General features: G+C 38.8%; 2 protein-coding genes across 2 annotated transcripts in view; one reads left to right on the forward strand and one right to left on the reverse strand.

The window, feature by feature from the left end:
* Positions 1-3387: 3387 nt before the first annotated feature.
* Positions 3388-28888, reverse strand: ugt8 (UDP glycosyltransferase 8). Its single transcript, XM_079264408.1, has 6 exons — positions 28754-28888; positions 19615-20447; positions 15123-15265; positions 8350-8426; positions 6749-6968; positions 3388-6554 (listed from the first exon to the last, which is right to left on the reverse strand). Exons 2-6 carry the CDS (start codon positions 20443-20445, stop codon positions 6176-6178), a joined length of 1650 nt encoding a protein of 549 aa, XP_079120534.1. The 5' UTR covers positions 20446-20447; positions 28754-28888; the 3' UTR covers positions 3388-6175.
* Positions 28889-51766: 22878 nt separating this feature from the next.
* Positions 51767-72089, forward strand: part of spock3 (SPARC (osteonectin), cwcv and kazal like domains proteoglycan 3) — a 22476-nt gene continuing 2153 nt past the window's right edge. Inside the window, exons 1-11 of the mRNA XM_079261678.1 lie at positions 51767-51873; positions 52044-52154; positions 62741-62780; positions 66124-66232; positions 66957-67065; positions 68320-68416; positions 68658-68771; positions 68872-69093; positions 69381-69443; positions 69573-69710; positions 71963-72089. The exon at positions 71963-72089 is cut by the window's right edge and continues 2153 nt beyond it. Coding sequence (XP_079117804.1) covers positions 52044-52154; positions 62741-62780; positions 66124-66232; positions 66957-67065; positions 68320-68416; positions 68658-68771; positions 68872-69093; positions 69381-69443; positions 69573-69710; positions 71963-72089 — 1130 coding nt within the window. The 5' untranslated portion in view covers positions 51767-51873. The remainder of the gene's footprint in view (positions 51874-52043; positions 52155-62740; positions 62781-66123; positions 66233-66956; positions 67066-68319; positions 68417-68657; positions 68772-68871; positions 69094-69380; positions 69444-69572; positions 69711-71962) is intronic.

Raw genomic sequence — 72089 nt, forward strand, 5'->3', positions numbered from 1 at the left:
TGATATAAAAGCTGTCATTCTCTCTCCCAGGCTGTCGGGCTTCTCTTATCTCCATGGCGACACAGTGACAGGGCTCCATCTATCCCAAACACCCTGACACACATATTCACGCACATGCACGCATACGTGCACAAGCTCACACACATAAATATGCATATGAATACACAATCAAACGCATGCGTAAATGTAAGGTCTGCATGCACAAATATAGCACATGCTAATTATATTTGCTTGCTGCAATTATTAATTACCTCCACTCGTCCCCTTCTGGCTTAATCTTATCTTTGAAGCTGCTCCACATGGATCATTTAACTTTCATTTGAAATCTTGCACACACACACACACATATATACATAAGCGGTGCTTGAAGGTCTCTGATGTTGAAGTCTTTTCCTCACCCAGAGACGGCCATATCCATCACTCTGAGTTTGGGTCTGAAGACTTTTGGCAGGGGGGGTGGGGGTATTTAAAAGGAGTTATAGATGTTGATGCACTGGAATAGAATAATAATTACAACTCAGTTTGGCTAATGAAGTCACATGCATGCTCACAACAGTTATTGCAAGTCTTTGCATCAGAAACTTCTTAAGGCGTGGAACTTTAGTCAACAGGTCCATCAGCTGTTGGCCAAAGCAGAGGAGCAGACAGAAATAATGAATGAAATGAGCCGGAGACTGAAAAAGAGTGGCAGAAGTGTGACAGCCAGAGCAGCTACAGTGGAATGCTACTGCACTCTACTGGTCATAAAAGTAACCTGCAAGGTTTGTCTCATGTTTTCTTGCTTTCTTTTTTTACACATTCACACACTTACACCCATCTCACGGAACAAGTTTTATTGACCTGTTTTTACCAAGCAGATGGAGACATTGGATGTATTAATTCTAGCCTCTCAGAACATGATACAATATGACTAATTCTGCCTTTCTGCCTCTCACTGAACTGGAAAAACGACCAAATAAATCAATACAAGATGAAGCTAAAAACTTTTTTTTAAAAATTAAGATAATAATATCTAGGGGTGTGGCGATATGCTTTTGTCCCGATTCAATTCCGATTCTCACAATTCTTCGATATTGCTGATTTTTGTAGATTAAAAACAAAATAAACTTTTTTTCCACGTCATTTTTCTTGACTTTAAATGAGGAAAAAACAACCCAGTAGCCAGACCATCACTCTGCTGCTATAATGTTTAAGAAGAAAAGTAAAAAGATCAATTAAAACAATAAAAATGACCAAAAGAAATTTATGATGGATTATTTTTATTTATTTGAAAAAAAAAATCGATTTTTTTGTTAAAAACAAAATTGATTTTCATTTAATTTAAATTTTCCCACCCCTAATAATATCCTCTAATAACTTGTATAAAGACTCTGTTGTACTTGAATTTTAGTTGTTTTGGAACATCCATGCCACACACACTATGTCTGTCTTGCTGTTTTAATCCTACTGTCTCATTAGAGAATTAATCCAATAAATGTTAGTTCCACAGTGTATTCTGTATGTATTAATTAAGACCTGAGATTAAGATTTTGCAGGTAAAAAAAATCTAATTGACAATTTGCATTACTTTCTTCTGCAATATTACCAGCTCAAAGATTTCATGCTCAAATAAATTATCTTGATAATCTTCTGATGACATAGTGTATGTTATCATGGTCAGTTTAACTTTGGGTTGACTGAGTGCAGAGAAAGACTTTCATCCCTGTTCAGCCATTTAGAAGAATTATTATGTGCTTCAGGGCACATCTATAGGTGGAACTCTTTGGAATACACAGTGACAGAGATGAATAAGCACCAAAGTTAAACTATTCTTTATTTAAGCTCATACAACCTAAGTCAACAATTTCAAAACTAGCACACACACAAGCTAATTCATTAACACACACAAGCTAATTCCGACATCCTCTTTCAGCCAAACTCTTCCATTTTGACTGTTGATGTCAGCAAGGAGGAGATTAAGACACACCCTGTGTTCAAACTATTGGCAAATTCATGGCTTAGATCTTCTGCAGAGTGAAGACTCGATGCCCCAGTATGGCAAAGGCCACTTAGTCCAACACAAAGTGTTTAATTGCTTCAGATGCTTCTCCTTTGGCATGGTACGGAAACATAGATAATAGGCACTTGGAAGATCTGAAGAGGGAGGTGTGTCTAAGAATGAATGGAGGATGTCATGAATGATGCCCACTGTGTTTTCAGATATCAGATTCCTCGTCAGCAGTCCAGCCCTCCATTTCCTCCACCCACCCCCCCTTGTCTCAGTTAACAGAGCAGTGCCCGATTTGACCACCAGCGGCAACAAAAGAAAACAACTGCAAGAATGTCAATTAAACATGCTGCAGAGGCTTTTGACTTTGTGTGTGTTTGTGTGTGTGCGAGAGAGAGAGAGAGGCTTGCAGGCCCCTGCAGCCAGTGTGAATAATTAACAGGGCCAGTGAGTGAAGTAAGGTACCAGGCAGGGTGTTTTGTTACCCCAGCCTCACTCAGCATGAGCATACAGCATGAGATAACCCCATCTATCCCCCTAACTAGTGTGCATGTGTGTGTGTGTGTGTGTGTGTGTGTGTGTGTGTGCGTGCAGCTGGCTACTTTAGTTGATTCTACCATTTGATACCTACAAAAGCCTCTTGCTGCTTGGTAACAATTCCCGACAGAAAGCTTATACATCCCCTATCAAAGTGAGACTGGCAGCAGCAAGTGCTGTAATCACCATAAGCCTCGTCATGAGCCTCAAAACGGCTAAATGTGTGTGTTCAATACGGCCTTACTGAGGTCCTGAAAAAATATGTATATATCAACTGTTAGTTTTGCTATTTTTGTTGATTTGCCTTTTTAAAATGCGAATCCCAAGATCGTATGAAATGGATTCATGTTGGGTTGGATTCCATGGGCTAAAGGGGAAAAGTCTGTTTTCATATACATGAAATTGAGAGCTTGACAACATTAAATGTTAATAAATGAAAAAAAAATCCCATGGAAAACACAGAAAAGGCAATTTGAAGATGTGATTAAAATCCAACTAAGTAGGCTAACAGAAGAAATGCAGTGAGAACTGCTGCATCTGTTAATCTGTAAAATAATAAAGTATAAAAGATAGAAGCAAATTTTCTTTTTCTTTTTTTTTTTTTACATATTTTATTCTGGACACACTGGACCCAGCCTGACAGCAAGCAGTGTTTAGATTGCAGATATGACTTTTTGGACTCTCTGGACCGTGTTTTAATTAGAAATGTATTCTACTTGCAATATCTAGGTGCACTTTCTACGGTTTAAAAAGCATGTACCATGACAATGTTTAAAATAAAAAAAAAGTTTCAATCACCCTTTGCAAACAAAATATGCATTTTTATTTAGCATTAGTATTTTGTTTACATTCTATTTACAACAGACACACATGAGAGGAAAAATTGAGGACTTGTGTCATTACAATGAAACAAATTTAAACAAAGTGGATAACTTGAGAGAGATAATGAGTGAAAAGGAATAAGAATAATAGAGTGCAACAAATGGGAGAGGTAACGAAAACGGTGCGGGGTGGGCGGCACAAGCAAGTGCACAAATGAAGACAGTATTCAAGTTGATGACATGCAAACATTGCAAAGACTAGACATATGAGACAGTAACTTATGTACAAGAAACTTAGAGGAACATTAAAGTATGGTGGATGGTTTTACCTGTGTGGACGGTTACATTAATACTGAAAAATACAACATATTTCTTTACATCCATTTTTATGCTTCAGACCCTGTTCATAGCTTTGGTAGCACCTGCAGATCTACCATGCCCAACAGCTGACAGTGTTATTGAAGATAATGATGTCAATTCAAGTATAACAGTCTCTTTGTTTTCAGCAGGGCTGGTTTGTGCTGTGCAAGTGTAATCCTAGCTCACAGAGGATGATAATGAGCTGTTTTTTTGTTTTGTTTTTTCAAATAAATTAAAAGGAAAACATGTTTGTTGGATATTCTCAGCTTTTTTATCTATTATGTGAACTTTTCATCAGTTTAATTCAGACTAACTGCTTTTTTTTCCCTGTAAGTGAGGCTGTGTTTAGTTGCTAAAAAAAATCACATGCTAGCAGGCTAAAATGCTGTTGTTATGTGGACCTTTAAAAGTTTATCTGTGCTAACTAACATGAAGAACAGTATGTGACAGAACAGTTTGACAGATTATCCAACTTCACACAAGTGTTGTGATGATAACATCATTATGTCCGTGTTTACTATCAACAAAGGACTCAATCCCCACATACCTCAGTGTGTACTTTTGACCATGCAGATAGTTTTAAGGAAAGGAAAGATTCCACTACAGGGATCACGGCCACTTTCACACATTACAGTTAATTCTATCCGGTTACCAATTTTCTGTTAGAACTACAGCATTATTTCTCTTCTTTTACCAATCAACCTACAATTGATTTTAACAGACATGGCAGCTGAATGATGGGTAGGAAACAAAGTAAAATAATTCTGATAAAGAAGTGACGGGACACAACTTAATCTCATTTGAAGAAAAGAACAAAGAATTTTTTGCATGTACAATGACTTCCGAAAACTAAAGGAGTTTTATATTCATCTCCATGGTGAAAACATTGCATTGCTTCACTCATACACTCTCCTAATGCAGTATGACGGTCCTAAACACTCAGGCACCAAACAAGCACACAGGCATGTATTCAAGCATACTGCATGCATGTTATGAAAAGGCCACATAGATAACATAAATCATTCATGCACAAGTTTAAAATAAATTAAATAAGGTCCATCAGTTTGTACATGAACCTAAACAGCTACATCAAACAAGATAACACAAGCATTGAAACATTGAGTGGAACGTACTACCTAAAGCATATCATTTAAATTAGCATTTGCAACATGTTAGAATTAATACATGTACACAAGTAATGAACATCGAAATCATAGATGAATGATACACAAAGTTGTGGAAATGGCAAATAGGTGATGAATATTTTTTTTTACTTTAATGAATAAATGAAGGATATCCGGCTGAAGATATGGGACTAAAGAAGGAACAGTCATAGATCTATAACACTCCAAATCATCCTTTAACACCTGACTGGATGAGTTGGGGCACATTTCCCATCTGGCTCTGCTCTCCCTACCAATACCAACTCCAGTGGTTACCATTACTGCTTGTAATACAATCACATTTTAACACAAATATGCCAAATGTAGTTTCTTTTATGTCAAAGTCTATGTTGATGCATGCAGTCACGGATCACACGCTGGTATTATCATGTGAAAAGCAAAATTCTTCATTTTCACAGTCTGAGTAACTCAGTGAATACTGTAGAAAACATCATGGTGGGAACTGGACTTGGGACATGCTTACAAAGACTGCTGCGATGAGTGTTTGCTTTAAAAGTTCCCACTATGAAGAACGATGTTGTGGAGATGTGAGCTCAGAGAAGGAAGTGTGAGTTTAAAGGCATACTGTCACACTGCTGATGTATGAAATAAATTAAAAACAAGATAAGGTTAAAATGTCCATCATTAGAGTGAATTTGTACAATAATAAATAGATTCATCTTCTATTTACAGTCTACCAGACATATGGAGTTTGCAGTTAAAAACATTAAATTCTAAATATTTGCAAAGCTGTTTGTTTTCACGCTTTGTTCTGGGGATGAGAGGCTGGCGTTCCAAGATTCCTTCTTCATTATCCTTCCACTTGTAGGGAAGACAAGACACCAGAGAGTGTGCAGGAGAGAAGATGCTCATATAGAAACAGCGTCCTCCTGTGTGTCTTCCCTGTGTTTCATCCTCGAAGACTTCTCAGTCTCATGCCGTATTGCTGTAACTGCTGGTGTTATAGTTTGTTTTTGTTAAATTTGCCTCATTGCACACATAAACATTCACCGACACACACACACACACACACACACACACACACACACACACACACACACACACACACACACACACATGCACACACATACACACACACAGATTTGGAGCACCTGATGTCTTGCTGTGTCCCCACACGATGCAGTGTATCCTCCGATAGCCTCGTGTTTGCTCTGAGTAGCAGTTGCCTCTTGACGCAGACCTAGGAACAGCCTTTTCTCAGAGCTTTTCTTAAAACCACCGAACCAAACCTAGAGCTGAGTCCTTTGGGCAACTTCTTCCTCAAGCCTGTTTGCCAGATCAAAGCATTAATTCATCTTCTTCTCGGATTTTAAGGAGCCATTGCGTTTGTGTTTCCCGTTGGCAATGCTCTCACTATGGCAGTGTCCGTTGGTCATGTTACCGTCATCCCTGACGACATCTCCTCTGCTGTGGTCCACGACCTTCCCCCTCAACAATCGTGCCAGCTTACGGAGGGCAAAGACCGTGAGAGCCAAGCCGGCGGCTACAGTGAAAATCACGTCCAACAGAAAGTACTGGTAGGGGGACACCTCGTATACAGCAGAGCGTAAGTGGTTGGCACCGTTGTGACGAAGGATGTAGCTGATCCAGAAGACGGCCCTGGTCACTGGATGACCAGGTTGATCTTTATGAATGTTAGAGAGAAGACGTGCTTTCTGGCGGTATCTATGTTTACAGAGAGGTGGGGAGAGGAAAAAAGTGTTAAGGAAATGCCAACACACACATCAAAGTCATGCTGAACAGGATGCAAAGGTGTGAAAATGTCAGAGAAGTCACGTCATGAATCGTGTCCAGGTGACACTGAAACAATAGTACTGGTACACAAACAATTAACGTGAAATACAAAACTTAAATCCAACCTGGTGTCTTTGATGATGCTGGTCAGGGCAACAAAGAGATCTTCCTCTGTCATGTACTTCCAGTGCAGCATGATGCCCATGCCTTTGGCTGCCACACGAGTCATAGTGTCGTAGTGGTCGCCAAAAAGGGGCACACCGACAACTGGCACCCCATGATACATGGCCTCGTAGATACTGTTCAGTCCCCCATGACTCAGAAAGGCCCTTGTATTCGGATGGCCTAGATGACGGGAATCATAGTAAAGTGTTTTCTTTGGAAGTTTACTTTTGACAGACCACTTCAGCAGTTATAGTAAGTTTTTCTATTTATTAGGAGTCGTAATGATCCGAGCTTCGTTTCTCTTCCTCATGTTAAAGGTTGATCATATGCCTCAGTGACCAGTAATGAAAGCTGGATGCTCTAAACAATATAAAAACACAATCTAAGTGTAATGTAATTTACATTCTTGCTTACAGATGGTGGTTTCTTTTTTTTGTTTTTTGTTCGGTTTTGTAATTATTGGATTTATTTGAGACTTCCTGAATTCTGAGAACCTGGCTGTTTGTGATCAGTGGCTTCAACAAAATAAAAATCAGACTCGGGTAGAGAATATTTATTGTGAGAGCTGGTGAGTGTGTGTGCTTGGGACTGCAAACATTTCAATGTTTGCAGTCTGAACTGAGTTTTATTACACTGATGTGGATTACAAAGCTGACTGTCACTGTCAGAACACTTAGACTCAACAGTGACTGTGGTCAACATGGTGGTGGAGAAGTAAACTCTGCCAAATGGCACAAGCACAGCACATTTATCCAGCTGAAAAAAACTGGAATTGGATAACAAGTGTGTAAAGGTTAAATTCTTTGAGTTTCTTTTCCTGTAGCTGATAAGTTAAGGTTGTGCTCAAGAGGGTTCTAGACAAATCATGTTTTAGGAAGTGATAGTGTACTGTGTTTCCTCTTATCTAATAACCTCTTATTTATGTAGAAGTGTCTATTGTCTTATTTCAAAACTTTGTGGATTTGATCAGTGAAAGCAGGTTAATTTTAACCAAGAGAATGAAGTTAAGCACTTTAACTTTCATATAAAATAATCATAATAACCAAAGTCGATACGTTGAGTTTGGAACAAAGCCGTAACAAAGCTAACAGCCTATAGCTTAAATGTTCAAGTTCTCACATTCAATGAAGAATAAACCTGGTATGTCCGTCTATGTGCTGACATTTCTTTAAGTTTGAAATTAATCTTTAAAATTGAAATGAATGACATGTACATAACAAGTGAGATTTCATACAGATTTGCTGATGTAAATAAAAAAAGGATGTTATAATTTTCTATCATTTAACTTACTGAACAAAATTGCTCACTTTTAGGTCACTTTCTCGTAGATTTTCTAAAGACCAAATTTTTTTCATTTACACAAGGAATATCTAACAAGAAAAACATAAGCTATGTCTAAAAACAAGCCTTGAACTGTTTTCAAGAAAAGTATTAGATTGGGATGTAAGGTGCGCAAGTGTTACAAAATACACTTGCTGTTTAGTTCATCTACTGTGTTGTATAACTGAGGAGAGAAGTGCACCACATCATGTGTTCTGTGATGTCCGTCTGATGTACTCACCCAACAAGTCATTCTGGGGCATCCAATCAACAAGCTTCGTGTTGTTGCCAAGATTACTAGGTGGCACACCAGAGAATCTAAGGAAAGAAAAGAAAACACTGAAACTGGAAACGAAAATGCAGATACATTATCTGAAGAGACACAATATCTGAAGAGTGTGCAAATAAAAACCTGTTTAATCTGAAGGATTCCTAATTTCTGTGGTTCTCTCATAAGATTCATTGGTGCTGACTGTAAGCACCTTACACACATATACACATATCAGTCTTAACTTTTTTTCCTTTTCTTGCTGCCACTTCACATCTGATATAAGAGGCTTTCTCAGTCCTAACAACCAAGTGACACGTGGAATGATTAAGGACGTCAGCACCTTGTAGGTTGTTGGGATCACACGCTGTCCCTCTTAGCTATCAAGATGTTTGGGGAGGAATGTCAAGACTAATTCCAGTAAGGTTTGATGAAAAGATTAACTGACTGAAGATGTCCAGTCTCGTTCCACTTTGATTTAGTCATTTAGCAAACATTTACATAAAGCAACTTATAAATGTTTATGTTAACAGGGTTACCGAGAGTTGGAAGGTTAAGTATCTACACAGAAGTTAACCAGTGAATTTCACCCACATTTTTCCATTTTAACACTAATCCAGCTAACAAGGTGCATGCTACTCTACTGATAGATAGAAACAAAGTGATTCCACTTTTTATCAAATCACATCTTTTTTTTTAAAATCAACTACAATAAAAAAAAAAAAGGACACTAGAGACAGCTGGACACTTGCAGATGACGGTCAGGCTGTTACATTTCTCAAAGCTGTTGTAGCAGCTTTATGGTCTACATCTACATAAAAACACACATACAAAAAAGGTTTGGAGACGGTATGACGAAGGTTAGATTGGGCCTTAAAAACAAATGCCATTGTTTGATGATGACTGAAAATCTAAACAAAACCCCTATATCTCTCAAACACATCTCCTTATACATCAAACTATTCCTATGATTGCAGCTTTTTCTTCTGCACTACATTTTTTTCTTCTAACCAAGCAATTACATGTGCAGCCTCATGCTAAGGTTTTACTAATCCAACAGCTACAGTTTGTTCAGATGATTTTTTTCCTTAAAGAGCTTCAAATTTATAGATGAGAAGTACTGTTCAACTGTATAAGTGCAACTTGACATTCACCTCTTGCTGCCAATGCTCAACATCTTGTGGACATAGAGGATGATGTAAATAATTTAACTAAGGTGGTAATCTATAGAGGAATAATGAATTCAGATCTCTTCTAACTGTCAGCTCAACTCATCTTTATTCAGAGAGCACTTTAAAACAACCCCGATTGGCCAAAGTGCTGCACACACACACATAACCACATAAAATAGTTAAAACACAGGACAATTTAGAATAGGTAAAGTCAGTGAAAATAAAACAAAATAGAAAACAAGAGCAGAAAAAACAAACCAGCCTGTCAAACTGATTTAAAAGCCAAAGAAAAAATATGTGTTTTAAGAGATGATTTAAATGTGGCAATAAGGTGGTTTGACTTCTTCTTTGTCTTTGTGACAATTAGAAACAGTTGATCTGCTGATCGAAGAGAACGGGAAGGAACATCTGGATGGAGCAGGTCAGACAGATAGGGGGGTGCAAGGCCGTAAAGACATTTAAAAACATCAAGAATGATTTTAAAATTCATTCTAAAACTAAACGGGAGCCAATGAAATGAAGATAAAACTGGAGTGATGTGCTCAACCAGCAGCGTTTTGAACCAGCTGAAGTCGAGTAAGTAACGACTGGCTGAAACCGACATAAAGTGCGTTGCAGTGGTCTGAGTGAGTTGTGATAAAAGCATGGATTAAAATTTCAAAGCGGTGAAAAGAAAGAAGAGGTTTAACTTTCGCTAATTGTCTCAAATGGAAAAAGTTGGACCTCACAACTAATTTGACTTGTGCATCAAATTTCAGTTCAATTCATTTTAGCTTTATTTGTATAGCGCCACTTCACAACAATGTCGTCACAGGGCGCTTCACTTCACGTACACATCATTTCAAGCCAATTGATACATAGCCTATAATAGAAACCAACTGATTGCATCGAATCATGACTTCAATCCAATCCCCCATCCTGAGCATGCACGAGGCGACAGTGGGAAGGAAAAAACTCCCATTTAACGGGAAGAAAACTTTTGGCAGAACCCGGCTCAGAGAGGGCAGCCATCTGCCTCGACTGGTTGGGGTGGAGAGGACAATTTAAGGTTATTGTCAAATTTCACACCCAAGTGTGTTGCTGTCTGTGTCAGATATTGGCTAAAAAGGACTTAAATCTATATGGGCTTCAGGGACATCACTTGGTCGGATACCCCTGACCTCTGTCTTTTTATCATTTAGGTGCAAAAAATTGAGGAAACTATGGAAAATACAGCAGTATCAAACATTTTTTCTGAGTACTTCTCAGTTTGGTTTTCTGATAGAAATTCAACATTTTAATTCAATTTTTGAAGGAGTGGATTTAGTTTGCTAAGTAGCTCCATATTATACTCAAGTTATTATTATTATTATTAAGTGCTTCAGAAATACCTTTTCAATAAAATTCTGTGTGAAGGACAAAATGACTTTTAAGACTCAAGAATCCAGAGTCCAAGGCTACGTTCACACAACAGGCTGAAGTTTTTGCGACCTGTAACCGATCTTTTCTTAACAGTCTGAACGACACAGATCTGATATTTTCGAATGCAACCCAGGCCGCTTGGGTATGTGGTCTTAAATCCGATATGTATCTGATCTTTTGCCATGTGACTTTAGTCTATACGGTCAGGTCGCATCAATCCGACCGACGCGTCATTGACACACGACAAACGTCATTATTCTGCGTTTGTTGTTTATGAACTCTTTATCCGAAATGCGCTTACATCCCTCTCCCACCAATCCTGACTGCAACTCCACACCCAAACGTTTCTCTCTACAGTTGTTGCTGCCACAGCTCCAAAAAAAGGCCTTGTCTCCTTAAAACGAACTCATTCACAATGTTGTGGCTACAAAACTTTTAACTTTTTTTTTTTTTTTTTTAACTTTTACGGTTGGACAAAACTTTTAAAATAGCAAATGCTCTGCTGCCATCCATATTTACTTCTGCAAACACAAAGATGTCACACGCACACTCACTGCATGTAGCCGTGTCTTCTACGTATGCGGGACACTTCTGGTACGCATGAGGTTCATACAGGAGATCACATACAAGTCACACTTGATCGGAAATGTGAACGGACTTTCAAAAAATTCGGATTTCACAAAAACATCCGATATGAGCAACAAGCCCTGCAGTCTGAACGTAGCCTAAAAGTTGCTCTGGTAAATGTGTGAATGGTTTTTTTCATTACAACCCCCATCTGTCCATCTCTGTCTACTTCCCTTCCTTAGTCACACTCTTTCATCTGAAGTCAACAAAGAGTCGTGTCATTGTACTGCCGTCAAAGCCTACATTTATGAGGCTATTTATCAGTGACACAATTTATTCAGCTCGGTCTCTGTCACTCTTCTCTTCCTCTACAATCTTCTAAATTTGGAAGAATCATAAAATCAGATTAATCTATTCAGTTTTGGCAAGACAATTGGACCTCCAGCTGTAAGTCTATGATCATTGTTTCAATTCATCTTTAGACCTGCTCAGACCCCTGCTTGTGACACCTGACTGAAATCTTGCTACGAGAGAACAATGTTTGTGAATGGAAGAAAGTGAAACTCTACCCACAGCATAGACTATTGCCTTACATTAGTGGATGCTTGTTATAAAATTCAGCTCACAGCCGGCCAGTACTCAAATGGTTAGGGCTACTTATTTGCCTCCTATACACCAGCTTCTAATATGGCAAAACTGATGCAAAACTAAAACTGTCCTCATGTTGCTTAATATGACGGCAAGCCTTGCTGAGTAAATAGGTTGACCATGGGAACATTGAGTTGTGCCTGTAATAAAAGATGTCACATTCTACTTAAAGCTTTGATCTTCCTCTCTAAGCTGACAATAAATCTGTTTTTGTCAGTGATGTGACTCATATCAGCTTGTACTTTATTATAACTCTGTATCCCTGGAATCACCAGGCATACAAGGTTCAATTTCCCTTATGAAGTTTAATTTCAATAAGCTTTCTTTTTATGTCATAAATCTTAATTGTTTAAATTTGTATAAAGATTTATAATAGACTCAAGAACAAAGGAATTTGTTTGATCCTCCTCAGAAAACAAATATGGACTTTGCTGCCGTGAACACATTCAATACAAAAAAATTGAAATATATATTATAGGAATGTTTACCATTTTTAGTGTGATATCACCATTCCTTTTGATTACCATTTTTTACTCTCTCAGGAACTGACAATGCTAATTTTTTTGGAGTTTCTTTCATTCAAATCTTTCATTGGTAATTTACATTTAGCTGGCGCATGACTTCTTCATAGTTGCAGGTTTCATTTATAGATAGCTTCTCCAAAAAGTCCCATTTTTGTACGGCATCAATCACTTTTGTCTTAATTCACACAAACCTTCAAGCTCATTGCCCCCAGTATCTACATTCACAAGTACCTCTGAACTTTATTCTATTGCTAGTTGAAGAAGAGTAATGATGACAACAGCACTTATTAAGATTACCTTAAGATAGGAGAAGATAAGGCAATGAGTATTGGTACAATGTGCCAATCTCATTGCTAAGAGTTGATGGTTACAACAAATCAGCAAAACAAAGATGTTGACAATAGCATTTCATATCCAAACAGCAACATACACATTGAAACAATGTTTGAGGCTAAAAAAAACAGAATTCAAAAACATTTGTAAAACATCTAAATGTAGTTTGACTACTTGCTTTGAAAAGTGACATAAGACATAATGTTCCAAGCATTTATACGCATGAATGTAGATCACCAAATAGAGATCAGCAATTGTTTGGTGGTGTTGTTTTTTTTTACAATTATGACCTCAGCTTTAACTGATTAGTGTGTTTGTTTTGGCAAAGGTCACCTCTGCATGCATTTCCACTTTCAAATATTAACCCGACAGCCTTATATGCCAGAAGAAGTAAGGTGTAGTGTCCACGGTTCTTCTCGCTGTTTGTAAATGAAAACACAGCAATGTGACTAACATGCTATAGGATTCTACACATCACTGGCATAGTGTTTGAAACGCTCTGAAACAGGATTCTCTTTTTAGAAATCAATGTGGGTCACTCTGGTAAATGAATCACAAGTTCTTGCATTTACAAAGATAAGAGTTAAGGATTAACAGGTTGGATGGTGGATTTTAAAAGCACTGTTAACCTAGTCCTCACATTTTTCCAACTTCATTTCCTTTCATTTTAAGCATTTGAAATCCAGTTAATGGGCAAATAAGTTGAGCTTAGACATCCATAGACAACTCTGCAAAAGGTCTCTAGCTGTTATAATTTACCCTAAACCTATCAACTTTGCCTGATAGTAACAAATTAACCCAGAAAGCGATACTGGGATTTATTGCAGGAATTTGTCTCCATCTTTAAAAAGAATTTATAAGAAAAGGAAAGTAAATTTAAGTAGAGAGATGATCTGGATTAAATATTTCTTTTTGTGAATCTGTATGATAAATTAAGTGAAATAGTATTGTCTTTTTTAAAATGTGATGCCATCACATTTTTGGGGGGGCCAGGTCTCTTGACATCAAAGCTGGGGTAGGTCATCTTTTTTTTTTTTTTTAACTCTGGGTGAAGTGGTCCCTCGTCCTGATAGCAGTCTATACATTTTGTAATCATTCACAATAAGAAATATAGTTTGACCCCTCAGTTTACTGTAAATCTGTAAAAACTCTGACCAATCCAAACATTTCAACCAAAATGGAGTTCTTATATTACTTCTTCTCCTGGCTCCCCTCCTCCCTACCTACCTTACCGTATGTACCCCAGCTTTAGGGAAATATCTTAGGGTGCATTCATATCAGGATAGTCTGCTAGAGTCGGCCCGACTGGGGACTCGGCTCAGTTGTAGGGGGGTGTATCCATTTAGACAGAAATTGCACTTACACTGCACTTTGGTCGAACGTGCCAATCCTTTACAATAATATATCCCCATTCCCACCAAAGGTGGCGCTGCGCTAGTGTTTAGCAAAATAGAGGACAAGACCCTGTGAAGAAGAAAACTCCATTCTGAGTTATACATGGAGACAACTATTGCTGTTTTGTTTTTTATTTTATCTTATGCAAATATAGAGCAGAAATACAATGTAACAATGACCGCAGTCTGAACAACAGGCGAGGCAGAGGACTCTTAACACGATCACTATGTATTTACCCACAATGCAATGCTACCTCAAATGCAGGAAGAGACTTTTTTTTGTAGTCCGCTTCCTGTATTTGGTCCACTTGAAATGTATCGAGACCTCTGTTTGTAGGCTGACCAAGTCCACTTATTTGGTCCAAATCGGGAATAGTTTGCCGCATTCACAGCTCCTCAAACAAAGCGGACTTTCTGAGCAAACGGACTCTGATTCGAATCAAAAAGGCTGATGTGAATGAGCCCTTAGTTCGTGTGACCTCAGATAATCCTCTATGGGTGGGACTTGACTCTGACCTCAACAAAAAGTCTGTTTCAGGAAGACAATGTGTAGCATTTATTTGACAATGTTCCATAGTAGCAGAATAGTTGATAATGGGGGTCCATGAGCTTTGACAATAAGATTCCTGCAAGAGCTCAGCTGTATATATGCTTAGCCTGAAAACCTTTGCACAATAGTCAGAGAAACAAATGTTAATGTGAGTTACCTCCAGACGACACGCTGAGGCAGCCTGGCCAAAGCTCCCGCCAGTTTATGAGCAATGTCATGGGAAAGGTACTTGACTCCAGCTCCAAATGACACAATAACAAAGCCATGCTCCGCTGTGTCATTGACCCAGGCCTCAAAATCCTACACAAAACAGAAAAAGAAAAAGTTTATCAATTTTATCTCAGAGTTGGCATACTTATTTGAGACTTAAGGTTTGCTTCTGGGTTCTAGCTTGATCACAATCATCCAAATTATAGAAAGTTTCAATAATTAATTACTTTGTGACTTGAAATATCTCAGCAACTTTAAATATATGCTGCTAATCATAGGTGTAATAACAAGGGCGGCTTTCCACTTCTATATATGTGAGTGATAGTTAGTAGATGAACATGCACAAAATCAGAATGTCCTCAAAGTCAAATGCAAGTGTTAAGAGTCTCTTTCATCTGTGTTTGTATCATACAAGTCAATTACTTTCCAATATTGTGATTACTTTCACAAGATATGCATATTTCACTTTATTGACAACTTATGGCACCGATTCAGCAGTTTAATCCAAACTCACGTTCTGCGGGATTTTCAGGTTTACAGATAAATCTGATTTAAACTTTTAAAAATAAGTTTACTAAAGAACATATTGTGCACGTTAATGGTGATACTGCAATCATTCTCTCAACTCAAACTTATTTGTAAAGCACTTTAACACAACAGAGCTAAAAAAAAAAAAAAAAAGGCTGAAAACAGAGCTATTTTAAAAGTAACTAAAATCATAAAAACATGCTAAAACACAAAATGCAATAAAAGAGCAAGATCATAAAAAAACAGGAAAGAACGACAATAAGAGTTATAAAAAAAAAAGGAGTCTCATGTTAGGTCAAAGGTCGGGTATAAAAAATGATTTTCAGACATGTTTTAAAAAAAGGAAAGTGATGAAGTTTCTCTAATGTGCACCAAAGTCTTTGTTCCCTCTGAGTTTCCACCTAAAGCTTGGTATCTTTTTTTATAAAGAAATAAAAAAATTAAAAATTTAAAAATTAAAAAAAAAAAAAAAAAAAAAAAAAAAAGCTTGGTATCTCCAGAAGGAGCTGATCAGCAATGAACAATGTCAGTATGTCAGTAAATGCAAATTTGCATTTGCAAGATTGTCACTTCTGTAAGGTTTTGTTTACTGTCCATATAATATGTTATTTATTCATTTACTTGATAAGGTCTGTGAAAACATTACCATAAATATTAAATATAAAGATTACTGTAAATGGGATAGTGATAGTTAGAAGGCTTTTTTTCATCTGCAGTGTCTAAACAACGGTTACTATGTCACCCTAAAAAACTAAATGTGTTATTTTCCACATAATGCATGTTGATCAATCAACAAATGGTGAAAACAAAGGGATAATTGTCACCTAAATCATCACAAATAATATCTCCCCCTTTAGTGGAGGGAGTGGTAACTTAGGTGGGCTTGGGTATGGAGAACCCCAGGCTGGCAACGGAGAACTGCTGCGGGCCCTCAGCAACTTTAACCTCTGCATTACTAAGTCTTTTTTAGAGCGCAGAATTGAAATTATTTCATGAACACTGACATAGTCACAGCATTCATAAGCATAAAAAAAAACAAAATACAACAAATACACAAAGAACGGGTTATTGTTTCCTACTTGAGGTTGGATTACATACTTAGGAAAGGTCAGCAGGGAAATAGTAACCATCTCATTGGAAAACAAAGACCTCAAGATCACTGGGAGTCAAGATCCGGGAGTGCAGGCGGGCTAGTTTAGCACCTCATCTCTTTCATGACAGTCACACTGTTAGAATGAGGTTTAACATAAGTGGCAGTGTGTAATGCTCGTAAACTTGTACTCATGTTGTGCAACTCTATCATACCTTCAAAAGTTAGCAGTTTATTCATGTGCTAATATAAAAACAAGTCCAAATTATTCCTAAAGATGAAGCATTCATGATTTTTAAGAAGATTTTCTGATTTTAATTTACCAGACCACAGGACAAATTTTTAGGTCATGTCTGTCAGTTTTATTTTATAAGAGTTCATTAAACCTAAAAGGTTTTGAAATAAACTAGGGATGTGAAATTTTCATAAATCTAAGAATGAAATCTTCAGTATTTAATGTAAATTACTGATTTAGCCATATCAGTAGTAGCTTATCAGTATAAGGTTATTTGTTTTCCTTTTTAAGTTTAACTTGCATTTATTTATGCAGCTACAAACTGTGTTCACTTCTAATGGTTTTAATAAGTGTTTGATGGATTTTATGAAATGATTAATATGGCATTTATTGAAGATTATGACACCCATCAGTTCCCTGCTAATTTATACTAAAGAACCAAATTTTTTAATCTCTTAACTTTTTGATCTCAAACTTTAACAGTTAAATACTTCCCCATATTTATTTTAAGGAGACAGAGCACATCTTGAATTATTTATTTAATAAAACCCAATTATATTACTGACCTGCTGAGGATTAACAAGTAGTAACTAGTTGTAAAATTACTTAAAGTGCATAACATTGTTATAAATACACAAACTTTCTGCATTTTTTTTTCCCCAATCCAAACATTTTTTTGTCAAAAAGATTTTAATGGTAATTCAAACTTAGTAGCAATGAAAAGAAAAGAAAAAAATCTTATCTTTTGTCACTGGTGTTTAAATATCAGCATGTTGGAATAATTAAGATAGAAGGAAGGATACTAAAGAGGCTTTTAGCAGCGCTGACATAATCAAAATTAGAGAAAGACAGCACCCAGACACATGTCCCTGAGAGCAAAAGACTTAGTATATATTATTTCCCTGCAAACCTGTTACTTGAAACTGTGGTTGTTGGATCAAATCGTGATCTTAACATGATCCAAAATGCTTTTCACTTTGCAGAAGAAGGCATTACAAAGTGAGATTGTAATTTAGCATTTCTGTTTTTTAAGAATTGGTTTTGGGTTTTTTTTTATCACAGATGTATGCAAAAGGTGTCAAGATTGGATGTCCAAAAGAAATACATATTTCAAAATGTAAAGTAAGGTCATAGTGGATGAAGACTTATCAGGGAGCAGCCATGTTTAAGTGACAGAAGCACAGGAAAAGTAGAGGCTGATGGTCCAGCTGCAGCAGTTAAGGTCGGACCTGGCACAGAGCAATCTCATGGGCACACAGGGCTCTGTGTCCCAGTAGCACAACACTACTGTCCCTACAACGCAGCCTTAGTGACCCCATAAAAGAGTCCCAGTGTCCCCAGAGTTTTATCCAGAACAATGACCTCCTTCTCCATCCACTTCCATTATAACTCCCTCCACACAACATGGTACAATGCTCCCTATTGGCTGGACTGGCATTCCTAAAACCTCCAGCAGCAGATACCGACAGCCCGCCCGCTCAGTGTCCAAACGCTCGACTAACCCCCATCACTACCCGCCTCTGCTCTTCATGACTCCCCTCCCTGTCCGCTCAAAATCTACCCATTCAGCCTAAAGCCATCCTCACCACAGCCTCGTCTATAAAGGCTTGCTTTGTAACACGATGCCATAATAAGATGTACAGAATGATAAAAGACAATGGGAACTAGTAAGAGTGGAAAAAAAGGCACTGAAACTAAACTAGACAGTGATTCGCATAAAATATAAAGACATGAGAAAGCAGCGAGACAAACTAATCAAGACTGAAATAGTTTTGATTATAGAGTAACTGTGTAAGTAATGCTGAAAACAGCTTTTTAACAATCAATATACTCTTTGTTAACTAAATGATGTGGCATTACTTTAATGACATATTACAGTCTTTTACATCTATCACGACCTTGGAATATGATACTATTTTTTCTGCAACAATATAAGAAATCATTTGTTTCTGCTGTCATTTGTAACCTTGGATGAGAAAAACCAGCTGATAAATATATAAACTAGCTATAAATATCTACGTATAAAACCAGATATAGAGCCAAAAGTAGTCTCAAATGGTATTAAGATTTTTAAAAAAGAACAATTTCAGAGGATAAAAAAAAAGTTTTCCACAGTAAGAGAAGGACTTAGGCAATATTATGGCTCTCCATCCAGCACGGGAGACCAAAAATTTGCATAATGGCATAGTCAAACTCGGTTCCCTTGACTTCAGCATTGTGTTTTAGTGCAAGTGTTCAAATCTAAAAGTTCTCTGTAGATGTGGGCACTCAGTGGCACCTGCAACTAGTCCTTATGCTCATATCTGTTAGATGTTCATTTGAATAAGGTATCCTATGCTTGAATAAGCCATCTGAAGCACAATAGAAAGGTTAAGGAATCAAGGATGATGGACAGAATTTGTATTGGGCAAGATAAATTTTAAAACATGTAGTTAATAAGAGATTTTGCTGTTATCGTTTAGAAATGCTCCAATTATTTACTCACTCAGATGGATTGTGTTCATTTTTTCATGTTCATCCACTGTGTTCATGGAAACTTTCCCTAAAAAACCCTTTTTGCATGTCTTGCCAACTCTTAGTACTGACCTGTGGTAGGGGGTTGGGGGGTTTCGTGAGGATGCCTCCTATGTAGACCACATGTGGAAGGGTGGGTCTGGGGAACTCCAGAGCCATGTCAGTGCATAGCATCCACAGCCTGCTCCCCTGCACCAGATCAGCCATGGCCACTTGAGGCTTTACTCCATGTTTCTTCATAATCCGGTCATATTTTGGTAATGCAATGTAATGGACTCCAAAGCGCTGCACCAGGTAAACGACTGTGTTTGTGATCCTCTGCATTAAGGACATGCGGTCTGTCAGCAACGAGTTGAATTCAGGTACATATGATAACGGCGCTGGAGCTCCCACTTCTGCAGGGTACCACAGGCCTGTGCTGAACACAGCATATTGCACACCTAGAATATGAGCTATCACAAAACCACACATTTCATTGGGGTCCACAAGCAGCAGGTCAAACTTAGCTTCTTTCAGTCGATTCATTACTTCAGCACTGCCGACAACGGCATCACAGTTCTGGGAATAGTGGTCAAGAATGTCAAACAGTTCCAGAAATGTCAAACGGCCTGAGAAGATGTTGCTAACTTTGGACTGGAGGAAACTGTCAGCTGTGCTGCTGTTAAAGATCCCTGGGTAGCGCTGCAGATGGTAGTAAGGAGAGGGAGGGACCTCACGGCCCTCAGAAACTAGAAAGTGGGTCTCGTGGCCCTCTTGGTGAAGAGCTGTTGCCAGCGTCTTGAAGATGTAGAGGTGTGATTCAAACATGATAGGTGGGACCACAACCACTTTAGCAGCCCATGTTGCACTGGAGCCCCAGGTGAGGAGGCCGAGGAAGAGCAGCAGCGATGATGGTAGTAACATGGCTGAAATAATGGTTAAAAAAAAGACAGAAAACATAATTATGTTAATAAAAATATTCAAACTCATTCAAAGCAATAACTACTCAGGTTATGCCACTCACTGTAACCTGCTTTGGATAAATGCATTGACCAAAATAATATAAGGTAACAGACAAAAACAAAATAATGTAATAAAGACACAACTGTCTGATTTTTGTCATTATACTACGATATGGAATAATGCTAACAGGTCATGTAGAGCTGTATAAAATATTGTTTAAGTGTCATAATTGCAGTGTCAATGTTCGCAACTACTACACTGCAGGCCTGTAATGTACAAGGCAAATGAGCTCAACATTTTCTCATCAATTTACCTGACACAAAGGTTTGTTTATTGTCAATGGAAATACACAAACCATTGTGGTAAAACACAATTCACGTCTGCACATAATACAAGAAAACATATACTTAAGACCAAGCGCACTAAAAGCAAGAAATGATTACAATAAAATTAACTCTCAAGTACTGATATTTACCAAAAGAGGTAAGATCAGTGCAAGTCATCTGCTGAAAATTTCTGTATTTTTTCATATTGTAATATATATCACAGGGTTACAAAAACAATCTTCGGAACTGGGACCAAATCAATGACGCAATTATCCACTGTCTTATATTGCTGTGAAGTCTCGTGTTGCCAGATTTAAACCAGAGGCACCTAGAGACTGCAAGCCTCTGCCAAGCCACTGTAATGTTTTTTTCCCAATGATTGTGTTATTTTTGAGTTACAAGCTCTAATGCAAAACTATCCCTATCTCCTCATGATAAATAATCCTTTCAAATAAACTTGAGTCCAGACAGTGATCTAGATCACCCCCAAACTCAAAACACTTTTTCATCATAGGATTTCTGAGATTTCCAGAAACTTTTATCCAAATCCAAGAGACAGACAGACCAACACAAGTGAATACATGATCTTGACCTTGGCAACCATAACAACCCTTAGCTAGGGTGTTCATTGTTTACTGAACAAGACACTTAGCAAAAAAAAAAAAAAAATAGCAGAAACTAATAGCATATCCACTTCTAGCCATACATATGAAACATGTTATGGCATCAACATTACAAAGAAGTCCTTTCATATATATTAGGCAGTCAGAAAACACAAAGTCTCTGTATTTGTTTATAAATTGTTAACCTCAACTTTTTTTTTCATGTATTTCAATTTCCACCCTTTATACCTTCTCACTATGTGCTCGACCATCACTGACATGGCGTGGGTTGTACCAACGTCACTCTAAACCTCCTTCTGCTCTATTCACAAACACAAAGAACCATTATTGTGTCACCATGTCCTAGCCTGTGCCCTATGTGTCTACTGTCAATCCCTGTTTCTCTCACTTGGATTAATGATCAACATCGAAATATATTTTTTTATGAAAGGCCATAAATTACCTGGTTTTATTCCCAATATGCACTGACTACCCTATGGTGTCCTTCCACAAGTTGTTCCACCATAGGTAATGTGCATTTCACTGAGTGAGTGGCAAAGTGTTTATGGCTTTGGACTGGGTGAAGGATGAAAAAAAGACCACAACATCATCATGTTTAAAATACCAGGATGATTCCTTGATATTTTATGCAGCATTAACACAATGTTCCAGCACATATATGAACATTTAAAAGTTCTTCATAGCAGTATTTGAGGAGTTACATATTTTTACACCAGCTATTTAAACTACCTGCCATAGCATGTGTGATTTTCTATCTTCATGTGCAAGACTAAAAACCTACCCTGAGCAGTCATACCTTCTCATGGAGAATGAGCTGTCCTAAATGGGTGGAGGTAGATAGTTATCTGTGGTGATCAATATAACATAGAACTTTTAACACTTTTCAAAAGCGGATGTTGAAAACTCTCCCGATAACATAACCATTTTGCGTTAATCAATATCAAATTGCAAGGTTCTTCTTGTTTCTGCTGGACTACTGACTGATAGCATCTCAGCAGGATTATAAAATGCATCAGCCACCTGTTAGCTCAGTGTGGAGTTTCTCTCTGCAAACAGCCGGGGCCCTCTGAGGACTCAAGGTGGCTGCCATTTTGTTTAGCACTGTCCGGAGTATATTGTTACGAACACTTCAAAGTCCAGACTGTTGATGGTAGCCATAGAAACCAGCCACTGTCTGCAGAGGACTCTGAAGTGTCATGACTTACATTACTAACAATGGAGTCTGGTTACCTTGTGCACAACGACAGCTGTATGTGATTAAGAAAATTAATGCATAAGAAATCACTTTGTGATCTGTGTGAGGAAAAGCTACAGGTTCATGTAAAAGTTTATGAGGAAAGGGCCCATTTTAATGATCTATATCATCATCTAGAACTAAATTGTGTAAATGAGGATATGTATGAAAGATTAAGATTACAACTAAACGCTTATTTTCATATGTTTGTGGCATTACTTAGGGGAGGAGCAGGTGAAAATTTGATGTGAATAATTGTAAGTTAACAAATTACTTAACAAAAACTGTAATTACGATGTTCATTTATATGAAACACGTCATATTAAGATATAAGTTTTGTGACATTATGATTGTGATACTGGTATTTAGCATATCGTTCTACTTCCATAGGACAGATTAAGTCCGATCATTGTGGGTTTTTTCTTCTTTTGCTTAATAATAGGCCATCTTTTTGTCAAGATACATGAGCAATATTAATGGCTTTGTCAGTCTGTCAAAGCTATGGCATTTAGTCCTTCAAAACATGGGCACTTTTGCTTTTTGCATTAATGTTGCTCATTCTTCATTCTGGCAGGTCTGTGACATTGATCCAAAAAGCTACATCCATATTTGCCATTCACAAAAGACTCTTCACCATGCAAAGTCACATGAAACTTTCTCTATAGAATCACACTTTTCTCACAACAGCATGTAGTATCACCATAGTGGTGTTATGGGTCTCAGGACCTGGTCTGTCCTTTTCCCAGAGAGTGTGTGTGTGTGCATTCAGGTGTGGCTTTCTTCTAGATCCCCTGACACAGATGTCTCTCATCAACCCATCACAGCTGCCACTCATCAACCCATTACTCTAGCAGTATATCTTCCTGAGTTCAACCTGCAATCAATGCTAGATTGTTCACACCATTTCGTGGTATCTGGTCTGGTGAGCGTGGTTAAGATTTTGTCTTGTTTGAGGATACCTGTTGAACATATGTGTTTTTGCCTGTTACAGAGAATCCTGTTAGATTTTGTTCCCACTGTTTTTGGATTACCATCTCGTTTCCAGTTCTGTGCCAATTTTATTCTTCCACTACGGTTTCCCATCTGCTCCTTGGGTCCAAACACTGCCCCTTCTGTGACAAGTATAGTTTCATTCCAAGTACCTGGTGTTTGTACAGAATATCAGCAATGGATGGAGGCAAGTGAAGGTATCCCAGTTCTACATGTTTCAATTGTGGGGTTTAATTGCAATGAAATGAAAAATACTTTATTAATCAATGATATTGCCACATGAGCAACTGAAGAAACTTTCATTTAACGCATAACAAAAAACTGAGTTACTGAAAACAGAGTGAGTCACACAGGGGCCAAAAGCATAACTGCTGCCTAAACCTTTAAACACTTTAACATGTACTTATAAATATATGTAAAACTAATTAAAGCATTTTTTAGACTGTCTTTGGATAAAGCTTTATTTTGTAGGCATGAATGATAGTGGAATGCATCATTCGTTTAAATGAGATGCACGATTTTAACATAAGATGTGAGCAATTCTTAGTGTCCCTTTAACTAGTTTTTTGTGTGTTGCCACGATTAAGATCTGTGATTATGGCTATTGATAAGACTACTATAAAAAAATTGGATACTTGCTCTCCAACTAATATCAAGCATCTGTCAATAGTCAAAATGTTTGCCTTCCTCCCACTTTCACTGCTTTCATGTCTTGCATTTTAATGCCGCTAAAATATCCTAACAATTTTACTGTAGTTCCCTAATAGTTTTTCTCACTTTTCCAGTTATAAACTGTGAATTAAGAGACAAAACCTTAAAAAAAAAATGTTCGAACCAGTAGTCGCACATTTACTAGTGGAATACCGCGTGTTTAAATCAAGCGGCAACCTCTGGCGGTTTAACGTGAAGCCTATGCGGAAGTGCATAAAACTGCAGTTCCCCCCCTTTCATCCACTAGGGGCTCCAAAACAGAGCAAATCCCCACAGACTTCCATGTTAAAAAGACCAACATCATAGCAGAAATAAACATGTTTACAGCCTGGTTCAAAAATACGTTTTTGGTTAAATAGGTCAGGTTTACCTTCATGACAACTGTGGGGGGGGGGGAAGTGAATTTTTTTTTTTTACTCCTCCATTTAAAAGTAATTTAATCTCAAAACTGGTCATATTTAGGGGGCGTGTCCTTTTGATTGATAGGTACTCGATCTCCCGCTTCAAGTAAGAAGAAGGTAGAACAACTGCGGTTTTCAGCCGGTTAACGTGACTTAGCTTTAGCCCGCTTACCTCCATTAGCTGGTTAGCTCCTGTTAGCTCTTGGCTACAGGCAGCTTGGAGTTCGCGTAATGTCAATCATCCATCCCCACGCCCACAGCCCCCCCTCTCAGCTCTACTTCTTGGCTCATATTTGTATTTTTCAGGCAAGACGACACGCATGCCCCTGCCAAGATGGCAATGGTAGGAAGTGCCCACCAAGCTTCATTTCAGCTCTTCAGAAGCTATAGGTGACGTCACAGACGCTCCATCCATCTTTTTATAGACAGTCTATGGTTTAAATGCCTCCATGACAACTATCAGGCACTCTGATTTAGTGTAGCATGATAACATGCTAATGTGAAATGTTACCTTACGTTATCGGTTATGAGAAGTGGAGGTATAAACTGACTTCCTTACGTCTTGGTCTTCCGGTAAAATGTATTGGTTTTACACAGGTCACACTATAAAATATGTTCAATTTTCTATTATTAATATTGGTCCAAAAACTTTAGTTAGGTTTTGGGTTTTTTCTTTTCCTTTTTTTTTTTTTTGCTCTGTTCTTTGGATTTCTCACGCTGTCAAATCAAACCTACTTTGAATGTAACACAGCATGTAAGCACATACTGCAGAGGTTATAACTGTCTGCATGACATCTGAACAGAACATATTTTTTGTGGATTAATTGAAACATTGGAGAATATACTTTGCATCAATTACTTTGTTTTAAGGTTGCTTGATTAATCGTTTCTGCCGCCTTCCTTTATTTTACTTTGTAAAATATTGTTTTACTTGGCTGAAATGCTGAGAAAAAGCTTATCACTAAGTAGAATTATTGTAAAGCATTGAAAGGCACATTTGGATGAAAATCAGGCAATTGGTGCTTTTGACATCACCAAACCTTATGTTGGCTTCAACAAACAATTAACTGCAGGCCACTATTTTGATCCTTCATAAGAAAATAATTCAAACTCACACCACAACTTTACAGAATTTGTATTCTCCATATGCCACCTCCACCATGCTTTATAAAGTTCAGATGGATAAATTTTGTGTAATCTTGCTGACAAGTACATAAACAGCAATAAAAACATAACTCTACCAAGCCCCTTTGTCTCCTTAAATCATCTTAAATTAATTGGCTTCTATTATAGCTCTCTGTTGCGTATCACTGAAATCTAATGAAATCCAAAGACTTTTCATTAGTTCAGCATTCCATAATAGTTATTATACAGTCATTACAACTCTTATCTGCACATGCTTTTTTCCTTGATTCAGCACAGCAGGATGAGCTGCCTTGCTGCTCTCACAGTGGGGGTTTAATTTCCTCACTGCACTCTGTTTTTATGGGGTGAGATGTGGTGTCTGAGATATATTAGGTCAAGTACAAGTCGACTCAGGCTGTTTAATTTGTCTTGCATCTTTTAAGTGTGGTAAGAAATCCAACAGGAGTTCTTGAAGGGTTAGTCTGGCTTGTCAACGTTAGCAACATTTGAATTTTAAATGATTAAAGACAAAAGCTGCATACAGATAAAATGGGCTTGGATATCATGGCCATGTTGCCTTCATGGACATTCCCACTGCCAACTGCAGATACAAGGCAGGTTCAGGTTTACAACCTGCCAAAAGCTGTAAAATGGGATTACATTGAGAATTGTAGCAGTTAACATTCTTTCCCAATCATCATGTTAAACATTGATAATGAAGTCTAACATACCAGCACATAGTGAGGTCAAGACGCTCAATATCAGTGAAAGGTACAAAAATATGCCCACGATATGTATGAGAGAAAAGCTGAACAAAATTTAAGTGCAATGAGGACTGAAAAGTATACTTTAAACGTTTATATAAGAGAAAGCATGACAGCAGCTAGGGTCTTCAGCCTAAATAATAATTCCGAATGAAGGTTTACATGAAACACGTCCTCAATTCATTCCTCTTTAGAGCACCGGGTTGGGAAGGGTTCTGATTGGGCAAAAGGTGCATGTGACATATACCAGAAATAAACAGTTAGCTCCCTGCTCCTCATCTTTTCAGTCGTAACTTGTAAAAACTACATAAGTACCAGTTTCACTGCTGTTTTTATTGTAAAATGTGAAGTACCAGCTCAACAAGAGCATACTACTTCACTTTTTGCAGCAACTGAAAGGAAAAGAAAGATAGACCACTGAAAATGGGAGGCTAAACAACATGCGTCATTTGGCGCGTCAAGGTAACGAGCATGTGCAGAAAGACCAGAATTAACTTAGAGTGGAATTAAGGTTTACATGACAGAGGAATTCGATAGTTTGGAATTAAAATGTGAATAAACCAGCCACTTACATCAGAATTGAGTTTAATTCCAAATAGAAATTTGCATTATAGGAATTAAGTTTTTACATGGTCGTTTTTCATCAGTTTAAAGCGGAATTAACTTTTATTCGGAATTAAAACTCCCATGTAAACGTAGCAATTGTTTATAATGACAACATGGTCTCTCTGTATGCCCTTACCACTTAAAGCTTCATCAGCATTTGACACAAGGCTACACATAGCAGATAAGCCTAAATATATACTCATTGAAAAGTCATAACAACATGGTTTTCCACATTGAAGCAAAATGAATATCATTGTGAAATAAACAACTATTTATTCAACTCTATGATCCGTTCAGTTATCACCCCCCCTTTTGTAATTATTGACAAAGAATTTCATGCCTTTATCTTCACCTTTGGACATTTTTGTCATACATCCACTCTTTGCCTCCGACACACCAGAGTAACCAAAACACAAACAGGTTTAACAGGCTTTGTGTTTCCAATAGATATAATACCAAAGATAAAAGGATAAAACAAGGAATACTGTGGCATAGCTTACAGGTTTCCAGTTGTAATGTCTTATTAACAAAATGTACTGGAAATAAAGGAGCATGAGTAAATGTGACAAAGGCAGCAAAAAAAGAAAGAAAACCCAAGCAAAAGCTTAAGTGTGTACTTTAGATTTTTCCATAGAGTAAAGGGGTGTGGTGAAAATATCTGATTGCTTAAATGATGAAAACTGTTTTTTGTATGGTCTTAAAAATGTGAGTCAGAATTTCAGAGATCTCAGCTAAAGTAGATTAATCCTCTCAACTTATGAGTGCATTTGGTAAATACACACCTCATGTCACATGCAGACGGTTGAGGTCTGAAGCAATACCAAACAATTAAATTAATCTCAACAAACATTCAAGTCAGACTGACTGAATGTGTGGTAATGACATACTGAATCATGTCTGTTTTATTTATTTCTCAAAGCAGATTGCATATTTTGGTTATTTGTTGTTTTATTTTTAATTTTTTGTTTTGTTTAATTTTCTCTCAACATCAGGTGATCACCTTGGCAGGTGCAAGATGACTTGCTCAACAGGTGTACTTGTGATGTTACAGGTATGTAAATGCAGCAGCAGCGTTGGATAACTTATTAAAATAGTCTATCATTTCACGATAATGTTCAGAAATACGCAACCAAATCTAATTGGAAATTCGTTATATTAAGTATTTTCAAAAGAACTAAAGTATTAAAATTCTTCATTAGTTAATTTACAAATATTTAATGACGATTCCGTGATCGGTCAAGATGACGTTATGCGGTAGGGCTATTTCGTGAAGGACTTGAACGCACCACACCAACCCGGTTCCACCTGAGTGTCGGTCAGGTTTCGGCTTTCGAAATTCACGATAGCAAAACCTTAACCATCTCCCGTTACTATTTTAAATTGCCCAAGTGAAAAAGAAAAGTACCAGGGAAGATTTTTGTTGGGTTAACCAGGATGTGTGATACACCTGTCGTGAAAGGCGCTCAGTCCGACTGCTGAATGGCCTTACCTTGAGACTTGCAGAAAAGTAGAATGTGAAATTGCAGATGTCCTGTCTTCCCTAGAGGGGATTTAAAGTGTAAAATTAAAAGAAAAAAAAAGAAAAGCAATTGACTTTTGGGGACAAAAAAAAGGAGTGTAAAGTTAAAATGGGTCCCCGGGAATTAAATACGACCTAGGAGGCATGAAACTCGCAGTCCCTTTGGCAGGGCTGGTGAAAGGCGGGGCTAGAGGTGTTGCAAGAGGGAAAGAAGGGGAGTGGTACAGGAGACTGATAGAGAGGTTACATGACTCAGGCACAATAAGGGTGGGAAGTGTGCATATAACAACTTAGTTGCTTTCCCTGTGACAACACATGTTGAAACGGTTAATTTTCAGATGAGAGTACTGGTCGCTGGAAAGTCTTGTTCAGTGCATCGTAATACAGAGGTGAAGCTGTGTTGGCTTTCTTTATCCCTCCACGCGCCTCTCATTGCGTTACATATTGGAGGAAAGGGAAATGGGTGCTATGCTGTTTTTGAAAAGGAAAATTCCATATATTAGACAAGACCAGAGACTGGACATTGTAATGTGCCTGAAAGTAAATATTTCTTATGGTTGTCTTTATTTTATGGTTTTTGGTTTTTTTTTCCAGCACAAGTGAATCCTTTTTGGCAATCTTTCTTGTTTTTTTCTGTACATAGTCTTTAGAAACAACTCTTCAGACTTCTTGAACTTTCCAAAGGTCAAGAAGTCTGAAGTCCCCCATCCTCCAAACAACCCAGGTATCAATCTGATGGGATGTGTAGGCATCATCAGAAAGAAAGTCCAAGTCACAAACACTTATCCCCACAAAACGACTAAACAACTGGTTAAAGTGGAGTTCATTTTTAATACTATTAAGTCAATTGCACCAGTTTTCTTTAAGTCAGTACTGGGTATCTTCTCATTTAGTCAAGCAAACTGGTTTGTAAAGCTTCTGAAAATGGTGAAGACGCCTGCCACAGGTGCTACTAAAGATTACAAAAGTAGACATTTTTCTGTCAAGCAACTAATAATTTCCCCTTTGTACCTTTTTTAAGCTATTCAGCAGTTTCTTTGGTAACATACTTTGGAGGAAAATCCTTATTAGTAAAGTGATAACTGGTTACTACAGACAGGTCTATGAAGAAGAATGTACGATATAAAAACTTACGTCAAACTTATTACGTCATGACAGTGAAAATTGCTTATTGAGATTAAATCAATATTCACATTTAAGAAAATATTGTTTAATGTGACGTAACAAGATGACTGGAAACTATGCAATGACTGTTGAATCAACGGTGATTTTAGTGGACTTATTTCTCTGTTTCATCCCCTGACATTTGGTGTTTGTGTGTATGTATGTGTGCAAACTGATGATGGAAAATGCGAGGGTAAAGTTTCTTAACTGTACTACTTTGTCCTACTAAAATGTCTCACTGAACAGAAAAGATAAGTACCTTTACTGTCTTCATTAACTTTAAATCTCATCAAACTGTTCTGTCGACTCATTTTATCACACTCCCTACACCAGGTATTTGAGCTTAGACATGTTATATTTTCCACTTTAAAAAGTCCAATTGTACTGATAATAATGTAGGTCGGTTTCATTTTTTACTAATACAAATAAAACACCACAGACTGTACTACTGGTAGAAGCAGAGAAAGGAGTTGTGTTGGAGCAGTTGACGGGAGAGGGGGCAGTGTTAACTTCCCACCTGCAAACAGTCAAGAAAAACAAAGATGGCCATCAGGTATTAAAGAGGAGGAGATGTAGAATTTAAGGGGTGAGTATGTTGCCATTGTGCTGGCAGTGGAGTTTAACTGTCACACAATAAGTCCCTCTGTTTACATGGCAAACACATATATGCAAGTACACTAAAACATGGGGAGAATGCTAAGTAGTTTGGTGGGGGCATTGCAGAGTGAGGCCACGATGCGCATAGTTATAGACAACTGGATGTTTCTTCTCTAACAGTGATCCATTTATCTTCACACACACACACACACACACACTTTTACTATGCATTCACTGCCCTCTTCATTCTATTTCCTGAGCCCTGAGTCATCACAATGCGCAGCTCAGCTATTGGCTACAGGGTCTGACCATCCGTCTAGTTTTCCAATCCAGGGATCCCCAGTCCTAGTCCTTGAGGACCAGTGTCCTGCAGGTTTTCCAAGTGTCTCTTGTCTCAATGTGTATTTTGCAGACATGTGCAAAGCTTGTCTTAGTCTGAGTCAGGTGTGTTCCAGCAGGAACACTTGGAAAACCTGCAGGACACCGGTCCTTGAGGACCAGGGTTGGGTATTCGTGCTTCAATCCATTACAGGCCTGTATGTGAACTTGGAGTGTATGTGAGTCTGTGATCTGGTTCCAGTCTTCACTCTTGCTTGTCATCCTCTTTTAGGTACAATTTTCTCTTTTCTCTCTTTCACCCCCCCTCATTCTGACACTATTGTCTTTCTACCTGCCCCTCCCCTCTCCTTCATTGCCTTTCTCCGCAGATATCAGGTGTGTTACTTGAGCCCCATATCAATAGTTTATCACACTGGGACATCCAATCTACAGAACATGGCTAAACCGTCCTGCAGAGAGTTGCAGTGGTCATTTTGTGTCTGTGTTGGTGTGTGAAAAACAGAAAAGAGCAAGGCAGAATAAAGGATCTGAACATGTGATGATGAAGCAAAGCGGCTTGGAGCTGGTAATAAGAATTAAAAGTATGTGAAGTTATGTGAAGAAAGAAAAACAAAAAAAATTTACTTTTCTGGGTTGTACATGTCTGTAACTTTGGGTATGAAAAATAAAAGTAGAGAGTAAACACTGTCTGGAAACTTTTTTTTTTTTTTTTTTTTTTTTTTTTTAAATGCAGTGGAAAAAAGGTTCATCTCACGTACTGCCATCTAGAGGACAAACAACAACATTGCAGTTAATTGAGCGCTTGTCTTGATATGTATGTTTAAAAATGAAAAACAGAAGTATTGGTGAACTAATTCTCACAAATATATCAAATAAAAAGAAAACTTAAAATTAAACAAATAAAATTGTCTTGCTGTTTGTTATACAGGTAATACCACCCTCCTTCTCTCTCGCTCTTCCTGTTGAAAGCTTAACTTTCATGGCCTTAAGCTCCACAAGAGCTTTTGTCCAAATTAATCAGTTCTTTAATTACCACTCAGTAAATTCTCATTTATGATATTAAAGTGGCACATTTTGATGTTGAACAAGGTGTTATTGGAGTACAAGGTGTCATGGCTCTGCTGATCCTGGGTGCGGTGTGTTTGTGTGTGTCTTCATTTGCAGGTGGAGCTCCTGGTGACTGGCAGCAAGTTGCAACGCAGACAACTTCAATCATCCTGTTACTGTCTTAACATATTTGCTCCAGTTGTATCACTTGCATCTGCAAGATTGTTGTTTGCACTTCTGTGAAATCCTTCCTGCTGACCTGCTACTCCAGTGTCCCAGCTGCTTCTGGCTGCTCACCTGCCAACCTGCCCTGCCACTTATCTGTTATTCAACCTCCAATAAACTCCAAAGTTGCTTGTCTGTTTTTGTGTCTTATCTTCCTGTATGACACCAGGAGGGTAGCAAGATATAGAGGAAGGGTGTGTTTTAGGAAAAAAAAAAAAAGGAAAAAAATGTCTTGTTTCTTACAGTTAAGCCAGAGGAAAAAAGAAAAACAAATCCATCCATCCATTTATTCACAACATTCAAACAGTAGAGTTGCACATGTAGTTTACAAAGTTTGTTAGATGTTGTTTGGCCAACACACTGCTCTGTTCTTCCTGAACTTTCACAGATGCACGTCTCAGGTGCTTACAGTCTTTAGGAAAATTAAATCACCGATATGTAATTGGGTTTTTCACACAATGGAGAATAACCTTGCTTGTGGCTGTAAAGAAGCCGGGACTCTGATGATGAAAAATGAGAGGTAGGTTTACTCTTTTGTTTGCAAGTGGGTTTTGCCTACATGAAGGTCTCCAAGTAAGTTTTCACTTCTGCTTTTATTTGTGAGATAATTGGATTTTTATGGGCCTTTAATATTTTGTAAATACTCAGCATAGATGCTTTGAAAGGTTCAAGTAATGAAATCATAATGTATGCCAGTGTTGTAATTATTTACACCACATCTCTGAGGTTAAAAGTTAAAGAAATTAGATGGCAATTTCTGTTATTTAGCGTGCAGCAGAAAAATATTGTGGGTTTATTGTCGGTTGAACGATGTTTACTTCCTGAGAATTGTATGGTGCAGGTTTACGGGGCTGCCACCAGGTTAGAAACTTGGTTGGATGTTAAAAAAAAAAGCTTATCAAGGACATTTTGTACGTGCTAAACTAAAGCTCAGGAGGACTCCTCCTTTCTGAAAGACTGATTCAGGGATTTCTTTGAGTACAATTACATAATTCAAAGCTTTGGAAAATTCTCACTGATCTGCTTTCATAGACAAGCCTTTATGTAAACTGGCTGTGATCAACTGGTTTTTCCAGCAATTATTACAAAATACACTCAGCTCTGTTAAGATCAGGCAAATCAATAATTTTTTTTTTTCATTTTAGAAATCATGGAACCACCTCTGACCTCCGTGCCTTTGGCCCCTCACATTTGCAACCTCTGTCTCCTCCTTGACGATAGCCTCTCCTTTCAGCAACGCATGAACTACATGACCAGAACTGCCGTCTTCCACATGAAGAACATCACCCATATCTGTCCGTCTCTTCCCTTTTCTGCAGTTGAAACCCTCATCCATGTTTTAGTCAACAATTGACAACGTTAATAGTATCCTGCACAGCTCATCACACACTTTAAAATTGTGCCACTTGTCTCCTCAGTCACGCCTCCTCCTGCAAAAGATTTACATATGTCTATGTAAATAAATTACATGTCAAATTACATCCTACGTTTATCACAACATGGGTTTGTTGTGACAGAGTCAAGGCGCCAAACTGGTCTTCCTGCAGGTAAAACCGGCTGCATATGTAAATATTTGGAGTTTTATGAAACACGTACCGTTCTGCTATTGTGACTAAAGTGTGCAAATTTTTAGGTATTACTTTAATACTTTAAAATTTACACTAAGAGAAAAACATAAAGCCAGAGAAAAATGTTTATTTGCATTTTTCCATGTTTTGGACACAAATAATCAGAATAAATGTTTTTAGTAAATGGCTGAGATATAAGTTAATGATAACATAACAGTGAAATGGTGGGAATCTGAAACAGTAGTTATATAGGAAACACTTCATTTGGGTTTTACACACCCAAAGCAACTGGTAGGGATAGTCATTGCAAGTTTACCTCAACCAGATGGTACACCAGGACCTTAAGGGGTTAAGTGCAAAACTAGTATAAGATCTAACTATTGAGCTTCCTCACTCTTCAGCATCACTCACTCTGATTGGTCAGAAGAGGTCTGGACGCGCTGACGTTGCGGTAACGTATTGTGTCATTTCCTGTTTCCCTAGCGTGTGTCACTGCGGATTGCTACGAGCCGTTGGCTCCTTTAACTTCTTTCTAACTTCTATCTATTGTTAACCAACCACTCACTTTAGCGCACAATATCTTCCCAAACCACTGTTCTATATATTGCATTTATTTTTGGGATCTTTGGCTTTCTGTTTACTGACTTAAACAGCTCAAGCACTCGGTTTTAGCATGGCTGCTAACTCTCTTCCCACACCATTAGCCCCCATTAGCCAGTGCGGAGCTACCAGCCAGGGCAGCCATCCCGAGCCGTCCCTCAGCAGTTCCCGCGCAGCCGGGAGCCGAGGCGGGCTGGACGACGGTCAGGCGGAAGCGTAGCCCCAAACCAAAACCCACTGGCCACCACCGACCTGTTCACGTTTCTAACAGATTTTCCCCGCTCGGTGACACACCCGCTGAGGCAGAAACCCTGATTATAGGTAGTTCCATAGTCAGAAACGTGGCTCTAGAGACACCGGGGACCATAGTCAAATGCATTCCTGGGGCCAGAGCGGGCGACGTCGAATCGTATTTGAAACTGCTGGCTAAGGCTAAACGTAAATACCGTAAGATTGTAATTCACGTCGGCGGTAACGACACCCGGTTACGCCAATCGGAGGTCACTAAAATTAATGTTGCTTCGGTGTGTAACTTTGCCAAGAGCATGTCGGACTCCGTAGTTTTCTCTGGTCCCTTGCCAAATTTAATCAGCGATGACATGTGTGGTATACTGAATATTATTGGAAACATTTAGTTATGTTTTATATATTTTATACGCTACACCAGTAGAGGGCGAACTCGCCTTAATGTTACTTTGTTGTAGGCGGTGTTATGCTGAGAACCGCAGAACAAGCTATGCCAAAGGAAAAAACTGTGCTTGTAATGTGTGCACCCGCCGAGTAAAGTTGAGAAAAAACTTGAGATGTGTTGCACCTTTATTTCGGCCACGATGTAACATCTTTTTGGCGACGAGGACAAACAGGATGGCACAGTAAGGACGTGGCTGTCGGGCTAAAGACTTTATAAGGGGGGAGAGCACCGTAAGTTACAGAAAAGATGGCGACCATCGGCACTCTAGCAGCGTTTGATGCTAAAAATCAAAGCTGGGAAGAATACTGTGAAATAATGGATCAGTTTTTTGAGGCCAATGAGATTGATAACGGGGATAAGCAGAGAGCTATACTCCTCAGTGTAGTCGGCGCATCTACATACAGTTTAATACGGAATCTCCTCAGCCCGAGTAAACCAAAAGAGAAGACTTACACAGAGCTGGTATCGTTGCTGAAAAACCACTTCGACCCAAAGCCAAGTGAAATCGTCCAGAGGTACAAGTTTGATTCCCGCAGTCATAAGCCAAATGAATCAGTCGTGGATTATGTAGCAGAACTGCGCAGGCTTGCACAGGACTGTAATTATGCCAACACGTTGGAGCAAAAGTTGAGAGATAGGATCGTATGTGGAATTAATGACGACCGTATCCAAAGACGACTCCTAGCAGAAGCAGATTTAACATGTGAAAAAGCCTTGTCCATTGCAGTAGCTGCTGAAACCGCCAATAAAAATGCACATGACCTCCAAAATCCAAGCGCAACTGTGAAGTGCTTCAAGATAAACAAAGGCACGCATCAGGGAGGCGCGTTCAAGAGCGGCAGTGTTCCAGAGTGTTACCGGTGCAAAGGACAACACAAGGCATCAGAATGTAAGTTCAAACAAGAGAAATGTCATGCATGCGGAAAAGTGGGCCAAATTGCCAAAGCTTGTCGAAACAAAACCAAGCAAAAAGGAAATGCTAAACCTGGTGTTAAAAAGGAGCAAGCTCGTTCAGGCTATCGTTCACATAATGTTAAAGAAAGGCAAGAGGAAAGCAACTCGGATAGTTCTGATGAAGATCCTTTCACATTACAAACAATGAAGTTCCAGCTAGGGCGCATGAGTGAAATGCCCCTAAGAAAAGTTGAGCCATACACTGAGAGTATGAAACTAAATGGCAAAAGAGTGACTTTTGAGATTGATACCGGCTGCAGTCTCACCGTGTGAGTGAAAAGACATTTAAAACAATGTGGAAATCAAGCAAAACCCCCAACATTAAACCAGTGAGAATCAAGTTGGAGACTTATACAGGGCATCCAGTGACAGTTGTGGGAGCAGCTCAAGTCCAGGTCAAGTACCATAAGCAAAGAGCCAAACTATCCCTAGTGGTCGTAAAAGGCGATGGACCTACTTTGCTAGGCCGAGGCTGGCTGGAGGACATTCAACTGGACTGGACAGAAATAAAAGCCAGAGACAAAGCTCGTCAAGTACATAGTATTCACTCTGAGAGAGATAAAGAGGCAAATGTGACTTTACAAGAAGTGCTATGCAAACATGAAGAAGTTTTCAAGGAGGAGCTGGGCACGTTGAAAGGCACCAAAGCTACCATCCACGTGAAAGAAAACGCAGTTCCACGCTTCTTCCGCCCCAGATCAATTCCTTATGCTATGAGAGCTAAAGTGGATGAGGAAATTGACAGACTTTTAGAAGAGGACATCATCACCCCTGTGAAATATTCAGAATGGGCAGCTCCGGTAGTACCCATCCTGAAACCAGTGGGCACAGTCAGATTGTGTGGAGATTACAAACTAACAGTAAATACAGTGTCCTCACTCGAGCAATATCCAATACTCAGAGTAGATGACTTGTTCAATGCACTTGCTAAAGGAAAGCAGTTTTCCAAGTTAGACATGAGTCATGCTTATCAACAAATACTCATGGATGAAAAGTCCAAGAAATACCTCACAGTGAACACGCACAGAGGATTATTCACCTACAACAGACTACCGTTCGGTGTGGCCTCCGCTCCGGCCATATTTCAAAGGACGATGGAGAGTCTTTTAAGTGGAATTCCTCTGGTCGCAGTGTATTTGGATGACATTTTGGTCAGCGGAGTGAACAAAGCTGATCACATCAGGAACTTGGACATTGTGCTTAAAAGACTGAAAGAGGCTGGACTACGTCTCAGAAGAAACAAGTGTACCTTTCTTCAGGATGAAGTGGAGTACTTAGGGTACAGAGTAGATGCACAAGGATTACACCCAGTGGAGAAAAAGGTCAAAGCAATCCAGGATGCTCCCGCCCCAACAAATGTTACAGAGCTCAAGTCATTTTTGGGACTGTTAAACTATTACAACAAGTTCCTTCCGAACCTTGCAACTAGGTTGGCGCCATTACATGAGCTCTTGAGACATGATGTTCGATGGAAATGGAATAAAGAGCGAGAAGAAGCCTTTCAAAACGCAAAAGACATGCTCAACACATCCAATGTTTTGGTGCCCTACTCAGCGGACAGAGAGCTGGTTTTGTCATGTGATGCTTCGCCTTATGGAGTAGGTGCAGTATTATCACACGTCATGGAAGATGGAAGTGAGAGACCAATTGGGTTTGTTTCCCGTACTTTACAACCTGCAGAGACAAGATACTCACAGTTGGATAAAGAAGGGCTCGCAATCATATTTGGGATTGAAAAATTCCACAAATATTTGTACGGACGAAACTTTGTGATTTATACAGATCACAAGCCACTGATTTATCTGTTTAACGAAAAGAAGCCAATTCCCCAAATGGGATCGCCAAGAGTGCAAAGGTGGGCTGTGAAACTCAGCGCATACAAGTACAACATAGTCTACAAACCAGGCAAACATCACGCAAATGCAGACGCATTGAGCAGATTGCCAGTCCCGGTCAAACTAAGAAAGGAGGAGAGGACTGAGCAAGTTCTAATGATGGACATTTTGGATGAGACATTGATACAAGCGAGTCAAATAAAGCAGTGGACCGCTAAAGACACTGTTTTATCACAAGTACATGAATACATCCTCAAAGGGTGGCCTGCAGATTATGATCCAAACCTCAAAGCTTTCCACCAGAGAAAAATGGAGCTAAGTGTAAGAGATGGCTGTGTTCTCTGGGGAGCTCGAGTTGTAATCCCTACAAAAGGAAGAGAAAGGATGCTCAAACTATTGCATCAAACTCACACAGGAATGACTAAAATGAAAGGACTGGCCAGAGCGTACATGTGGTGGCCAGGAATGGATCAAGATGTAGAAAGAACTGTTCAGGCATGTCATGAGTGTCAGGCACATCAAAAAGCACCTGCCCCTGCACCACTGCACCCGTGGGAATGGCCTGAGTCACCATGGTCAAGAATTCATGTGGACTACGCTGGACCATTCCTTGGAGAAATGTTTCTCGTGATTGTGGATGCTCATTCAAAGTGGCTGGACGTGTATCCAACAAACTCTTGCACCTCCCAAGTCACTATTGAAAAACTCAGACAAAGCTTCAGTATTTTTGGAATACCAAAAATGCTTGTGTCCGATAATGGGACTTGCTTCTCAAGTGCAAAGTTTGAAGTGTTCATGAAGCAAAAAGATCCGCCCCGTTTCACCCATCATCAAATGGACTAGCGGAGAGAGCTGTTCAAACCTTTAAAGAGGGGATGAAAAAGATGAAAGATGGGACAATCCAAACAAGATTGTCAAGATTCTTATTTAGCTACAGGATCACACCTCATGCAACGACAGGCTTGTCACCTGCAGAACTCATGAGGTAACGCAGACTGAGGTCAGCGCTGGATTTGGTTGTTCCGGACGTAAAAACCAAAGTGCAACAAAAACAACTGAAACAGAAAGTGAATCATGACACACACAGCAAAGAAAGAGGATTTACATCTGGAGATGATGTACTCATCAGGAACTATTCTTATGGACCAAAATGGATTCCTGGTGTTATCCAAGACTGTTCAGGACCTCTTTCTTACACTGTTAATGTTGGTACTGGTCAAGTTGTGAAAAGGCATGTAGATCAGGTCAGAGCTAGATTACCTGATCCCGAGCTAAAGGTTGAGAAAGAGAGGGCGTTGTTTCCAGACACTACATCTAATGTTACTTTACCGGAAATGAACAAACCGCTAATGTTAGAACAACCGAGTTCTAGTTCAGAGGTAGAGCCAGGGATACCCCCTGCTCCAGGTATTCAGGCAGAGAAAGTTTTACCCACAGAGCCAGAAATGAGACGTTCTCATAGAGAGAGACATGCACCTGTGCACCTTAAAGATTTTGTTTACTAGAATGCTAATAGTTCATTTATATTGCTTAGTCTTGAGCTAAGTCATTTTCAGTTTGTTATTATAATATGTATGCTACACTTAAAAAAAATTGTTAGTTACCCCAGACAAGTTTTTGCTTAAAGGTGGGGGAGATGTGGTATACTGAATATTATTGGAAACATTTAGTTATGTTTTATATATTTTATACACTACACCAGTAGAGGGCGAACTCGCCTTAATGTTACTTTGTTGTAGGCGGTGTTATGCTGAGAACCGCAGAACAAGCTATGCCAAAGGAAAAAACTGTGCTTGTAATGTGTGCACCCGCCGAGTAAAGTTGAGAAAAAACTTGAGATGTGTTGCACCTTTATTTCGGCCACGATGTAACAACATGTTTAGCCGCATGTCATCCTTCAACCGCTGGTTGTCTAGGTGGTGTCCCGATAACAACGTGGGTTTTATAGATAATTGGAGCGCTTTTTGGGGAAAGCCTGGTCTTATTAGGAGAGATGGCATCCATCCCACGTTGGAAGGAGCCGCTCTCTTATCTAGCAATATGGACTCTTTTATTAGTCAGCTAAATTGACAACTCAGGGTTGGGACCAGGAGGCAGAATTGTAGTCCTACACACTTTTCTGCAGCTTCCCACCTGCCGCCGCCCACCCAAAACCCCATTCCGACCTTATACAACTTCCCAGCAGTAAGAATTAAACAACACAAAAACACTTCTGGGGTTAATCGTGAAAACCTCATAAAAATAAAAACAATGGATCTAATAAAATCTGAAAATAAGACAATAAAGTGTGGCCTACTGAATATTAGATCCCTCCCAAATAAGTCTTTATTAGTCAATGACTTGATAGGTGATCAGCACATTGATTTATTCTGTCTTACGGAAACCTGGTTACAGCAAGAGGATTATGTTAGTATTAATGAAGCTACGCCAGCTAACTATTTAAACTTTCACATTCCTAGAACTACAGGCAGAGGAGGAGGTGGTGCAGCTATTTTTAAGTCAGAATTTTTAATTAATCCTAAGCACAAAACTAACTATAAATCCTTTGAATTCCTGACATTAAATTTATCTAATCCAAAATGGAATTCAGAGAAACCGCTCCTTTTAGCATTAGTGTATCGCCCACCTTGACCTTACTCCGAGTTTCTGACCGAATTCTCTGATCTCTTGTCTGAGTTAGTGCTGACTACTGATAAGGTCATTGTACTAGGTGATTTTAATATTCACGTTGACGTTGAAAATGATAGTTTAAACATTTCCTTTAGCTCTATTCTAAACTCAATTGGGTTTTCACAAAATGTCAATGGAGCCACTCACTCTCATGGTCACACTCTTGATCTTGTTCTAACATATGGTATTGAGACTGATAAGCTCAAAGTATTTCCTCAAAACCCTGTCTTGTCCGATCACTTCTTGTTAACCTTTGAATTCACTTTATTTGATTACTCACTGACCAAAAATAAATTCTACTATAGTAGATGTTTATCAGACAATAATATTACAAAATTTAAACAATCAATTGAATCAATTTTTTCACATCTACCATGTGTTAGCATGACTGAGAGTCCCCCTTTAAGCCTTACTCCTGCTCAGATTGATCAACATGCTGATACTATAACAGCTTCAATGCGTACAACCTTGGATAATGTTGCTCCCCTAAAGAAGAAGAAATTAGGTAAGATTATGAAGGCTCCCTGGTTTAATTCCCAGCTTCGAGCTCTAAAACAGGCATCAAGGCATTTGGAAAACAGATGGCGTTCATCAGGACTAGAGGAGTCTCACTTAACCTGGAAAGAAAGTTTAAGCGTATACAAAAAAGCCTTACGTACGGCAAGAACAGCTTATTATTCATCATTGATAGAGGAAAACAAAAACAACCCTCGGTTTCTTTTCAGCACTGTAGCTAGGCTTACTAGGAGCTGGAGCGCTGTGGAGCCATGTATTCCTTTCTCACTTAGCTGTGATGATTTCATGTATTTTTTCAGGAATAAAATTGACACTATTAGAGATCAAATTCACAATACTCTTCCTTCCACCTATAATGTTGAGCCTGTTGTGGTCTCCGAAGCATCCTTAGAACCAGGATCTGACTTGTCTAAATAGTTTCTGTCCTGTCCAACCCTCTGAATTAACTAAAATAATAGCTTCATCTAAACCATCCACCTGTATCTTAGACCCTCTCCCAACGAGCCTCTTTAAGGACATTTTCCCTTTAATTAATACATCACTACTAAATCTTATCAATATGTCTTTAGTGACAGGATATGTACCACAATCATTTAAAACTGCTGTAATCAAGCCTTTACTTAAAAAGCAATCTCTGGATCCAGAGGTGATAGCAAATTATAGACCTATATCTAACCTCCCGTTTATGTCCAAAATTCTGGAGAAAATAGTTTCAGCTCAGCTACATGCCCACCTGAGCAGAAATAATTTATGCGAGGAGTTTCAGTCAGGATTTAGAGCTCATCATAGTACTGAGACGGCATTGGTGAAAGTTACTAATGACCTTCTTATGGCCTCAGACAAAGGACTTGTGTCCGTACTTATCTTGCTTGATCTTAGTGCTGCATTTGATACAGTCGATCATAACATTCTGTTACAAAGACTAGAACAGGTGATTGGAATTACAGGTACAGCGTTAAGCTGGTTTAAATCATATTTATCTGATAGACTTCAGTTTGTTCATGTAAATGACAAGTCCTCCTCCCAAACTACAGTAAGTCATGGAGTTCCTCAAGGTTCTGTACTTGGACCAATACTCTTCACGCTATATATGCTCCCTTTAGGCAAAATTATTAGACAGCATGGAATAAACTTTCATTGTTATGCAGATGATACTCAACTATACTTATCCTTTAAACCAGATTAAACAAATCAGCCCAATAGGCTACAAAATTGTCTCATAGACATAAAGACTTGGATGTCTAGAAATTAAATCCTCTTAAACTCAGATAAGACTGAAGTAATTCTCGTTGGATCTGAAAAACTCAGAGCTAAATTTTCCGGTTTTGTAATGAACCTGGATGGCATTACTTTAGCTTCCAGTGCTACAGTGAGAAACCTTGGAGTAATATTTGACCCTGACCTGTCCTTTGGCCCACATATTAAGCAGGTTACTAAAACAGCCTTCTTTCATTTACGTAATATAGCCAAAATTAGGGACATTCTGTCTCGGAGTGATGCAGAAAAACTGGTTCACGCTTTTGTTACTTCGAGACTAGATTACTGTAACTCTCTATTACTGGGCTGTCCTAAATATGCCCTGAAAAGCCTTCAGCTGATCCAGAATTCTGCAGCCAGAGTCCTGACCAGAACCAGCAGGAGAGATCATATTTCTCCAGTTTTAGCCTCTCTTCATTGGCTGCCTGTTGAATCTAGAATAGAATTTAAAATCCTTCTCCTTACATATAAAGCCCTCCACAACCAGGCACCACTATATATCAAAGACCTCATTGTTCCTTATATACCAAGTAGAGTACTTCGTTCGCAAACTGCAGGCTTACTTGTGGTTCCTAGAGTCTCAAAGAGCCGAGCAGGAGGCAGAGCCTTTGGTTATCAGGCCCCTCTCTTATGGAATAAGCTCCCAGTTAGTGTTAGGGAAGCAGACACCCTCCCCACCTTTAAGACTAGGCTGAAGACTTATCTTTTTGATAAGTCCTATAGCTAGGGATGGTTAGCATCCCTTAGTTATGCTGCTATAGGTTTAGACTGCTGAGGGACATTTCCTGATACACTGAGCTTCTTTCTTTTTCTCTTTATCTCTTTCTTTAACCCCCCCCCCCCCCCCCCCCCCATAACAGTGTTGCATCATTAACATGTATGTCTCCTGTCTCAGCAGGTCTCCCTGGCCGGGAGTAGCAGTTCCTGTTGTCTGTTGTCTTTCTGTCCTCTTCCCCCCACACAGCAGAGGCAGATGGCTGCCTGTCCTGAGCCGGGTTCTGCCGGAGGTTTCCTTCCTGTTAAAAGGGAGTTTTTTCCTTCCCACTGTTGCCAGTGTGCTTGCTCCGGATGGGAGATTGAGTTGGACTCAACTCAATCTGCTGGTTTCCTTATATAGGCTATTATGAATTGGCCTTCATTATGTTTTCCCCTCTGTCTGTAAAGTGTCTTGAGATGGCATTGCCGTGATTTGACGCTATATAAATAAAGTTGAATTGAATTTAATTGAATCTGAGATTTTGAATCTCAAGATGAGAGGAATAAATGATCTGTTCTGTAAATAGGACACTAGGTGCTTGTCGTCATGACGCCATGGTATGATGACCTGGTCAGGACACGAATGAACAATAAATATGAATGAACTGAGTCATGAATGAACAAAGTCATTTTGGATGGAACTCGTGGAACGTAACCAAGACAGATGTGGTGCCAGATTCTTTTCATAGCCTTGAGCAGGGTGTTGATTCATTACAAGGCCAGAAGACATGTAAAGGCTGATAAGGGGGGAAAAAAAAAAGGGCGTGTGTGTGTGTTTGGGTGTGTGTATGTGTTAACTTTACCAGCTTGAATCTTAATCAAATGGACTGTTTTACAACAAAATAAAAATGAATGAATAAAAATAAAATAAATAAAAAATAAACTGACTAGATCAAACTTTTTTCCTTCCATCATTACATTCACGCCAGAAAGAAAATTGGCCAAACCAGAGCTGAGGCTGTTGAAGCATCTTGTAACTTGAGTCTTAGGTGAAGTGCATCACAGCTGCAGTGAGTGTTTCATATTTAACAGACATAGAAGGTCAAAAAAGGCAATGTTGTTGTAGCTGTCTGAATCAAGGTCCCTGCAGTTACAGAAAGGACTTAAGTGAGCTAAATGAAGAGAAAGCTGTCACCTCTTCACATCAAGTGGCGTGGAAGTCCCAATGTGAAAAATGATGGGTTTATAAACTTCATGCTTATGATTACACAACTGATTATCTTCAGTACAAATACAGTGATATGCAGTCTGCTTACGTGTTGCGACTGCCTCCTCAGTAGGTCAGACGTTGCATTATACTATCAACATGCATTCATTATCCCAACTGAGGAAGGGAAGCTGGAGTCCATCCCAGTAATGAAAGGCAGGGTACACCCTGGACAGCTCGCCAGTCCATCGCAGGGCCACACAGAGACAAACAACCACTCACACTCACTCCTATGGGCAATTTAGAGTAACAAATTGACCCACAGGTGTCAAACTCCGGTCCTCGAGGGCCGGTATCCTGCAGGTTTTTGTTGCCTCCACGCTCCAACACACCTGATTGAAATTCATAAATAGGTTGACAAGAAGCTGCTGGATCTATTTGATTTGAATCAGCTGAGCTGGTAGAGGGAGACAACAAAACCCTGCTGGATACGGGCCCTTGAGGACTGGAGTTTGACACCTGTGGGTTTGTCTTTGGATGGTGGGAAGAAGCCGGAGTACCCGGAGAGAACCCACATATACGCGGGGAGAACATGCAAACTCCACACAGAAAGGCCACTGTCTAAGCCTCGTCCCAGCGACCTTCATGCTGTGAGGCCACAGTGCTAACCACCATGCCACCTTGCAAACAATCAAACCAGTTTATTACACAAAGTCACCAGTCAAAACCTGAGATTTAAGAAATCTCACTTGAACCGTGTACACTAAAACTCTCTTGTTTAGTTTTGCTTCACTTTATCAGAGTTGACCTTCACATATATTATGCTCACATATTGTACTTTGATAGAGCTACAGCTGCATTATTTCAAACATTCATTCATTCATTCATTCATTCATTTTCTAAACCGCTTAATCCAATCCAGGGTCGCGGGGAAGCTGGAGCCCATCCCAGCTGGCTTTGGGCGACAGGCAGGGTACACCCTGGACAGCTCGCCAGTCCATCGCAGGTATTTCAAACATTCCTTCTGAAAATGTTTGGGGTTTTTTTTTAGATTAACCTAAAACTCTTTTGTTTGTGCTATGTGTCATTTTCACTCATTCTGCACTAGAGATAAACAACTGAGCTAAACTCACAAACTCTCTTCAATGACTCCAAAAGTATTCAAAATGGCCTTGTGGTTGCAGTGATTTACACTTTAATATGGGTATGTATTTTCATTCAGGTGCTTAGAGTCGGCACGGGGGTAAAAGGGTTTAACAATATAGAAAAGAAAGAAAAAAGGTCAGTTAGAAAACGAAACAAGTGTTTTATTATTGTTTTCTCTGTTAAGGTATAATTACAGCAGGTGTGGCATATAATGTCAGGCCAACAAATTGTGGAGCAACTACATGTAAAATTGGGTAGACTTTGAATATTCCATTAACAGATGATTCAGCAAACCCAAATACTTCTCTGTGCAAAAGGACCATGGTCAAAGATCAATGTGTGTGTGTGTGTGTAATCATGCCTGTCCAGCAGCACTGTGTTAAAGACTGTGGTGATGCTGGAAATCACCACATAGGCTGAGAAATCATTGTCTCTGCACACAGCTTACTGCACCGTTCTAAATGGCTTTATAAAAGAAAGAAATCATTTGCTTTACTAAGAAAATTGAGTTTTTGAACATGTGAACTAAAACTTGATCACAGAACATGCTGTCACCAAAATGTAAATTGCTTTTTAGGGCCACTAACAGGATAAAAACTAATTTCTACTCAACTGTTTAGTAGAAATGTCTGGTCAATGTAAACCAGTCCAGTCATGTATTTTGACGAAGCAGTTTTTGGTCGTCTTTGTTTTATATCAAGCAAAAGATGGCGATTCCTTTTGATTGCTGAAGTCATACCAGGAAGTGGCTCTCTAACTAATATTCTGTCTAATTAGTTAACACACAAGTGAAGGTTTTAAAATGAGACAATACTATAAAGACTGGGTATTTTCCTCCATGCAGTTAGCAATACAAAACCTGTTACGTGCTGTAATTTCACAAATGAGGGCTTTGGAGGATGAAGGATGTAACATCTAATTTTCTGCCAGTGTAACACAATATTACTCTCATTATTTATTTCAGGAATAACAATTATACTAACAAGAGTATGGTTTTAGGCAAAGGCATTTCACTACAACTTGACCAAGCACCCCAGTTACAATTCCTGTTGTCTCAATTTCTCTCAAATCAGACTGAGGTGTTCAGTGTAATGTGTCCTAGTGACCACAAGGGGGCAATCAAATCCTTATTACCAGTAAGTTTGCTCTCATTGGTTGGCACAATGATGAAGCAACTGAAGGATGAGAATCAATCCAATGGTCTTTTTAAAAAAATAAAATTAAATTAAAAAAAAAAAAAAAAAAAATAATATATATATATATATATATATATATATATATTTATTTAAATTTATTTCAAGAGCTTGTCAAAGACATTTTTGTATTTGTTCACTATTACAGCATCCAGGACTTCAGATAATTATTCTATTCTATTCTACAGTCATTTAGCAGACGCTTTTATCCAAAGCAACTTACATATGAGTGAGAACAACACAAGCACGAAATCAAACAGTAGAGAACATCGTAGGAAGGTGCTGGTGGACTGTCCAGTTGGACGCAGATCCTTGAAGTGCTACAGGCTTTTTTTGTTTTGTTTTGTTTTGTTTTGTTTTGTTTGTTTGTTTGTTTTTGTTTACTCCCTTCCCACCCCATAATACCACTTATGTTATAATACAAAGAATTAATACTGAACTGGGCGAGGTTCTCCAACTTTCCAATAAATATAGCTAAGCCTTGAAGTGCTCATTGAAGAGCTGAGTCTTCAGCTTGCTCTTAAAACATCAATTATAATTTCAAAAATTTACATTCCCCATCATTTTGAATTGCATTATAAAATTTATAAAAATCAGAGCTTCTGTCATGATAATAATAATAATAATAATAATAATAATAATAATAATAATAATAATAATAATAATAATAATAAAAAATAATAATAATAATTGGTCAATTTTATATTATTTTGGTGATTAAATAAATTTTTTAAAAAAACAAAAAACAGGTGTATAATCTTGTCCAATGTTTTTAAAAAGAACTTTGACCATTATGACGAGGTCATAAACAGTCCTTGGAATATCACATACATGAGTTTGAGGTCAAAACATTTTTTTTTACAATCTCTATCTTGCTCTTTCTCACACCCCTCCCCATGTTTCTCTTTCCTCTCCTTCTTTTTGTCCCTCATGCTAGCATGTTTGCTCTGTAATCAGTCTTCCCAGCGATGGCCATTTTGTTTCAGTCTACTTATCTCCTGTTCTCAGTTTCCCTCTCTGTCATTACTCTCCTATTAGCTTTTCATCCTGGGGCTAAAACACTGACCTTATAGTCACAGCTATGCTCAAAACGTCTGCTTTGCAAGATAGCCCTCCCATCAACTCCCTGCCCCCCACCCCCCCAACTCCTCATGCTTTGTCTCCATTGCTCAAAATAAATTTATTTACATCCATAAGCATGCATCTTCTGCACAAAATACTTGCAATGTTGCACAGGGATAAATCATATCCAGTCAAACACTCAACATGACATCGGAAGGAATACCATGAAATGGGCAAACAAGTATGTTTAATTTTATTCCGTTATTTTTGAGTGAAAAGCATGCATATTATACATGTTATCACTGACTGATTAACAACTGGTCAGGTGTCCTTGTAATCCATCTGCACTGTAACATTGAGGCTACTTAACAACAGGAGATGAGGGCCATTGCAAAACCTTCAACGTGCTCCTCTTGACCTTCTTCACAGTGGATGATGAGGCAAATTTAGCATCATTATCCTGTTGTGAAAGTTGTTCTTTTCATTTTCAGCTTTTTCTACAAATGATCTGATGTCTGCTTTGAAAGTTTGTCTGCATTCTGTTGAACTCCCTCTTCCTATCTTCATTCCTGGCACCATTTACCTCAACACAAGCCCATAGCATGAATAATGCACTGTTGTGCCGAACAGTTACAGATATTTATCTTTGCTCATCTACAGGACTTTTTTCTGAAATACACCAGGCTTGTTTGAGGTCATTTGCAAACTTGATGCTGAATTTTATGGCAAAGAATAAACATTTAATCCTAATACTCCTCCGCAGAGCTCATATTTGTTGATGTGACACAGAATGATAGAAGTTTTGATTTTCTATGGCAGAGTTGTCACCATCAATATACTGTGTAGTAGAGTATTGATAAAGCTTTAAGATCTTTACTTTTGCCTCTGCTATCAGTGAGCAAAGAGTCAACTGAGTGAGGCTAACTATGGGTCGGAGTTCTTGCTACAGTTTCTCTTGATTCCCTCCAAAATACGAACTTTACTTCAGACATAACACAGAGTTTTGTAAAAGCAATTACTGTAATATGAGCTTATACATTTGCAAATGACCTTCGTGTACATCAAGCTGCTTGTGGTTTTGCTTCATTTAACCCTATAAAGCCAAACGTATCATATTTGATGCATACAGTTTCTGAGACATTTTGCATCACTTATTGGTAGAAACTACACTCAAAACCCTGTTGTACACCATATAATACTGGTCTCCTGACTTCTGTTGGACACCAGAAAGCAGAAGATTACACTACAATAATTTGGACATACCATTATTATCACATGGTAAAAAAATGTAGCAAATATTCATAATTACATTCAATTTGTTCCTTAATTTTCCATAAACTGCAGCTTTTAAAGCAATATAATGAATAAATAAAACAACAAAGTTAAAACAGTCAACCAAGTCCTCTTCTTTCACGTCTCTGCAGAAACGTTCCAAAGTTAAGCAATCTCATCCCAAGATCCTTTTATCGATCTATTGAAGGCTCTGATTGGTGTGCAAACTATTTTGACTCCCTGGATGATTGTCAGCTAATTGGATTTCAGCTTTGTTGACTTGAGTGATCAATACTGACTGCTCGCGGCTTACAAATGAGCAGCTGGTGTTGGTAACAGCATTTGAGATGTGCGATATTTCTGAAGAATAACTGCACCAACAAATCTAATTTTCTTTAATAGGACAAAAAGCCTTTATTATAAGTTCTTTTGAAGTATCTGAACTTTTCATTTCCTTTCCATTCTGCTTTCAAACAAAACAAATGCTGAAATGTTTTTGTCTTTAGAAGTTGTTATTATAAGTCAGATTTAGCTTATTCTTATCTATATGTGATGACATCGACTTTCCTCAGGAATGCCACTACTCAAATCCTAAGAAAGCTGAAGTAGGAATACCCGTATATGTACTATATCATATATTCTGAGCACTAAATGGGTCTGGTCAGGAAAGCCAAATGGCCTGAAATTTACCCAACCAGCACTGTTTAGAAGAGCTGGATTATGACCCGAGTATCAGACTTCACCTCCCAACTCCTCCTCTTTCAGCCTGAAAAGGCCCCAACAAGGTTTTCAGCTTGTGAAAATCCTATTCAGTTAGTTGACATGAACCATCAGCAAACATCTGCCAGGTACTATTTCATTTTTCCACATTTTTCGCAGGGTAATATTTTGTTCAACACAAACTGATTTTGCAGTAACACAAATACAGGGGACACATTTACCGTAATTTCTCAGCACAGTTTCATATCTTCATCACTTTCTAAACTCCTCACCTGACCTCCCATTTTCCTCTCATTTTCTCCCTCCCTCCATGCCGGTGAGCAGGTGCACAGTAACAGAATCACTGAGCTGTGAAATCTCTGCTCCTTGAGACACATTTCACGCACACACAAACACACAGCTTCTACCATGTAACCCAGTCGTTTTTGCCCTATTTTTTCCAGCTCCTCCTTTACCATCTCTCTACCTGAGCAAAGATTCAGACAGTGTGTGTGTGTGTTTTATGAATGTATGACTGCTTGAAAACAAATAATAGACAAAAAACATTTGTCCCACAACTTGAAAAAATGTTTGCAGAGATTCATTAAATGACAACAGAAGCATGTGTTTGTATGTGTGTGTGAAAAGACTGTGTGCCTCCGCTGCATATGTCTCTGACCACATCTACATCTTTAATGTCTCATGCTGAATAATGTATAAGCCTCCTGGGCTTGGAGACGTGCACACGCACCACTTGTGCGATCATAAATGTCATCAAATACAAGTACATCTTTAGACAGGAACCTGAAATGAAATATTTTGTTCTAATGCGTGTGGGTTAAGGGTGTAACGCTAAGATCAAAGCAGACCAAAACCTCCTGCACTTGAGGCCACAATAGCTTTTTCTACTACAAGCTTCCTGTTGACATGCTGCAAACTTCCTGTTGGAACAAGCAGGAAGTTCTCATAAAACATTAGCTGGTCGTGTATATACACCGGTGTATGTGTGCGCTAATGCTGATGACCGTTCAGCCTCTGACTTGCTATCGCCACTTGATACACTCTTGTGTGTCTCTCAGCTGCAGTCATGCATGCTTCATAGTTCTAATTTGACTTTCAAATGTCTGCACTCTGTCATCTTTTCTGCATGCCCACACACTTTTGCCTTTTCCACAGCCTCTCATGAAAATGAAGATGTGAAGCAAAAGTCAAGGTTGGTTTCCACAGCAACTCTGCTTAATGATGCCGTGACCCACCTGACCTGCTGACCTCTCTCCTTTACAGCCTGGTAATAATACCCTTGAAATTAGTGTCCCTCTTCAGATTAGCAAAGGGTTTTTTTTTTCTTCCTTTCTTTTCATTTGTATCCATAAAATGGTGTGTGAAGAAGAGGAAACTCTTGGAGACTTTCATTTAAATGCTTAAGGTGATTCACCCACCAACACTTTTTTTTTTTAATAATAAAGACCACATATATACAAATATATATATACAAATATATCTGTATATAAATACATATTTATCTTCATCTTAACCACAAACTAAAAGTGCACTGATTACAAAATTCCCCTTTTTAAAATACCCTCAGTCACACACACACACACACACACACACACACCTTAGCCACCCTGAGCAATCTTTTTTGGCTTTGGTTCCACCCACCATCACAAATCATCCACAGTGGACCATTTAGGGGCAAGAAAACATCAACAGTCGTCAACTAACCTCTGCCTGTAATGTGAATCAATCTCTCATGATGACTCACCTCTGAACAAACAAAGCTGGTCAGTTCTCATGTGATTTGCTATAAATACTAGGGAAAAAAAACAAGAAAAAAAAAGAAAAAAAGTATATATATATATATATATATATATATATATATATATATATATATATATATATATATATATATATATATATTTCCAAGCGATTGGCACATAATGTATCCCTCTGCAGAAATAAAAAAAATCTTGTGCATATTTTTCTTAGTTCAGAAGCAATTTGTTTGTTTATTTTATTGCGTTTAGACACTTGGAGCGCTTGAATAACTATTATTGTCTGTTGATTTTATTTTTCTTACGTAATTAGTGGGATTTATGTTTAATATCAGCAACCACTACACTGTTTCTTCTGCACTTGAAGCAGGGGGAAAAAGAGAGGAGAAAAAAAAAAAACTAAAAAAAAAAACTGACAGTGCGTCGGGCCCGCGCACGGTGCCATGCGCGTTCCCGCTCTGTGCTGCGCACAGACAGCCGGTGCGGTGAGACAGAGGGAGGAGAGGGCTGCTGCTTCTACTAGTGACAGAAAACGGCAGCGAGCACATCCAGTCTGGGGAGCAGCTGATGCGACAAGGTAGGAGGAAAATAAGAGCTGTTGTTCACACGAAGCTGCCTTTTTATTTTTTTTAAAATCACAGACTAGACGACTTCTTTTCCTTTGACTCTTTTTCCTTTTAACGCGATTCCGGTGTCCTACAACCTGATCCGATGTCCTCTCTCCATGCTGTTGTTTTGTGCCCGCAGATGCTGAGCGTCGCCTTGCTGTGTGTGTGTGCCGTCGCCTCGGCTCTCTCCGACAACGGCAATTTTTTGGATGATAAGTGGCTCACCGGGAGATGGGATAAATTCCGAGATGTAAGTAATGTTTCTGGATTATATTTAGGCTTTTATCCCCCCCACCCCCCACCATATTATCTCATTTACAGCCCCCCCTCCCACCTCCCTTTCCTCCCCGCAGCCACACTCATTGGTTTGTGATCATGCGCTCCTCGTTTTGTCGTTATGTCCGAGCGACGCGTCACGAGGTCCGCTCTGATGTTTGTCACACGTTCATCAACCGCTCCACTGAGGCAAGAAATGCACTAACAGAAGAAGAATGTACCTTGGCATTATCTATTTCCCTCCCCCGTGATGGCAGCCCCCCTTACTTAGCCAAGGCCTCCGCGACACAACGCTGCTTGTGAGACACCAGAGTCCACCCTTAGAAATGGGGGGCTAATTATGGACAGGTAGCAGGATGCACTGCTGTCACGAGTTGCAGACAAATTAGTGCAGATTCGACACAAAGCATCCCTCCATTCTGAACGTAAACTTACAAAAGGAAGCTGAGCAAAAATGGCAAGAAAAAGCATGTGACCAAGTCCCAAAATGATGCAAAGATTGCATAAACTAGAACAAGACCTCGTGCGCTGACTCATGGATCTCTATGGGATTATTAAATGAATATTAAAAGCAACCTCTCCCATTAGGCCTACCTGTAGCCTACATATACCCCCCGAGTGATTTTGTCTTTGTTGCACCAGTGAAACGGTGATTTAGTCTGATTATTCTGCTGCTGAGCCCTCATTTGCCGACTGTGTCAGCCACCATTAACCTGGGATGTTAAGGCCACTTAGGGCAGTAATGCTGGTGTTGACTGTCATGGATAATGCTCTGACCATGTGGTCCTGCTGCCCTGTAGCTGCAAGTAATTACTCCATTATAGGTTGTTATGCTTTGCTGTGTAGAAAGGCTACTTAAATTCATTAAGACTGTAAGTGAGAAGATGCTTCATTTTCACAGTGGTGTGTGTGTGTGTGTGTGTGTGTGTGTGTGTGTGTGTGTTTGTGTGTGTGTGTGTGTGTCATGACAAATATTTTGGTTTCAACTAATGCTTTGAGATGTTTCAGCAAGCCATGAAGTAGGCATGTGCTGTATCTTACAGACTAGAGACTGTGGAAATCACTATTGTAATGCACCACGTGGTTGTCTTTTGCTTAAAAAAGATATATTGCCTGTAGCAACAGATTAAATGGCTCCACACAACCAGAACAGATTTGTGCAGGCTGCAACTTGTACTCTCTCTTTCTCTTTCTCTCTCTCTCTCTTTTTCACACACACACACACACACACAAATCACAAAAATAAGTACACTTGCACACACATGCAAACTCATAAATGTTTACCAATGGGCTTTTTTTTTAAAAACTTTTACGTGATTTTTACATGATTTGCAAAGGATGGAACAAAACCAAACAACAACCGGTTTATCATGCTGCAGCTCCAAAAAGAACACTTCACTGTGGTCTCACTAACTGGTGTCAACTCAGTTGGAGTTTTGTTGGATATTAGGAGAACCAAGTGCGCTTTCTTCCTTTTATTTTTTTCTTTTTTGTTTTGGTCTTTGATGCCTCTGCCAGTGACACTGAAGCCTGTGAGATCTTTGGTCCAGGTTGACCCCTGCGATACACCTCAGGTCCAGAATTGGATTATGCAAATGAAGTGTCAGAAAGGAAAGGTTAGAGAGGAAGTGTGATTGGATATGTGCCTGTGCTGTTTAAGATTAGCTCACTTCCGGAGCTACAGGGAGTCAAAGATTGGGTTAAAAGAGTGTGGAGTGTTTTCATACATAGGTAGGTAGATAGATAGAATAGATAGTGAGAGAAAGAGAGAGAGAGAAAGAGAAAGAGAGCGAGAGGGGAATAAGTGTAGGTGAGCTGACAGCTTTGTGCACATTCACTTCTGTGTTTTAACCTTGAGGCTCAGCCACGAGAGGTTGAGGTGGGGCGCTGTTTATATATAAGTGTCTTTCATTTCCTCTTTCAGGGCTGTGTCTCGGATTGCTTCTCTGCGTAGGGATTATTTTTTATTTCTTTCACCATCTTTCATGCAACAGAGCATCAGCGCATTGCATGCAAGTGTCAATAGAACAGCAACTGAGACCTTATTCAGCTCCTACTTTGCATGTTTTGTGGACAACTGAAGTAGACATCAGTCTTTTGTCACAGATGTTAATCTCCCTGCCTAAATAAAAGCTTGCTGGAACCTTTTTTATTTGGTAGAGCAAGTTGACATTTCAACAAAATAAGAGCTTATTGCACAAGCGACCTGTTAATTGGTACAATTAATAATCATGTAGATGAACGTAAGGGTGGTCACTGTTCCTTAGACAGATTTACCAATCAGTCTACATGGGTTGTATGTGGCAGTGATGCCAGTCTGAACATACACTATGCTCACATTATTATTATTTAGTCACAACTTAAGGGTCAGTTGGCAGAAGAAAGCTGCAGCTGATCGTCGTGACACATTCGGCACAACCTATAAACACACTGGTGATGTCAACTATACTTCTGTGTCACAAAACCTGCACAGCTGTTCCTTTCAGGAACTGATCAACATTAAGTAAAGAGAGTTTTCTTTTTTTTTTTTTTTCTCAGATGAACTGGTGCCAACTTATTTCCATCTCAGAGTTTTCAGCTCATTAAGGCTTACTTATTAGGTTGCAAAAGATTGCATCATAGTTGCATAACAGGAGTACCATAGCGAATGCTAGCCTCACCTACAGACAAAGAGTTAAACAGGTGAGAGAATATCAATGTTATATGGAAAGTTCTTCTAAATAATAACATAAACTGATGAAATAACATAATGTACCCTTCATTTAATTCTCACAAAGCTAAATAACTTCAATATACAAGCTAGTTTATCTGAATTAAGCACCTTATTATGTATGTGATTACCATTAACGCTGCTATGCATAGACATATAATGTGGCAGATAACTGAGTTTGACATAAATCTGCAGATATCCATGTGCTGTTAGGCTTTTGGATTTTTTTTTTCTCTTTGGAAGACTGCATGCAAATCAGCTTGTGTTCATTGAAAACGCAAAATCCTTCACTCTGCGTGGGGTGAGCTCAACACTGACGGATGCCTATGTGCTACCATATTGAGCCCTTAAGTGTTGCGTGAACCATTTATCATGCTGTGCCAGAAAATCGGAGCAATTTCAAAATACTCGTTCTCTTCTTATATCCTCTTCTCCTATACAGGAGGCAGCATGACATATAAGCAGTGCAGAAGATCTTTGCAGGCCAAAGGAAGCATCAAGCCTAAAGTGTAGCTTGTCAAAATCCCTCAATGCTCCTGACTGACGATTACTACAAGCGTCAACTTTTTTTTTTTTTTTTTTTTTATGAGACCAAAATTATATATACAGCCTTTATATTCTTCAAGATATACTTCATTTATTTTGGGGATGTAATTTTGGACATCAGACGAAAAAAATAAACCTAAAAAGGAGATCAAGAGGGTAAAGTCACATTAGCACGGGCTTTCAAAGTAAGCAGAGCAGCCATCCTTTTGCACTGATGTTAAACATGGCTGCATTTATTTGCATCGTAAAATCTAACAATAAGCAACAAACCTGAAAAAAATACCAACATACAGTCCAAGTTCAGTAAAAAAAAAAAAAAAAGCATTTAGGCCATAGTTTGGGATAAAAGTTTAATTTGCAATTAAATCTGTAAATGTTATTTATGCAAACAATATGCAATGCATTCACAACGGTTTTTACATCTTCCCCAAACCACACTTTTATCAACATTCTTTGCCAAACCTTGCTGTGGTATAATTTCACATTCATATTTTAGGCATGTCCTGCAGCTTTCATCTCCCACTAAGAGCCATAAGTGGGTCTCATGCTAAGTGCACCAGATAAAATCTTGGCTGCTGATTTACTGAAAGTCCTGTTAGGATGGTTAAAGAGGCCCGAGGCGGTCTTTGCTGCGCCGGTGCCATCTCAGTATTTTTTTTTTTTAAACATTGCTGGCCCTTGCCTACCTAACAGCGTAAGCAAAACACTGAGATAAGCAGAGGAAGACTATTTTAAATGGCGGCGATGAATGATCCCCGATGACAGACGCTTAATTGCATGATGTACTGTGAGAGTGAAATAATGTCTTGTTAAGACCGGTCTCATTAGAGGAGATTATACCTTTTCATCCTCTCCTTACTCTTTGTGTCTTCTTTAATAGTGTGTGTCTGCGCTGTGCTGTTTGTGTTGTGGAGTGTGACTGATGGAGGGAAGGTGCAGAGCTGGAGGCCCTTTCCACTTCAAAGCACCTAAGCGTAGATTTGTGCGTGTTTGTGAGAGCATGCATGCGACAAGCTTGAGCAAGACAAGCAGAGCCTGTACAGTGATAACATGCATATATCTCTTCTGTCGGACATCGACGTGAAAGCGGCGGAGAGAGAAGGGGGGAGAAAGCCATTAGGGTGTAGTTAGGAGGGCTGAAATCACATCTGTGAAAACCTGAAGTAAAGGTGAGAAAGTGTTTGTCTGAAACAGCGAGTCACCTGGATTTATTCCTGTGGAAACGGTGAAAAACATTCGATATGCGTATGCACAGCAGCGAATTTGGATATAAGCCAGTGGCGCCAAGCGTACCCACCGTTGTGTTTGTGTGTTTGCACATACCAGGACAAAAGACCGCCTTAAATGTGAGCAGACAGAGGAATATAAGGGGAGTGAATGGATAAGGTTGGAGAGCTTGTAATTTCAGAGTGTACTTCGTAAACCGCTGGACTTATTGCTGAATATTAAGATTTTTTTTTTGTGTGCATTTTCTTTTATATAAAAGAAGACGGCTGGTTGCACCCCTAGTTATGTACATTCATTCACTTACTTGATGTGCTGACAGATTCATGCACATCGCATGCTGTGATGATAAATCTGTTTATAAAGCTGTCTGTGTGTGTTCATAGAAGTGCATTTGTGTGTGTTTACATGCGTCTGTTGATTCCATTAAGGAATCAGACCGCAAGCACTTTTGTTGTCTTCACTGGTCTGGAGTGCCTGGCCCCCATAATGCAACATTTCTCATTATTCAGCCTCTACAGTCTCTGCACTGCTAGAAGGGACAAACAGACTGACTCTCGGTTTAAGGTAGCCATTTTTAATAGCTCCAAAGGTAGACGGAGAGAGAATGTGATGGGCGTGAGGAGTCTGTGATGACGCAGAGGGTTAGACGGATCAGCAGCGTAGGACAGAGAGAGGACATTAATTGGAGTTGAGAAAGAGTGAGAGTTGACCCTGTTCACCCCACTTCAAGCGAGGGAGTGACACAGAGGGAGGTACCCTGACAATTACAGTCATGCTCTTTTGAAAATATCTGAGGTTTTTTGGGGCATCCTGTGCAAACTCTCTCACTGCTTTATTCTAGAAGGATATATTCTAACTCAATTGCACTGATATCAGTTGTTTTACATTGTTTTTATTGTTTCCGAAACTGAGAGATCTCACAAATTGGTTTGGTTAATACATGCGGGATGGATATTTACCACATCAGATATGTTTTTTTTTGTCTGATCAACCTGAGATCAGAACAACAGAACAGTAATGGCTTTGTTAGTGCACAGGTAGGGCTGTGATGATACGCTTTTGTCCCGATTCGATTCGATTCCGATTTTTTTGGGTGCCGATTCGATTTAAATTTTCACAATTCATGGATATTGCGGATTTTTGTCTATTAATAACTTAAAAAAATGTACAAAACTTTTTTCTCGTCATTTTTCTTGATTTCAATTAGGAAAAAAACAACACAGTAGTCAGGTCATCATTCGGCTGCTATAATGCCAAAGAAAACAAGTAAAAAGATAAATAAAAACAATAAAACTGACAAAAAAAAAAATTATAATTAATTATACTTATTTATTTGAAAAAAAAAGATTTTTAATCTAAAAAAAAAAAAAGATTTTAAAATTGTGAAGCAAAAAATCCTGATATTCCATTTTTCAATTCAATTTTCCCACCCCTAGTGCACAGCTTAGTACTATGTAGTTTTATGGTGAAGATTTCATTTATTAGAATTTATTTAAACTGCCTCCTGCAAAGATTCAGCCACCAGTGCTCATAAAAATTGGGATAACTGTCCCTATAATGCTAAGTGGGAGATGAAAAATATATACTTTTAAACAAATGACTGAATAGTTTTAAAGCAAGTCAGTTCTTTTTTACCAAAAGCTTACAAGCAGATAAAAGCTCGTCTGCCACTTTATAACCGGTTTCTAATCAGCTAATCATGTGGCAGAAACTCAGTGCATTTAGCCATATAGACATGGATGACTTGCTGAATTTCAAACAGAGTTTCATACTGTGAAAGAAAAGAGATTTAAGTGACTTTGAAGGTTGTTGGTGTAAATTAGGATGGTCTGAGTATTTCTGAAACTGTTTTTCTGTTTTTTACACAACCATCTCTAGAGTTTATGTATTAACAGTTCAAAATAGTGGCAGGGGAAATAAAGAAACTTTATTCTGACTTTTCATGGCATTATAAAGACCTTTTAGCCATAAAGTATTACCATCACATTGACTTTTAATACTCACATAGCCCAACTAAATTTTAAATTAAATGTACAGAAATATATTGAGCAATGTTTCAACAAGGTCGATATTGATGATGATCACCCAATATAACTGCATTCCTGCTATTAGGTCATCATACTTTTCTACTTACTTCCTATTTAGTTTCTTATTTTATTGCTTTTCTATCCTCAGTAGTTAGGTATTAGGAGTATGTTGCCCAGATCAATTATTATGCACATGGTTTAGTGCATAATACAAAATTCACAATTAGGTAGCTACAAAAATATACATGGTATATCACTTGTGTTTTTATTCATTCCTGACATTTCATATAAAAAAAAAAACCCTCTACAAATGGTCTAAGAAAATTGCAAATAAAAAAATACCAATGTGCTACTATCTCATATTTTATAATCATAATATGTTTTTGACAAATGGGCAAATGGACCTGTTGCATATTTTCTTATGAGACTAGTAGATTGTCAACAGGGTAAAAAAAAAAATGTATGGAGACAGAAAAAAAAAGACCAAATTATCCACAGAAGACTTTAGAAAAACAAGCAGTTATCCAGAAACAAATGGACTTGTAAGGCCTTCATAATCCAGAGCTACAAGATGTTCAAGAAACGCACCAATCATGGAATAGAATCCACAACTTCAAGAACTAACATTCAACCTCTGCTTCAAGACAGATTGAAGATCTAAAGTTTAATGCACATCTGCGTAGTGGTATAGTGGTTAGCCCCAGAGGGTGGTGGGATGTTTCTTTGTGGAGTTCTCCCTGTGTATGAGTGGTACTCGGGCTTCCTCCAGTTAGGTGAATTGGTTACTCTAATGTTGACTGTCTGTGATGAACTGGCGACATGTCTAGGGTGTAGCCTGCCTCCTGTCCAATGATTGGCTCCAGCTTCCTGTAAGCCTGAGGACCAAGTGGTTAAGAAATGGATGGATGGAAGTTTAATGCATGTTGATGATGTGAATCCACCCATGCTAGATTACTGATGGAGGAGTGAGGGTTATAATAAATCAGACGACTGCTGCACCTTTTTAGGTTGAAGATGTGCTGAAAACTCAACATTCAAACCTGCTGCCAGGAGTTTTTCAATAATAAAACAAACCTTGATTACTACAGTTTGCCTAACAATTGTGAACATACTGTGCTTCGCAGATAAAAACCAATGCAACACAATAATCTGAAGAATAACATTACCCACTGTACTCACAATATGTAACAATAATAGCAAACATCTGCTCTGCCCAGTGAATAGAAAGTGGCAACTCATGCATACAGCAACATAAATGACTGACTTACACCATTTTTGGGGGGGATTGCTTTAACCTCGATCCTAATTTTAAACTAAAATGAGCATTTCCAGACAGTGTGACTTTGTAAACATATGCATGCCGCTAAAAACAATGAGTAGTACAGGTGTATACACACACACACACACACACACACACACACTTAAAAGCTGTTATTAAATTCTTTGGGGAATGTCAAAGTGGAGGGCTTGAATAAAATCAATGAATTAAAGAGAGTGTTGTATAATGCAAGGTCACTACGAATCTGAGGTATGCATCGTGGGCATGTTGTGGTTACACGTTTACATCCAGGAAATAAATGCAAATCAGTTCTTCTGGAGGCAGAAAAAAACCCAGCGATATGCGCAAGCGTGACTGAACGTTAATGATGAAAACAGCAGGCGGGAGACAGGTAGATAACAAGGAAAGGCTATCAGGTTTAGAGGAAACACAGCAGTGTTGGTCGTGGAAAGCAGTCTGTGAGATGTCTAAAGTCACACTGAGTGAAACAACGCACAGCTCACTATTTGTTAAGCTCCTTTTACATTTGCATCATAAGCCCGCACCTGCTGGGAGTTTCTCCGGCTTGTCTCTCTATTAAAAGCCGGCAAATCACTCACCTCTGTGCGTTCCGTATTTAGACTGCAGGATCACATTCACAAGCAATGAACTGAGTCACTACCGCAGGGAGGATTTTAACCGTGGAAAGCATTTTGTCCCAGGAGACCTATGACATTTTAAAGTGTTATATAACTTAGAAATAACTAATATGAGTTATTTGGGTTTTTTTTTTTTTTACATGAAAGAGCAGTAGAGGGGAAAAAATGTGCAGCAGTGCACATATTAAGGGGAAAATACAGTATTTATCAGTCTGGAAACACTTTGGCAGCAGCAAAAATGATGAGCGTGTTAACAATCCTGCGCAGCAGACGGAAAGCCTCACATTTCTAACTGACAGAAAAAGCTGTCATCGTAAGTTTCTATAATAATGCCACTTAAATATGGCTAGTTTCTGGTAAAGGTGCTTTTTACTTCACAGTCCAAAGATCAGAGCCGGTGGATGTCACACAGGTGTACAAGCAACTTGCATCAAGACACGAAGAACAGAAATGTAAACCAGATTGAACTTTTAGGGCTCCCCATCTCATAAGACCCGTAGTGACTCTTTTTTTTTAGGTATTTTTAGCCAAAGATGTGGTTTTCTTCTGAGGAATATGTTGCAGATTGCATTCTGCCGTTTTCTAACACAATGTGAGAGTCACTCTCCTAAGTCCCTTTTCACACTGGACAAAAAGACCCACTAACACCCTAGTAACATCTGTCTTTTGTTTTCTGTGGTGAAGGGTACAATCAACTCTCAGCCACAATTGAAATGACTCCACAGGAGTTGCAGATATCTGTCACTTTGCCAGTCAGCGGCAAAGTCAACAAAACACAGTGGTGGAAGTGCTAATTTTCACCGCATGCGCTGCGCTCAGAGCTGTGACAATGAGAAACTGCGTCAAAAATAAGCTTAAAAGACATTTATCACTGAAAGCATCTCACACAGAAGCTCTGAAGCTAGCAAGAATAAAAAAAAAAATGGATAAAAAGAGACACAATGGATCCAGTTTACCAGTCAGCAGGGTAGCTGGTGGGACACTCTCATTAGCACCGTGTGAGAATGATTCCATTATTTTATTAATTTTTTTTTTTTTTTTAAAGACATACTTAGAAATTGTTGCTGCCCAGAGTCTGTAGTTTAAGTTTGGCTATTCATGGGAACAATAAATGCAGTAATTGCTGTAGATGCCAGTTCAGCAAATCGGCTCATTTTAATGGATGTAAGATTGCAAAAGCCAGCAGACTCAAAGAGAGGACCCCCCCCCCCACACACACACACACACACACACACCGTTCTCTTCATAAAATCATAAAATCATTGCTTATCCCAGTATTTAAAAGCATGTAAATGCACGTCTTATTTGACCCTCATTCTGTCTGGTTTGTTGCAATCTTGGACTTGGATTGCATTACGTTGCACAATCAAGCACATTATTTTAATCATTTGCAGTTGTTGCATTGTCTTATGTTGCAAAACTAAAGGCTAGACTGTTCTGTTATCTCCTCTCTCTGCTGCAAGTTGTTCAGAATTATCGAATCAAATCAAATCAAAATTTATTTATAGAGCACTTTATCATATATAAAATGCAACTCATAACGCTTTACATCAAAAACGTGATGAACAAGCTCCCTCCCATCTCCGTCCTTCTTCATTTCCCATCCTTTCCAAATCTACATGACCATGAATCTAACCTTGTAGCACATGAATAAACATAGTTATATAGACACATATGGACATAAACATACCCTCACAAACACAACAGACACACGTACACACTCATTTAGGCCCATGTACATAAATATGGACATTGGAAGAACAATACACAGTCAAACACACCTTTTATCCACTGGACTGCAGGCAGCTGCTGTCATTATGATGCTTCTTCCACACATCTATTTTTTTATTTTTTATTTTATTAAGACTATTAAGACCTGTAACCTTGTGTGTGTGTGTGTGTGTGTGTGTGCTTCTTTTATAATTTAAGGTGTATATTTGAAAACTATTCAAATTAATTTGTGATTCTCTGTCTTTGTGTTGCTTTCTGACAAAGGAAGTTGAGGTTTGTATGTCTTTATGCTGTTTTGCTCTGAAAGAACCAATAGTCACATGTTTCATATTTAAAGGTATTATTTGACTAACATTTTCTTTTTTTTCTTTTTTTTTTCTTTTCTTCATTGTTTAACTTCAGGAGCCTGGAACATGGACTCCATCCAAGCCTTTCGATCAAGGTGGGTGTGAATAAAATAAATAAATAAATAAATAACACCTGAATGCTACCACAGTGCCCAGAGCTGTTCCTGTTCAACCGTTTGAATTTGTTGTTGCAAAAAATACAGACAGAAAAACTGAACATGTTGACTCGAAGCACACATTCTCACCAGCCAGTTGTGTTTCTGATACTGGTGATGAGTTTTGGTTGATATGTAAATCCTGCTGGGGAGTTCAGGAGGTAAAGATAATATGAAAAGTATCAAATCACAGCCGAGGCATATTCGCTTTTAATTCCGAGCCAAGAAGTTGAGGTAACAAATATGATTCACATTTAATATTAATTGCACTTCATGATAAAATGCCATTCAATTTTGTTTATAATGCACTTTAAAAACAACAACGTTGACCAAAGTGCCATATTGTGGGGGGTTAAAACTAAAAACAGAATAAATAACATACAACAAGAGGACAATTAAAATGTAAAATACTACAACTAAAAGTAAAATAATTAAAGTCAACTAAAAGCAATCAAAATAAAATCCGAACAAACATGTCAACTTATCATTGTGTAGAAAAAGCCAGCGTAAACAAATGGGTCCTCAGCAAAGATTTAAAAACAGATACAGAGGATTTACTATATAAAGCCAGCTCATTCCACTGTTTAGGTTCTGCCACCGCAAAGGCCCGGTCCCCTCTGAGCCTCCGTTTAGTCCTTGGTACAGTCAGGACAAGTTAGTCAGCCGACCTGAGAGACAGAGACGGTGTATACGGATGGAGAAGCTCAGAGAGGTACAGCGGGGCATGTTTTTATAAAACTAAAACGGTTTTGAGAGTTCAATAGGGCGTGCTCTTAAAAATTTTGGCGGGCACGATTAAAAGCACGTGAAAATGCTCTGCTGTATGTTTTCTAAACAACTTATTCACTGGTAAAGATCAGGTAAATAGAAAGCAGAGATACGGATATATTTTGGCAGAAGAAACTGAGCAGATGCACATAGATCCCGCTTGTCCTACTGTGTTCTATAGCTGGCATTGGTTTATATTTTTCCTGTACACAGGAGCCAGACTGTCTGCCTACCAACCTTTTATCATTCCCCATTCATAACAGTGGAGTAAATGTCATTGTGAAGAGTTTATTTCAACAAGAATCACAAGGAGAAGGACAGCAGGTGGTTGGGGGAAAGTTAGTGACACACTTTCAGGCTTTGGATTCCAGTTCAAGGCCATGATGCAACAACTGTATTATCATTCTTTGGTTTCCTTCATTGTAAGCTTTGGCTTCTTCTTTCACACATTAGTATCAGATGTTCCATGGGTGGGACTTGAAAAATAAATATCTATTTAATTCAGTCTCCTTTTCAGGCACTTGGAAAATAGAAATTCTTCAGATGTGAATTATGTATAACATTTCAGTTTACAGTCGTAGCTGTACATTCAGTAAACATTCATTTCCCACCAGCTGCAAATGTGTTTTATCTTTGAAGCCACGCTGTGCTCCAGTAGCTGATGAAACTACAATGAAAATGCTCCTGTAAAAGTAGACCCATGAAATAGTTGGTCCGCAAGTATTTAATCCATATAAAACCGTTTTAGGTGAAACTTTAACATCTGTTGTGGTTTAAACTTCACAAGTACATTGGAATTAGGAAACACACTTTCCTGGTTAGCTGAGGAACTGAAACTACGTATATGTTTAGTCTTAGAAGTCAAAACTACTCAGTTAAGGTTAGGGGGGAAAAAAGTTATTATTTGGTTGTGGTTACATTTCTACATAACATTTTGCTTGTTTTATTAGTGACACATCAACACAGGGATGCAGGCTATAAATCTGTATGCACAGCATGCTTAGTGACCTGTGAGAATAGCAAGATTCTGCTCACCTATTTGTCCTTACCTTATTTGTAAAATAGTTGCAAAATACCTATATGTCTACTTTTATATTATCATTCAGTGTTTTTATTATTATTTTTATTATTCAGCACCTTATCACCGAAACAAGTTCCTAGTCTGTGAATTGTTCAAAAGTTTTTCTGATTCTGATTCTGACCTACTGAACATTTGTGACAAGTACAACTACTGTACATTCAAGAGGATGTGGGAAACATAGCTACTAGTGTTGCTCAGGCATAGGAAACCTGAAAGAAAAAGATGTTGTAAAGAGACACAATCTGGCACATGTCCTAACCTTCCAACAAAGCTTTGTCGAGGTCTTCTCTATAGTTACTGTGATTCCCTATTGTTCCTGGAAACCTACCTTTGACAATCAGAAAACATCGTCCCCGTCATTCATCAGTATATTTGTCAGTAAAATGAGTAAAAGTAAGCAAGAGATCACAAGCTCACGACCTCTATGGGTTGCTACGCTGTCAGCATGTCACTATACATATTTGTAATTATATTTGTGTATTTTCTAAGCCATCCCCGATTCCTTTTTCCCTTACATCAAGCAGCTAAAAAACAGAAGTCTTTTTTTTTTCTTTGATCATCTCTTTTCTTATTGTATTACAGACAGTAATCTCTTACACCCATCCAGACACACCAGGACATGAACATATCCTATCACTTATCACTGTATCCTCATACCCATCCACACACTTGTACACACAAACATGCCAGGGAAACAATAGCATTAGAGTTGGAGGATGGAGGCAGGATAATCCTCCAAAGCTGCTCAGGGATTACAGTAAGGTTCTTTAAAGCAGAGGTCATTCACTGACTGTTCTGAGAACTGCCAAGAGCTTTTGATCCTGCTCATAGGTGACTCACTGAAGGTTGACATGGGATCAAAAGCACCTTGATTTTTCTCCAATAACAAGAGATTTTACCATCTCACTGAAGATTTTTGATCTAAAAAAGGGTCTGGCCTTTAAAGCTGTATCTAGCTGTCAGCTGCAAGATCTGACCCGGGGTCAGTTTGAGGAGTGCACATGAGCATGACACTGAGAGCAGACTGATGAAAGATCAGAACGAGCCTCTAAAACCAGTTCCATCTGTTTTTAGCTCTAAAGATACTTAACTACTTTGAGTTCAGTACAAGAGATACATTGCCAGTACACAAATAGTGAGATCACACAAGTCCAACCAAGTGTCTGACATCTATGCATAGTTTTTATTTAAAAAAATAATTGAGGAAGAATTTGGTTTTTATAAAAAAAAAAAAAAAAAAACCCAAAAAACATTGATCCAGACTTTAAAAAGAGCAAAAGGAAACTGGATCCCTGGAAGATTTTCTCTGCCATCGCTTACAGGATTAGTATGTCGAGGAACTGTGAAGCTGTGTTATAATACGCGCACAAAGAGAGAACACATAAGCACACTTTTTTATTATGAGTTCTGATGCATCTTTTTTTCTGTTTTTAGGCCTTGATCAAGCCAAAGACCCCTGTCTGAATATTAAATGTGGTCGCCACAAAGTGTGTGTGACAGAGGATTATAAGACTCCCACTTGTATAAGCCAGAGAAGAGTTAGGTAAGGACACACACAATTATCCTTTGATGCCCGCCGTCAGAATTTGCGAATTTGCTCTCTAATTGCTTTCTCTTGGATTTGCATACAGTTTTCTTCAAATTACTAGCACATCTATATCTATATATGTATATATATATATATGTATATATATATATGTATATATATATATATATATATATATATATATATATATATATATATATATATATATATATATATATATATATATATATAAAGAAAATTAGGTTTTCTTGTTGCACAGCTCTCTTGCGACTGTTGTACATTCCTATTTGGTCCTGTTACCCAGGCACTGGCACTAACTTACAACGGACACAAAGTCCTGCCAAGTGATATGAATGGCCTTTGTATTTGTATTTGTGTGTGTGTGTGCGTGAGTGTGTGTGTCTCCGTCTGGGACGACTCAGACTGGACAGAGGGACAGAAACACCATACTGACCTCATTTCTCATTCTTAGAAACAACAGAATTCCCAGTGTACAGTGTAAGCAAATCAGAAAATAATCACAACCAAATCCCAAATCCTTGTCTCATTTCTGAAATTGATGTATGGACACGACATTACATTGTAGAGGCAAAATACTCGACGTGTACGAGTAGCTACAGCGATGTAAAAGCCAAAGGATTCATCATTCGAAATATATTTAGATGCACAACCAGTCAGATGGTTTGTTTGTGTGAGTAAATGTTCTGCATCTCTTCTGCAGTTTTAAAGATGCCAATTTGTACCAGAGTCCAGGTTCAAAGTGCAAACCGTGCCCAGTGGTTCATCCCTCACCTGTTTGTGGAAGTGACGGCCACACCTACTCCACCAAGGTACCCTCACACAGAAACACACAGTGGGTTTGTTCTAGATGAGTCAGGATAGGTAGAAGGTACATGCACTATGTTAGCAGTGGGAGTTTTTCTGTCCCACTTGAGTTTGACTTGGCTTGATGTCATATAATCCATGGGAACGTAAGCTAATTAGTCATTTCTAAATTGAACAATGCACTTTAGGAGGAGGGCAACTGGTAGCATCACACAGGCTGATTTAAGTGAGTCCATGTTCTGAATGAAGCTGAACCATGAGAAGAGATCCAGCGGCAACCTCTAGGGGTTTAAAGTGAAGCCAATGTGGAAGTGCCAAAATGTGCAGTTCCCCTCTTATCCACTAGGGGCTCCAAAACAGAGCAAATCCCCATAGACTCCCATTTTAAAAATGCCAACTTCACAGCAAAAAAAATCGTGTTACACAATACAAACAAACATAATACATGAAAACATTTAAGGTTTAAAAGGGTAGGTTTACCTTCATGACAACTGTGGGGGAGTGATTTTTTTTTTTTTAGAACTCTTCCATTTGGAAGTAATTTAATCTCAAAATTTGCCATAATTGGGGGCATGTCCTTTTGATTGACAGGTACCCAAAATCCTGCTGCAAGATAGCAGAATGTTGTACAACCACGGTTTTTAGCCAGTTACCAGTGTCATTTAGCTTTAGCCCACCATCATCCATTAGTTGGTTAGCTCCCAGTTAGCTCCCGGTTAGCTTGGTTAGCGCTTAGCTATAGGCCGGTTGGAGTTTACTTGATGCCGATCAACCACCCTCACGCTCACAGCCCCCGTCAACACTACCTGTTTGACCTTTTTTGTATTTTCCAGGAGAGACGTTATGCACGACATTGTCAAGATGGCGATGGTCGAAACTGCCCAATGAGCTTTAATTTAACTCTTCAGAAACCTACGGGTGACGTCACTTTGGTTGTGTCCATCTTTTATATACAGTCTCAGGAACAAATTACACATCAAAAGCTGATCAATAAAAAAAAAAAAGCACAGATTTATTAAGCAAGTTCAAATTCAGCAAGAAGCATTTCTTTGGCATCTTGTATAAACAGGATTTTGTGTAAAACTGCCGGAACTGACTGCTTCTCTTTTCCACCTATTGCTGCCACCTGCTCTTGTTCTCTTTCCATGCAAGGCACAGGTCTTCTTGAATGAGGCTCCTTTCTTTCATTTCTCCCTCACATATCCTGATTTTGCTTCCTCTTCTCTCTTGTTCCTTCTCTCTCTGTTGCTCTCGTTTAGTGTAAGCTAGACTACCAGGCATGCATCACAGGAAAGAAGATTACTATGAAATGTCCTGGCATGTGTCCTTGTCCTCCTCAGCCTGCAGAGAAGAAAGGTACGTAGTTCTGGACACATTAATACACGGCAGATGGCCTTATTAATCTAAATGTTTTCCTCAAGGCCACTTTAAATGTAGGCCGTCCTTAAAAAAAAGTCTTTTTTTTTTTTTTTTTTTACTGTGAATGTGAATTTAATCCAAGACAAATGTTCCGTATCCAACTCTGTCTTCTCAAATCAAGGAGCAAGAATGAACTAAAGCATCAGTTTGACATCAGTAATTATCACTCATTCCTCAGTGTGCAGTGAGTCGGATCTGAAGGAGGTGGTTAGTCGCTTGAGAGACTGGTTCAGAGTGCTGCATGAAAATGGCAACCACAAGAGAGTAAAGATCCAGAAGCCAGAGAAGAACAGTAAGTCTCTAGTTTGCAACATCTCTTTATGTTTAATGGCCTTCATTCCTACCCTGTCAACGATTAACACATCTGCTTTCCTCTTTCAACTTTCCCACAGAGTTTGAAGTGGGGACATCACCTGTTTGTAAGGACCCCCTGGGCTGGATGTTCTCCCGGCTGGATACAAACTTTGACCAACAGCTGGACCAGTTAGAGATCAAGAGCCTCTATCTGGACAGGAATGAGCCATGCTCCGATGCTTTCTTCAAGTCATGCGACACCAACCCTGATAAAGTTATAACCAGCTCTGAATGGTGCGCAGGCTTCCAGAGGTACACAGGTATGTTGTCTGCAAATACAAACCAAAGCAAAGTCTCACAAACATGCAAAAGTAGCATGCAGATCCCTTTGATTTTATTTGATTTTTATAAGGACCACAGATGTTGATTGCTATTGTAAGAAATAAAGAGCATTATAAGATAAGTTATCAACCCAGCAAGAGAGAGAAAAGACATGATGAAACTAAAAAGCTCTAAAAGGAAGTCAAGTTTGCACCAACTGGTGCTTTTCCACAGCAGACATCTGCTATTTGTAACTAGTCTCTATTCTCTTCCTTCTCCCTTTCAGATTCCCCTTGTAAAGCAGAGCTGTCCAGTATCAACAAAAAGCAAGCTGGGAAGAAGCTACTTGGTGAGACACACACGCACACACACACACACACACACACACACACACAACCAATCACAAACTGCACACATGCCAACATTATGCTGCTCCAACTCATTGTGTGCCCATGCCTGTTTTGGCTTGAATTTGTAGGTCAGTATCTTCCATCTTGTGATGAGGAGGGTTACTACAGATCTCACCAGTGTCACAGCAGCAGTGGTCAATGCTGGTGTGTCGATCGCTATGGCAACGAGGTGGCAGGGTCACGCACCCATGGTTCTGCAGACTGTGGTAGGCAAAACATGGTAGAGTTTAGCAAATGTTGTTTAGATGCAAATTATCCTAAAGATCTTAAAGAGGTTCAGCTGAAACTTCAATCCTACTCAGAGAATATGAGTGATTGGTGATCCTCACAAAAGAAGGCCAAAACCTGGGAGAATTTTCAGAAAAATATTCTTAAAAAACCTTCAGCATAGCTAATAACGGATTTTACATTAAGTATTCCAGTATAAACCATAGCATATTGTGTGAGGTTTAGCTGTACTGGTATGGGATGATATATGTAAAATATAAAGTATTTGTTAGTTTAGAAGTGTCAAAAACTAGCATAGCTCTTTCTAAGGTTGGCTAAATCTTATTTCTATCACTTCCAAACCTCATAGGCAGCCTGTTATATCCCATTAGCTTAAAAGTCATTGTGTTTTTTGCTTTATAGAGACTTTTGACAACACATGTGCTGTTTACAGTCTTGTGAAAAGTTATACTTGAGATTTCCTATACCATGACAAAAAAACAAACATAATCTGGTCTCTATTCAATTCAATTAATTCATTTTCCGAACCGCTTATTCCAATTCAGGGTCGCGGGGAAGCTGGAGCCTATCCCAGCTGGCTTTGGGCGACAGGCAGGGTACACCCTGGACAGCTCGCCAGTCCATCGCAGGGCCACACAGAGAGATGAACAACCACACTCATGCTCACACTCACTCCTAGGGGCAATTTAGAGTAACCAATTAACCTAACATGCATGTCTTTGGATGGTGGGAGGAAGCCTGAGTACCCGGAGAGAACCCACGCATACACGGGGAGAACATGCAAACTCCACACAGAAAGGCCACTGACATATGGCATTTAACATCATTTACTGTATGCATAGGCATCAGATGGGCAAGTAGCAGCCAAATGCTGCTAATCAGATGCAAATAAGCAAATTTACAAAGATTTGCTAGTCTGGAGCAAGCAGGTGTGTGTTCTCTAAGGAAAAAAAAAGCCACCAGCTGTGCTGTTTTTAAATGGCTGTTGTAGCTCATCAAAGTTGATGAAAAAAAACACCCTTTCCAAACAATTTGGTGTCCATTGTGCAAGTTCTCCATAAGGTTACACCATATAATGTTCAGTGAAATTAGAAAAACCCTAGTGGCTAGATCTCTTCCACCCTCAGTAAGCATGTTAAGGGTTCCATATTATGCAGAATTCACTCTATAAAAGTATTCTAACAGTCATATGAGTCCCCATTGCCTATGAACGAGTCCCAAAAAATAACAAAATATTGTCACCTCCCTCGCTTGCTCCACTTTGTAGTGAATGTGTACTCAAACGGGTGTGTCTGCGATCTTTGCCTTTGTGAACTCGCGAAGGGAAATAACAACTTCCCCTGGTTGGTTCAGACAGAAACATCCCGTTCTCAGTGAAATTCACGAGAGCTACTTTTGAAATGGCTGAAATTAATGAGCAAGGCTGAATTTTGGGTGATGCCCTTTGAAAAAAAAAAGTTGTTGGACCTCCAACGCCCATATCAAATTGTTGAAAATATGTTGAATATGTGACCTTTAAATGTTCATTTCAAGTGATTTAACAGTCATTTTACAGATATTTAGCAGATGCTTTTCTGCAAAGGACTTACATGTGAGACTGATGTTTGGTTATAAAACACAGCAACACATCGTATAAAAAAACCAAACACATTATATTAACTGTCTCCCCAAAGTTTTCTGAGGTCAAATGTGAGGTCGTCTGTCTGAACAACAATAAAGTTTAGCTGAAACCGTGTCATGCAGTAGGATTATGGTTCCAAAAGTCTACAACTAGATGACATAAAATAAAAGATAAAGAAAAAAGAAGCTAAAAACAGGGTTTTTATAAACTGCTACAGAAATAATTGCTCTTGCAGGAGTGAAACCAAAAAGTAGAATAATTGAAATGAAATTGAAACAGCGTCTGCAGGCTGAAAGTGTTTTAAATAGATCTGTATTTTCACGCCTTTTGTGAACTTCACAGTGTTTTCACACTTTGATTATGCGGGCAAAGTGGTGGTATTTAGTTTGTTGTAGTCAACAAATTCACCTTAGTTGTCAAAAGACAGAAAAAAGACAGAAAATTAATTCAGAGTGAGCCTGTGAGGGGTCATGCCATCGGTGTGTTTTCCATAAAGAACTCTGAGAGCTGTTATCAATCTTCTGATGGAAGAAAGTGAATAAATTATCTTAAAAGTTCAAACTATCCCTTTAAGTAGATCTAATTATGTCTATGTTTGGTTTTTTTTAGGCGTGGTATTAGAGTCCTCTGGGGACCTCGGCAGTGGCGACTCCCTCTTCACCGACGACGAAGACTCATTTGTCCTCAAGGATCAGGCAGGTATGGACGACGATGACGATGAGGACGAGGATGATGA

Source organism: Telmatherina bonti (genome assembly GCF_933228915.1).
Source record: "Telmatherina bonti genome assembly, chromosome: 3".
NCBI lineage: Eukaryota > Metazoa > Chordata > Actinopteri > Atheriniformes > Telmatherinidae > Telmatherina > Telmatherina bonti.

Bases quoted from the DNA above. Each gene is read 5' to 3' on its own strand.
- ugt8 (XM_079264408.1), bottom strand. From the start codon at position 20,445: ATGTTACTACCATCATCGCTGCTGCTCTTCCTCGGCCTCCTCACCTGG. The intron at 15,266-19,614 runs GTCAGTACTAAG...TGTTTTGTGTAG, and splicing joins CCCCCAACCCCCTACCACAG to GATTTTGAGGCCTGGGTCAA. The intron at 6,555-6,748 runs GTTGGATTTAAG...CTGTAAACATAG, and splicing joins AGCATCATCAAAGACACCAG to ATACCGCCAGAAAGCACGTC.